Source organism: Calliphora vicina, chromosome 5 (assembly GCF_958450345.1).
Source record: "Calliphora vicina chromosome 5, idCalVici1.1, whole genome shotgun sequence".
Taxonomy (NCBI): Eukaryota; Metazoa; Arthropoda; class Insecta; order Diptera; family Calliphoridae; genus Calliphora; species Calliphora vicina.
Genome location: NC_088784.1, coordinates 3908454 through 3980542, shown reverse-complemented (window position 1 = coordinate 3980542; position 72089 = coordinate 3908454). Strand labels below are relative to the sequence as shown.

Here is a 72089-nt window from a genome sequence, read left to right as displayed (position 1 = left end):
ATTTTTGTTCAACCATATTTTTATACCCTTCACCTTCGTGAGGAGGGTATATATAAGTTTGTCATTCCGTTTGTAATTTCTACATTTTTCATTTCCGACCCTATAAAGTATATATATTCTGGATCCTTATAGATAGCGCAGTCGATTAAGCCATGTCCGCCTGTCCGTCTGTCTGTCGAAATCAGTTTTCTGAAGACCCCAGATATCTTCCGGATCCAAATATTCTGGATCCTTATAGATAGCGAAGTCGATTAAGCCATGTCCGTCTGTCTGTCCGTCTGTCTGTTGAAATCAATTTTCTGAAGACCCCAGATATCTTCGGGATCCAAATATTCTGGATCCTTATAGATAGCGGAGTCGATTAAGCCATGTCCGTCTGTCTGTCTGTCTGTCTGTTGAAATCAATTTTCTGAAGACCCCAGATATCTTCGGGATCCAAATCTTCAATAATTCTGTCAGACATGCTTTCGAGAAGTTTGCTATTTAAAATCAGCAAAATCGATCCACAAATGGCGGAGATATGAGGAAAAAACCAGGACAACCTCGATTTTTGACCTATTTTTTACCTATATCTGGATTACTATGACATTAACATAGACAATATGGATATCTAATGATAGATATTTCGAAGACATTTGCAACGACGTATATAAGACCATATGAAGTTGGACCTACAATGGGTCAAAATCGGAAAGAAATTTGAACTCGAATTTTTTTTTTCACCAAAAAAAAAAAAAATTAAAATTTAAAATAACAATTAGAAAATTTTTTTTTCGAAAAAAATGAAAAAAACAACTTTGGAAAAAAAAAAAATTGTTTACCTAAAAATATTTAAAATTTTTATTTTGAAGTATAATTTTGTGAAGGGTATATAAGATTCGGCACAGCCGAATAAGTACTCTTACTTGTTTCAATAATAAAATGTCTTTGCTTTACTTCTTTAAAGCAACGAAGCTTTACTTCGATTGCTCAACGAAGCTTATGGTTAATGAGTTTCACCGGTTTGAATGTGCGAGAAATGAAGTTTGTTGTAAAACTCAACAAGAGCTTGCAAAATTGAAGCTAAAATACCTTGAAAGACGAGTTTGTATGTCTGAAGTGCGGCATGCACGCTATAAAGAAAATTATTTTTGCATCGAAACATTACTTGTGGCTTAATTCGTTTATGGCCTCAAAAGAGGCCATAAAAATGAGCATAAACATGAACCCGATCGTTTCGAATAGCATTATAAATGAGTTTGTTCATATCGAATACCATGAAAACTTAACCCGAGAGTGTCAAATAGCACGTAAAACGAACCCGTTGAGATCGAATAGCATGATAAATTAACTCGATCATTTCGAATAGCATGAACAAAGAACCAGTTCATCTCGAATAGCATGAAAAGTTATTCCGTTCATATCGAATTGCATGTAAAATTAACCAATCTTTTTCGAATAGCATGCAGAATGAACACCTTTATTTCGAATAGCATGAAGAATGAACCATTTCGTTTCGAATAGCATTTAGTGAAGTTTTCTCGAGTGTAGTACATCATTATTATTATGTTTGTGTGTGTTTATTAGTTAAAGAATTATAGCATATGTTTGTTTTTATATAAAAACACAAACACTCGACAAAAAAATACAAGAAGAAATATCATATTTATGTATAAATATATTATAGTTGTTATTATTTTTATTTTATTTCGTACATTAAAGTGTCAAATACAGTAAAACTGTATGGTTAGCATCCTGCCTCCTTCTTCTTTCCTCTTTCAGATGATATGGAAATTTTGTAGGCAGTTGTGGTTTTGTTGTAGTTTTATTGTACGAGTATCTTTTGTTGCTGTTGTCTGTTTACTGAGGATTATTGGCAACTCTGCTGTTATCTAGTAGCAGTAGTAGTAGTTGACTTGGTTTATTGGCCAAATTGTTAAGTGAATATAGCAAAAGCACACAAAAATATATATAAATTGAGAGAATAAAGAATACAAGGACATACAAAAGCAAATACTGCAGTTGGTCTCAATGACACTGGATGGATGAGGATGCTGATGCTGCAGTGAAGCAACAAGTTGTGAAATTGGTGTAAGAACCAAACAAATATTGATGATTGGTCAATAAGAAAGTTTTAACAAAAAATTAAATAAAATTCAAAAGATTATAAAAGAACAATATTTAAAATAAACAGAATTGGGATAAGATTTTATTTATGATGACGAATAAAAATGAAATTATTTACAAGGAAATAATTGCTATAAAGTAGTTTTTAAGAGTATTTTGAGGAATAAAAACTAAAAACTTTAGAACGTTTAACTCTTTTTCAAGTTCTTGAATTTGAATAGTTCTTGAGTTTGTATTCAGAATCAATTATTGAAAATCCTTGTTGATTTGAAATATTAATAGTTTATTGTTTGATGTTTTTGTCATTACTGAAATGTTTTTTAATTTGTTTTTCATTTGTAATAATTTGTTAGTTTCTGTTTTTGAATGGCTTCCCATCATGCAGGAATTCAATTTCCAAAGAATTTCACACTTCATGTTTATTTTAATGGCATTTATACATGTGTTAAGATTCCATAATTGGACATGTTCAAATCTTTGGAATTTTTTCTATAAAAACATAACAAGCACTATGGGTGGCTTGTTATGTAAAAGTTTGAACATTGTTGAATTGAAACTCAAGCTATTCGAAATTCGCAGGTTCCTTATTCAGTATATTCGATAGGAACCGGTTCCTGTTTCATGCTATTCGATAGGAACCGGTTCCTGTTTCATGCTATTCTATAGGAACCGGTTGCTATTTCATGCTATTCTATAGGAACCGGTTGCTATTTCATGTTATTCTATAGGAACCGGTTGCTATTTCATGCTATTCTATAGGAACCGGTTGCTATTTCATGCTATTCTATAGGAACCGGTTGCTATTTCATGCTATTCTATAGGAACCGGTTGCTATTTCATGCTATTCTCTAGGAACCGGTTGCTATTTCATGCTATTCTCTAGGAACCGGTTCCTAATTCATGCTATTCTATAGAAACCGGTTCCTAATTCATGCTATTCTATAGAAACCGGTTCCTAATTCATGCTATTCTATAGAAACCGGTTCCTAATTCATGCTATTCTATAGAAACCGGTTCCTAATTCATGCTATTCTATAGAAACCGGTTCCTAATTCATGCTATTCTATAGAAACCGGTTCCTAATTCATGCTATTCTATAGAAACTGGTTCCTAATTCATGCTATTCTATAGAAACCGGTTCCTATTTCATGCTATTCTATAAGAACTGGTTACTGTTTCATGCAGCTTTTTTATTAAAAAAATTTTAATAAATTTTTTTTAGAATTCCATACATTTTACCCATTGTGCTGATTGCGCCAAAAAGTACACTACGAAAATAAAAATTGCTAAAAATTTCAAATTTAATTGAAATGCAAAACAAACAACAAACGGAAACACATACCACGTACACGAATTGTAAATACACACATGCATGCATACGCTTGCATATGCATGCATTTAAGGGTTATAGTTATGGATGGATGAGCGGATGACTGGATGGACGGATAAAAAAAAAGTTCAAACAGAAACAGATACAGGGATTCATTGTCATTTTGACAGGTTTGTTTGTTTGCTAGTGTGCAAAAGTGTGTGTTTTTCAGCTGAAGTTATTGTCGTCTGCCATAAAATATGAAATGCAAACAGCAAAAACTTTGAAAACCAAGGATATGAAAGATTCAATTTTTCGCTCTCATGATGACAATTTTTTTTTTGTAGAAAATCATATTTTTTTTTTGTTGTTTTTTCACTGTTAACATTGTTGTTGTTGTTGTGGATATTATCATTGTTGTAGTTGCTAGTGAATATGTACAAACATAGTTTTGGGTCTTTAGCTAATGTTTGTCGACATGGATTATTTGTTATTGTTTTAGGATTTTTTTTGTTGTTGCTGTTGTTTTCGTTTAGGACCATTTGTTTTGATTGTTGCTGTCCATTGAAATGCAACACAATTTCGATTTGATGCTTAAAAAAACTGCAATTCGTTGTCATTTAAATTTTTCATTTTGTGTTAACAAAGGTTTTACAATGTAATTTTCTATGTCAGCGTTTTTTTTTTTAGATTTTGTTTGTGTGTGTATATTTTAGATTAGTAATTAAAATTTAGTTGCTTTTTGTGAGTGTTTTTTTTTAGGTGGGTGGATGTCTATTACCATTTGGCTTAAAATTTTATGGTGTTTTTTATTTCTGTTTTATTTTTGAACACAAAGAAAACCTCAACATCGAACTTGGTCTATGGCTTGGATTTTTAACCTTCTTAGGGATTTTTCTTTTATTTTTTTTATCTCTGGCTTTCCAAGAATTTTTTGCTTGCTGTTTGGTTTACAATTTCACTTCTAGTGGTGTGTATTTCCTGTTTCTATTAGGTTTTTTACGCTTGTTGCCTTTAATGCTCTTCTAATGGCATTAAATCGCTGCCACGGTCATTAGACGATTTCTTTAGTGGTCATTGTTAAACAAAACAAGTAGAAAAAATGTGCAAGACAAAAAAGTCTATGTGAATTTTAATTTCCAACACTCATTCGTAGAATGGTTTTGTGTTTTGTTGGTCATTTCAAGCTTGAATGTTGAGACAGTTTTTTTTTGTTGTTTTGCTGTTTTAATGGAATGTTGATGTCTGGCTTGAGGATTTGTAAATATTATGTTTTGAACCGGATCATTTTTCGTTACCAGTTAATTTTCATGGTTTTCCATATGAACCGTTTATTTTTTCATGCTATTCTATGCAAACCGGTTCCTGTTTCAAGCTATTTTATATGAACTAGTTCTTTTTTAATGAAATAAAACACTTTCTCATTGAAAAGCTCTTTTCCGTAGAAAGATTATTATTTCAGTATTATGATGACACATAAAAAGGTTTATCGTTGTTTACCAAAAAGCTTTTTTCTCAATTATTCATAAAAGCTTTTTTTCAATAGAAAAAATTTTATTCAACAAAAAGCTTTTTTTCAATAAAAAATAATTTTTCAATACATAACTGTTCCGGTCAAAAAGATTTTGCCAGTAAAGTAAAAATGTTTTTCGGTCAAAAAGTTATTTTTTCAGTAAAAAACGTGCTTTTCGGTCAAAAAGATTTTTCAGTTAAAAAATTAAAAAAGCTTTTTTTAAGAAGAAAACTTTTTCACCCAAAAAAACATGCTTTTAGAACAATAAATCTATCTGGCAAAAAATATTCTTTTTTTTGTCGAAAAATAATTTTTCTTTTGACAAAAGCTTTTGTAAAAGATGAATGTTTTTTCACTAGAAACATGATTTTTTACTGAAAAGCTTTTATCTCTAGAAATCTCTAGAATCCTTAGTAAAAAATTGCTTTTAATCGAAAAGCTTTATTTCTAGAAGAATTTTTTTTGACAAGGAGATTTTTACTGTAAAAAATTAATTTTTTACCAAAAAGCTTTGTCAGTAGATAAACTACTTATGAGTTAGGCCAAAAAGATTTTTTGAGTAAAAAAAAAATTTCAAAAAAGCTTTTTTTCAAGATGAAAAGTTGTTCTCCAAAAAAACATGCTTTTAAGTGGATACATGTCTCGGACAAAAAATTTTCTTCTTCTTTGGTCAGAATTAATTTGGCTTTTGAAAAAAACTAGAAACATGATTTGTTAACCAAAAAGCTTTTATGTCAAGAAAAATACTTTTTGTTGTTTTCAGTAGGAAAATTTCTTTTAATCGAAAACCTTTGTTTAGAATAAAATATTTTTTGTCAAAAAGCTTTTTTCTTAGAAAAATGATTTTTCAAAAAAAAGCCTTTTTCGTAAGAAAATATCGTTTTCACCAAATAAAAAGCATGTTTCTGTTAAAAAAAAAATTTTGTAAAAAAATATTTCTCTACTAAAAGCTTTATGGCGACAAATAATTTTGATTTTGAAAAAAGCTTTTTAGTACAAAAAATTATTTTTGCAAACAATATTTTTCTCTAGAAAAATTCAATACTATTTACGAAAAGTATTAAAATGCCTTGTCACCGAAAAGCTTTTCCTAGTAGAAAAATATTTTTTTGACAAAAAACTTTTTTTCTGTAGAAAAGTAATTTTTCATTAAAAAGCATTAAAAATACAAATAGTTTATTCACTATAAATCTGTTTTCAAATGAAAATTCCTTTTCACCAAAAAGCTTTTTTGAGAATAAATTTTACCAAATATTATTTTGAAACAAGTAAGAAAGTATGGTCGGTCTAGGCCGACCATATAATACCCTACACTAAGTAAAAAAGCAAAAACATTTTTATTTTAAAATTTCAATAATTTATATTCGTGCGTGATTTTTGGAAGTGGGCCTTATATGGGAGCTATGACCAATTATGGACCGATCACTGTGAAATTAGGTCGTGTGATTTATGTCTATATGAAAGTTAACTATGTTGAATTTTGTGTGTATACCAACATTTTTAAGCGATTTATGCACGTTAAAGTGATTTTCGGAAGCGGGTCTATATGGTAGCTATGACTAATTATGGACCGATCGTAACAAAATTTGGTGACATGAGTTTTGTATATATAAAACTTATTTGGAGCGCAATTTGTGGAGATACATTTATAAATTAAACATTTATGACCGATAAAGTCCAATTTTGGAAGGACATTTGTATGGGGGCTAGGTAAAATAATGGACCGATTTCAGCCAGTTTCAATAGGTTTGGTCTTAGGGCCGAAAAAACAATATGTTCCAAATTTGATCGAAATATCTTCAAAATTGCGACCTGCACTTTGCGAACAAGGTTTACATGGACAGCCAACATCGTTTAATCGACTCAGAAAGTGATTCTAAGTCGATCGGTATACTTTAAGGTGGGTGTTAGACTAATATTTTTGGGCGTTACAAACATCTGCACAAACGCATTATACCCTCCCCACTATGGGGGTGTAGGGTATAATGAGTAAGCCCCATTTTTTCAATCTCTGGTTATTTTTTATCAATTGGAAGTATGTATATCGTTACGATAACCTGATATTGAGAAATTGGGGCTAAATTTAGTTGTTAGGTTATTAAAACTAAACTCTTTCTATCATATACATACTAGGATAAGGAGCTACATTTAATTCATCTTAAAAACTTTGTGTTTAAACGCATCTGTTTTTATTACCACCATAAAATCTGCATTTCAAACCTCTCTAAGCTAATTTGATATTGCATTTCATGTCACAATGACATATGATTATATGATTTTATTATCTTCAAATCTCTTTATTTCCCTATATATAAGAACATTCTGTCTGTCATACATATTAACTTTGTGACATGAACTGCAACACTAACATAACAACATACCTCCCACATACGACCATAAACATAAGTAAGTTTATTTGTATGTAAAGATGACTCATGTTGTTTGAATTTCCACGAACTGTAACTGAAGGCATGCATGAGTTTATGCAGCTGAGAGTCCCTTCACAAATGCAAACTAAAGATCTTTTATCTAACAAAGTAGCTGTAAAATGTTTTGTCATCTTCGTGAAAGCTGCAACAAAACAAACATCAACGTACGTACGTTCCTTAAGAAACTCAACTCAAAAAATCATAATAAAATCTTCAAGTTTTTTTTTCCTTTCTATTTTTCAGTGTTTCTTCTACAAATATCCATCATAAGCAAACATTTGAGCTGATGATTCGTTATTTAATAAAATGAGGAAAAAAAACAACAACATCAACCCTCTTTCAACAAGCTGCATACATACATAATTTATAATAATAAGGATTCGTTGGGATAAGTAAATTTTTGGCAGCGTATACACTCAAACAATTGCATTTGACTTGACAATCACCGGTTGCTGCTACTACTGCTGCTGACTCCTTTTCTCATTTTAACGTAAGTAAATTTGAAGTAAGTAAAATATCATTTTGATTTTAGAGTGCAGCATTTTCTTCATACAAAAATTTTGATATATGCCATTGAAAATGAGATTTAAACAAAATACTTTTTTTATATTTATATCTAAATCGTAGTATATAAACTTAAATTTGGTTAGATGCGTGTGTATATATGTACTAGACGTGCATATGTTTAGTAATGCAGTTTTTATATTTAACAGAGTGGGGCAACTTAATGCTCGGGAATACAAATTTATATTAATAAACATGTTTTCGTAAATTTAGTTGATTGACTCGCGAATAATATTCATTCTTTTTTTAATCGTTCTTTAACCTTTATGTCAACGGCAACATACCTGGGTATGTTTTGCATTTTTAAAATGCTGTAGCTCTGAATTGGATAATCGGAACGACTTGAAATTTCTTGAAACTGTTTTTCCTTGCGTCAACAGCATACATACCTGGGTATCCATAGTAAAACGTATGCAAATACAAGGTGGCGCAGAAGTAAACTTCCGATGTTTTTTGGCTGTAATTAAAAAAAATTAAAAACTTTGATTCTTCTTGTGGATTATTTTTATTTGGTCTTTTAGTTTTTTTTTCATCAAGTCGAGAATATGATGTCATGTAAATGGCCGCCGCCACAGTTGATTGTCATTTGAGCCCTTTTTATGGCATTTTCCATCACTTTGGCCAAAACTTCCGGCGATAGGTCCTCACATTCTTGACGGATATTGTCTTTAAGAACTGCAAGAGTCTGAGGCTTGTTGACATAAATCCCCACAAAAGGGAGTCTGGAACGGTCAAATCAGACGATCTTGCTGGCCAGTGCAAATCGCCAAAACGGGAGATTAGGCGCCCGGGAAATGCATCTTTCAGCATATCGGTTGTGCCACGTGCAGTGTGTGCCGTTGCACCGTCCTGTTGGAACCACATGTTTTCCAATCCCAATTCATCAAGTTGCGGCAAAAAGAACTCGTTGATCATTGCTCTGTAGCGCTCTTCGAAGAAAAAAGGTCCGATGACTCCTCCAGCGAAACAGCACACCATACACTGACTTTGTGCGGGTGTAGTGGCTCTTCGTGGGTTACACGCGGATTTTCAGTGCTCCAGAAGCGTAAATTTTGCTTATTTACGTACCCGCTAAGATGGAAATGGGCCTCATCACTCATGATTATATTTGATGAAAAATCATCTTCCTCTTGGTGGTGATTAAGGACTATATTATAGTCACAGTAACCATTTACATGATTGTGGTAACCATAATATGATTGATTTACGATTCACATGATTGTGTCAACCATATATATGGTTACAGTAAACAAATATATGTTTGTGACAACCATTCATATGATGAAGGACTTATGATATTATGTTGCTCTCGGCTTAAGGCTTATTATAATCTGAGAACAACATATTATGATAAAATTAATCATCATAAATATGATTGTCGCAAACATATACATGTTTACTGTAACCAATTATATGGTTAATACAATCATGTGAATCAAAAATTAACCATATTATGGTTACCACAATCATGTAAATGGTTACTGTGACTATAATATTGTTAAAAATCTTGTAACACTAATTAAATGGTTACAGTAACCATGCCCAATTATATTTTTTCTCTGCTTGTAGTTTTTGGGAAAAAAGTGTTTTTATTATTTTTAAGTTATCTAAAAACTTTCAAAGATGATGTATTACGAATTTATACTTTTTGAAAAGTTAACTGTACACTTAATATTTTAAATGAAAATAAATTTAAAAAATCTTGATACGGAGAGAACCAGGTCCATTCAAATAACGAATATTTTTTATGTAAAATTCAAATTTAGGGCAAAGATTCCCAAATCTTATAGTCGATATCAAAATAAAGTAAACTATTTTAGATGGCCAAATATGTTGTTAATTATTTTGTAAAGGATTCCTATAACCCTGCTCCTGGTGTGGATATTATGCAAAAAAACTAAAAAATCCCATTTTTGGGATTTTTCAAAACTTTTTTGGGAATTACGGGATTCCTGATTATAAATTTCAAAATTTGTTTTTAGTTTTCCATATCTAATGGAAAAGTCTATATAACTGTTAAATTTCATTAAAAACTATTAATAAATAAAAAAATTATTTTAATTTGAAAAATTTGTATCTTTTCAAAAAGTCAATAAAAAACATTTTTTGTAATAACTACACAAACACTTTTTTCAAAAAACAATGAATAAATGTAAGGGTAAAACTGGTTATCATAAAATGTTTCAACCTTTGGTTTATTTCTAACAAAATAAAAAAAATAATACAGAAATTCCAACAAACGAGTTAGATATTAGCATTTTTATGCTAACGGCAGCCATTCACCATACAAAACGTATGAACATACCCAGGTATGTTGCTGTTGACATGCGTAAAGCAGTTCTGCTGTTGACATAAAGGTTAAAGATCACATAAAAAATATAATTTTTTTCATTCTCAAATAAAATTCTTTAAAATTAATGAGTGAAAAATTAGTGAAATTGGTATTGCAGTTCCAATATTATTATATGTAAAAGCGAATTATTCTTTTTAATTTGTATAATATTTTTTACCAGATTTATTTATTACTCAAGCGATCGTAATAGATTTATTTGTTTTAAAATTTGAAATAATTTTTATTGAACTAAGAACTGAAAAGAAGCCTTAATTTTATCATGATATTTAATTTACTTTTTTTAACTCTCGAATAAAAAAAACATATATTTTTTTAGGAAAAAAAAAAATAAAAAAAGTTAAAATACATATATAAAATGTAATTCGTATTTATAACCTACACCACAATAGTGGGGTGTAGTAAAGTATACCGATCGACTTGGAATCACTTTCTGAGTCGATTAAACGATGTCCGTCCGTCCGTCTGGTCGCCTGGCTGGCTGTCCATGTAAACCTTGTGCGCAGAGTACAGGTCGCAATTTTGAAACTGGCTGAAATCGGTCCCCCATACAAATGTCCTTCCGAAATTGGACTTTATCGGTCATAAATGATGAATTTATAAATGTATCTCCACAAGTTGCGCTCCAAATAAGTTTTATATATTCAAAATTCACGTCACCAAATTTTGTTACGATCGGTCCATAATTAGTCATAGCTCCCATATAGACCGGCTTCCGAAAATCACTTTAACGTGCATAAATCGCTTAAAAATGTTGCTATACTCACTAAATTCAACATAAATAACTTTCATAGAGACATAAATCACACGGTCTCATTTCATGGTGATCGGTCCATAATTGGTCATAGCCCCCATATAAAACCCACTTCCGAAAATCACTCAAAAATATAAATTATTGAAATTTTAAAAGAAAAATGTTTTACTTAGTGTAGGGTATTATATGGTCGGGCTTGACCAACCATACTTTCTTACGTGTTTGTTAATCACTTTCTAAAGTTTTATGCTTTCAAGAGATTTATTTACTTATATGAAGAATAAAAAATATTGTTTGTCTCTACAAATAAAACAATATTTAATGTTCTCTCGTGAATGAACTGAAATCGAGCCTTCACTTTGTCTTTGTAAAACTCGCCAACTAAAGAAGAATTATTTGTTTAAAAACAGAAATATTTTTGCTCACGATTGAATTGAAAATAAAAATTTTTCGCTGTTGTTATTTACATTAGAATTTATTATTTTTAAACTCGCGAACAGAAACTATTTATTATAAATAATTTTAACTTTTGAACATTCTTCATTCCTTAATATTTATTACTCTAGAATTTATTCTTTTAAAACTCACGAGCAAAAAAGAATTATTCATTTTCAATTTGCTCCCCCCCGAACTTTATAAAAACTAATATTAATGCTGATATACCCTAATATTTACTATTTTGCATTTCTTTAGAGGAAAATAAATTTAATTTTCTTCATATTGATGGAAAACCTAAGAAAAAAATTCTTTAATATTTTCCTTGTTCCCTCATGTTACGACTGTAAGTAAAATCTGGTTTTGTATTTTGCATCATTGAGATGAGAAATGTATCCTATCATCAGATGTATTTGTGAAGGATTGTACTCATAACAACAGTGAGGATAAGAATTGTGGCAAAATACTTCTTCAAAAGTGGAAATAACTTAGTATCGGCAAAACTACAGGAAATATATAGTAGTTATAGAGGACATAGGATTTCAGAAAATTTTATTAAAAATTGTTTAAAAAAAAAATTTTTAATATTTTACGAACAAAATTATTTTTTTTTATTTATTAGTGAACATTTTATGGCAAATCATTTTTTTCAAAATTTCTTTTTTAATTTTTTTTAAAATTTTTTTTTTTTAATTTATTAGTGAACAAATTTTGGGACAAATTAATATAGAACAAATTGCCCCGATTTTGAACCATCGTAGGCTATATACATTGCAAAAGTCTTTGAAATATCTATAATTAGCTATCCAAATTGTCTATATTATTGACTAGTAATCCAGATATAGATAAAAAATAAGTAAAAAATCTAAGTTGTCTTGGTCCTTATATCTCAGCCAATTGTGGAGCGATTTTCTTGATTTTAATAGCTGATATATTGAGGTTATGTATGTCCGTATCAACATACGGACTGACAGATGGACGACGGACGACTTCGTTATCTATAACAATCCAGAATATATATACTTTGTGGGGTCGGAAATGAAAAATATAGAAATTACGGAATAACAAACTTATAAATATTCTTGCCGCTCATGGCGATGGGTTTAAATATCCTATAAGATGAGCTATAAGTTGACAAAGTTAAACACTTCAAAATGATTCAAAAGTTTTACACTGTGTGATTTTGAAGTATTTTTTAAATGAACTTTTTGTTAAGAATATGTGGATATATTTGACATTAGCAGAAAGAAAATTGTCTTTTAAAAATTTAAAAAAAAAAATCTTCAAATAATTTTATTTTATACGAAATTATACAACGAGAATTCAGAAATGCTTTCTGTGGCTATAAAATATCTGGTTTAAGATCAAAAATTAATGGTTTAGCCAAAAATTTTTAAAATTTTCAAAGTAACAAATTCCGCCCTTGTTTTTCGGCTGGAGAAAATAAGGTAGAGGGAAAATTGCTCAAAACATATTTGCTATAATCCTATAACTGAAATATGTTGAATTCTATGTGGCATAGACAACATCTAGATAGGTAACTGAGAGCCAAAAACCTAAGTCTGTTGTCAGAAAGCTAATTCTAATGAATTGTTATGCCATATCCATCAGTTTGTGTGTGTAAATCATGGTAACTTTCCAAATACAATCACGAAATTAATAAAATTCTCCTAAACTGTTTACTACTCAACTAGGCAGTTTGGTATTGAAAATCAGCATAATTGTTATAGTATAAGAAAAGTTATGAACTAAAATGTGAGGCTACCTCAAAAAAGTTCAAGTAATTAATGAAAATATTTGCTTTACTTCCACACTGTGGCTTAGATTGTGGCTTTAATTTGTATTAGAAATCAGGTTGTATTACAATAATTGTTGTAATACAACCTGAATTGTTGTTGTATTTTTTACACTGTTTAGGGAGAAGCAACAACATCATTATTATTTGAGATGACAATAATTATTATAATTTTAGTTCAAGCAGGAAGTTTTTTTTTAGAATTTTTTTACATGTTTTGGATAATTTTTCAATTCTAGTTGGTTTGAAAGTAAAATATTTTGTTATTTTAGCTACCTTCACTGTAATATTTTCTATCATCTTTATACTATTTCTATGTCATGCTTACGTGATGCATTTTTGCTTTAAATGTATCTCGTAGTTTTTTTGCGGTATTTCAAGCTTAAATTTCTTTTACATGCACATATGAAAAGCATGTGTGAGTTTAGATACGTCTTTTTTCCAGTATGTGAGTAAATTTTTCTTAACTGGGTTTTTTCTTAGACAGATATAATATAAACCTATTTATATATAATAAGTGGGAGCAAAAAAGTTTGACGAAACAAAAAAAAAGTTTACTTAATTTTAAGAAACAAATTTTCAAAATAAATTTTTTAGTGGTATGAGTCATTATTAAGCTGCCACAAAGGACAAATGCATTTGAAACAACTACTGAAATATTATTTGTAATCCAGCTAGAACAAAAAACTTTACTAAAAATGATCTTAAAATGAAAATAAACTTTAATTTAACATGAAAATAGCGATAATTAAGTTTGGCTGAATAAAAATTAAACCATCCTAATAAAACCATATTTATACAGATTTATTTAATGTTATTTATGTTTGTTTGTCGTTGTTGTCTTAAGAAGCCATAACACATCCAAATCGTATCTTGAGATTTAAACGCAAAATTCATACAGTTTGAAGCTATAAGATGAAGGTAAATGAAAAAAATCCTTTGTGGTTAAAGTCAATTCATACTCTAATGCAACACTCTGGATGTAGGATTTTAAAGGTTTAGAATAAGTGCAGAAAAAGAAAAAAAAACTCTAACAAACATACTTTAAAATAGACATGCATTTATCTTAAGAGAAAACCCACAAACCTAGACAGTTACACATTTATACAAAGAGTTACACTTGGTTGCAATTCAATTCATGTTGTGGCATCCAACAGTTAGTTTATGTGGCTTCACCCAAGAGAGAGAGATAGAGATAGAGAGGAAGAAGAAAAAACCAAAGCTCATAAACCTTCTGTCAAGTATACCAAAAGGTGTTGGAAGTATTGCTTTAAATGAGAAAAAAACAACCTGCATACATGAAAGTCGTGCAGCATTCCGGAAAAAAGATATAGCAACAATTTTCAGTTGTTTTCTTTTTTGTCTAATGTTTTTATTTCTCTTAAGGAAAAATTTATAATTTAAACATGAAAATACCTAGAGAAATTAAGACTAATATAGGATATGTTTAAGGTGCATTGAAACAAGTTAAAATGCTAAAGACGACAGAGTTAAATCTTAAATATCCTGCAACCAAATTTTTTTTTTTAAATCTCCACGTTGATGGCCATTGATTCACATTTACTGAATGCATGTTTTTGTTGTATTTTCTTAAATGGTATAAAAAATACAACAAAAATTAAAATTACAACAAATGATAATTGTATAAACATTACAACAATATGAAGCTAATTTACAGTGAAATTGTTATAAAAAATTTTCTTTGAAAATTGGTTCGAGGTTGTCTCAGATTTTTGTTGATAAGTTTTTTTCTATTAAACCAATTTGGTTAAGTTTTAATACCAAACTGTCTAGGTTCGTCATAAATATTTTGAGAGTATCATATTAATTTTCATTCGGTATTTTGAAAGTTACCATGTTTTACACACACATGAAGTAGGCTAGAGATAAATCGATAAATTTTGATGGTTTTGGATGAAGAGTTACAAATGGAAAAGTAAACATATTCAAAGATTTTTTGTTGTACTAAAGAAAATTTGTTATCTTTGTTTTTAATAAATTTATGATAAAGTCGGCAGTCTAACAGAATTTTGGGAAAATGTCTACAAATATGCTAACATGCCATTAAATAGTTATGTGTTAAGTGTTTAAAGAATAGTCTATACTTTGAGTTCTCTATTTGCATAATTGAAGAATCGCTTTGTAAAATCAATTTTAAAACAAAGTAGATAAATTGTTTGTTTTAATTTAAAAATAAATATAGTATTTTCTCAGTGTATTTACTTACATGGTATTTTCAGCATCATGAAAACTAAACAAAAACTCTTTTTATAATTTAGTTTTTTGCTTTTTTATTTTATAAAACTAAAAAATATTATAAATTTGTTTTAAATTTAAAAAATTTAATAAATTTGTATGGCAAATAAAATATAAATTTACAATATATACTTGAAATCACAGCTTTAAATCTGTTTTATTACAGTTTTAACAACATTTATTCATACCATTTAACACTTAGACACCTGGCCATTGTGTTTTAGTTAGAGGTATTGGATTGTGGCCCCGTCTGACTAGTTTTGTCTGGTCAGAAAGTTTTGTTGTATTCTCCATATGAATTTAAAATGTTTTAGTACGTGTTGTTTTACAAATTGAACATATTAATAAATGTTATAGATAGTAAGAGTTATAGATTAATATAATTAGATCGGAAACTCTCCTAACTCAGTTGTCAAAAAGTGGTAGGAATGTATAAGTAAATAAAGCTGTGTGAAAACAAAAACAACATTCGTAGGTTTGATTTTTTTGAGTAATATTTTGTGTGAGTTTTTTGCTTGTTTCCGCTCTATGTGTATTTCTCTATGATAATAGTTTTCAAATAAAACTATACGAGGATGGTAGCTAAAAAATCATTAATTCCTTGGTAATGTTTAAAGTCAAAATAAAAATTTCACAACTTTTAATATAAAAAGGCAAAAAAACTAATTTAAAACAAGATATATTTTTAAAATATTGCTAAAATTTTTTTACAATTTCATTAAAATCTTTTCAAAATTGTTTAAGTTTTAGTTAAAAAGTTGAAATTATATTTATAGGTCATGTGGATATGTGGATAAAGGTTCATGTGGATATATTTTAACATTAAATTTTTTACAATGTTTGAAGGTTTTTTTTAATTGCATTACATTATTGAATTTGTAACCTAAAAAATATAAAATGTCTGAATTAATATTAATCATACGTCAAGTTGGGCACAATTTATATTTTCACTGAAATGCTAGTAATTTATTAGCCCTCGTGTTATTGTCATTTTTGTAGTGAAATATTGGGTGTATGACTTAAAAATGAGGGATTTATAATAGATGACATGTTTTTTGAAAGCGGTTTTTATAGAGTATTATACATAGAGACGAGATACTTCGATTTTTCAAACAAAAATATAAGAAATCGTATGTCTGATATAACAACAAATAAAAGCAAAAACAACAACAGGCAACTTTGACAGTTCACCTACTTTTTAACAAAAACAAAGTACCTGTTGTTTTTGTATTGTTGTAGTAATGCAGTCACCTTTCTAAGTGTGCCCTGACATCAGACTTAGGTTTTTAACAATTTATCTCTTCTCTATGTTATTTATGGCGGTTTCTGTTTTTAGTAACTTGAATGTCATTTTGAGTACATATCTGTCATTTATACTTATTTAGTTATTGAACATTATAGTGAAAACTACATACATATGTACACTCAGTAGAAAACAAATTCTCAATTTTACAATTCTTGTAATGTCAAACAAAAGAAAATATGAAAAAAATCAAAATCAAGGTTTGATGTTATATGTAGGAGTAAATATTGAAAACTCTCCCTTGTGATTCTACCTTCTACAATTATTGTATCATTAAATTTTGTGCCAATAAAGGATCATATGCGGGATGTTTTAATTTGAACAAAAGTGAAGCTGATGCACACCAACTGCTCACAGATGCTTATGGTTAGAGTTGTCAAATATTCGACATATTCTAAAAACCGGTTTTCGAATAATCAAAACCGGTTCGAATAACCTTTTTTGTCAATTTAAGAATTGAGGTATATTAAATTATTTTTATACCTTTCGACATGAGTGGCATTTTTCATTTGCTACCCACAAAGTATATATATTCTGGATCGTTATAGACACTTCGCTGTCTAACCATGTCCGTCTGGCCGTCTGTATGTTGAAATTCCGTGACCCCCAAATAACTTTCATACATAATTCATACATCAATATATCGGGAATTCTTTCGGCTCGTTTGCTATTTAAATCGACAAAATCGGCCCATAAATGGCTGAGATATAAGGAAAAAACCAGGAAAATCCCGATTTTTGCCCTCTTTTTGATCTACATCTGGATTACTAAGTATATAATATATATAAGATGGAGCTACAATGGGTCAAAATCGGGAAAAATATTTTTTTAATTTTTTTTTCATCAAAACAATTTTTTTTTGTCATAAATTTTTTTTCCCGAAAAATTTTTTTTAAAAATTAAACAATCTTAAAATAAATTTTAAAAAATATTCGATTTTGTCGAATAATTCGAGACAAAAAAAACCCTTTTGTAAAAACCGGTTTCAAAAAAAAGGAAAATTGGAAAAAACGATTTTTCGAATAAATCGAAACCCGGTTTGACAACTCTACTTATGGTGAATGTGTTTCGTCGGTTTCAACGTGCGGGAGATGGTTTATGCGGATCAGAAGTGGTGATATTGATACGGAAGACAAAAATCGCTCAGGCCAGAAAAAAAGTTTGAAGACCAAGAATTTAAGGCATTACTCCAGGAATATTGATGTCAAGCTCAACAAGAGCTCAAGGAGCTACTCAATCAGCAATTTCAGAACTTTTGCAAGAGTTTATTAATCATCCAAAAGCAAGGAAATTGGGTATCATACGAATTGAAGCCGAGACAACTTGAGAGACCATAATTTTTGTACCGAATCATTACTTGCTATGAGAAATGGATTCATTGCAATAACCCGAATCATAAGAGATTGTACGTGAAGCCGGACAACCAGCCGAATCGGCATAAAAGCCAAATATCCATGGCGCTTAGGTAATGCTCTGTATTTGGTAAGAGCAAAAGGTTCCTATTAATTATCAGATTTCAGGTCAGACCAATACGGAGAACCTGTACTGAATGCTACTGATTAGTTCGTAGCGAGCATTGACTGAATTCTGTAATATAACCGTAATATTCCATCGTGACAATAATCAGCCTCATTTTGCAATACCTGTTAAAAAGTATTTAGAATGAAGTGGTTGCGAAGTTTTGCCTCACCAGCTTTATGGTACAGAAATTCCCCGTCCGACTACTATTTGTTTGGACCACTGCAGAACACCCTCTCTGGGATACACTTCACTTCAGAACAAAGTATCAGAAATTGGCTTGATTCATTCTTGGCCTCATAAAGATGAGCAGTTCTTTTGGTGCGAAATCCATAAGTTGCCAGAATTGGTTTCTGAAAATATGTCTGGTACCCAGTATTTATTTTCCAACAAAACGGCAATTTTTTTTTTTTAGTTTATAGTCGTAATTAGTTAATCATACCTCAAAATAGACAAAATTTATATTTTTACTTAAACTCTGGTAATCTAAAGGTAAATTTGGATAATTTCCAACATAGATGCTATAAATTTAATGCTATAAACGGTTTTAATTCATATAATTTTGGAATTTTTAAAATTGCTTAAAAATTGTTTAGGTTATAGACCAAAATAGCTGAAATGCATAATTTATATTAATCATACGTCAGGGTGGACAACATTTAAGTTTTAACTAATCTCCTAGTTCTTTATAAATGGATGTTTATAATTTTTAACTGAATTATTGTAAAAATTTTATATACTGCTATAAATAAGTTTTTTTTTAACTCCTTCGTGTTTTTGTAGTGAAATATTAAATCAATTTGTATGATTTTAAACACAGAACTTCTCTGGATTATAATATTTATAAGGTTTTAATTTGTATAGTGTTGGCACTTTTAAAATCGCTTATAAATTGTTTCAATTAATATTAATCATACGTTACGGTGGACTATATTTATGTTTTAACCAAAATTCTAGTAATTTAAAGTTCGAGTTGTATGATTTTTCATACAAAACTACACTGGATAACAAGGTTAAAAATGTTTTAATTTATTTGGTTTAGAATCACATAAAATATTTAAAAACTTTAGGCAAAAATTGCTAAAAAGTTACTACTGTTATTAATCATACGCCAAGGATGACAAAAATACTATTTTCATTGTAATTTAAAGGCATATTGAATTATTGTTAATATATAGTTAAAGTTATGACTACTAAGACTGTTATCTGCTGGTCTCTGAAAAATATAATGCTTATTAGGATTCCGTTTCCAACCCTCGTTTTTTTTTTTGGATTTTGTTTTGAATTATTTCTACGTTTGCTTCAACATGTGCTAATAAATTTTTAGAAGTTACAAGAAAAACATACAAAATTCTTCAAATGATTGATTGCCATTCAAATATTCTTATACATGTGTCTATTTTCATACTTTTTAGAGACAGGGTTTTTTATATATAGACATTTTTTTTAAACATAAATAACCCAGCAAAAGTTTTTGTGAGAGGAATTTGATGAAAAATACAATTTAATGATAAAATTTTTTTTATTTTTTTTAATAGAAAAAATGTTTTGGCAACAAAATTGGATGTGAAGAAAAACAGGTAATTAAAAAAAAACATATTTGTAATTTAAAGAAAGATCACTTTTTTTAGGAAAAAAATTATAATTTTGTGTGATAATGTCTCACTCTTTGTATATAAGTTTATATTTCGTGATATAAGTTTAAATAAAATTCTTCTAAAGCCTCATAAAGAGTTATAATTGATTTTTAAGATATTTTAAGTCAATAAAGCTATTTCTGTCTATTTGTTTGTGTGTGTAAATCACGCTCAAGGCTTAAATATTAATAGGAAATAAACTAAATTCTCATAAGTTATGTATCATTGTCCTAGGCTGTTTCTTATTAAATTTCAATTAAATCGTTTTGATAGAAAAAAAGTTATGAGCCAAAATGTGAGACAACCTCGAAATGATTTGAAGTTTTAGAATTTTCGACATTAATGAGTTAAATGCTTTGCTTGTTGTTGCAATGTTTATGTATTATGTAGATAATGTGTTTAAGCAATATTGTTGTTGTAATTTGGATTGTTGTTGTAATTATGTGTGTTTGTTTACATCAATGTTGAAATTAGTGTAATGTGTACAATTTTAGTTTTTGATGGATTTTTTTGCTGAATTTTATAGCTTTCAAATATTGTAATGAGTTCTAATCCTTTCTTTTGCATTAATCCTTAATAATTTCGTGTGGTTATTTGCCAAAATACAAAAAAAAGAAGGTGTAAAACCTGCAAACAAAACCACCAAATTGAATACACAGAAATTTATGCTTTTTCGACAAAAAAAAATAATAAAATGCGCACACTGGGGACTAACGTGTTTATTAATTTGGTCAAAATGTGGTATTCATGCTTTCACACATACATAGATACCTCAACAAACACAATGTTTGCATAAAAGCGTATGGTTTTTTTTTTAATTTTTTGTTGACAATTTCAAATTCACAAATAAATACCAGACAACGTGATGACAAAACATCAAGCCAGCAAAAACTGTAGGCTTTAAGACGGAATATTTAACGTTATTTCGATGTTTTCTAATCTAATTAAATTAGCGTAGCCAAACATTAAACTAAACATTTGCCTAGGCGAATGAAAATTTTACTAAAAAGAACAATAGCAAGAATGAATAATAATAAAAAAATAAAATAATACAATAATAACAAGAATAAACAGGCATTATGCTGGTTTTTGCGTTAGGTTGTTTTGTTAAAGCGGAAGGTATAAATTTCAGTGTCTATTAAAGGAAATACAACATTGTTAAAAAGTTGCGTCCAATGTAAAGACCGGTTGGGAACACAAAACATTTAAGGTGTTTTTGAAATAAACGCAAGTGGCGGGGCGTTAAGAAAAATATTAATAATTTCAAAGAAAAATGCTCTAAATTCGGTGGTTTAAGGCGTATAAGTAATATAGATTTAAAATAAAAAAAAATATTTAAAAAAATTTAAAAATTTAAAATAAAAATTAAGTTACAAAATTCCCCATTGAATGAAAAATTTAAAAAAAATTAAAAAATTATTAAATTAAAAAATCTATAAAATAAATTAAATTTTAATTAAAATTGCTAAAATCCTGTTGCTATTTTTAGAAAAAAAAAATTGTTTAACTAAAAATAATTTCACATTTATTTATATGGCATTATTTATTTAAATATTGTGGAAAAAAATTAAAACAAATCATTACACCTATGACAATTGTGTCTACAAAATTGCAAAAATTTTACATTTCCATATGTAAAAAAATGGCCAATGTAAGTTACTAATAGTGAATACATTGCAACAAATAAAATATGATAATAATAACAGTGATAATAACAATAATATTTAATTTAACAAAATAAAACAATTACGAATTTAAAATAAATATTTATTTCACGGTACTCAGCATTATTTAGGGAATTTATGGAAAAGTTTGTGAAGTAGGAGGGTTGCATTTAGAAGAAATAAAAAAAATTTAAATGTTGACAGCTGAAATGAAGGATTACTTAATTTGAAAATGAAATTGTTTTAGCTGGATTTTCACGTAGAGCTAAAATATAAACGCAGATAAAAAACATGGTTCGACATGGTTACGACAACAATGTTCGTTGTAACAATATATTGTTGTCGTAAACATATAATTGTTGTTTTAATTTAAACAATATTTTAGTTACTGTAACCATTAAATATGAATATGGTTCACCGAATGGTTCGGACAACTAAATAATGATATAAAAATAAATTTTAATAATAATATGATTAATTTGGATCATAATATGATTTAATTGTGTCATAAATATGATTACTTTATGTCATATTATGATTGATTTATATCATAATATGATTAATTCAGAACATGTTATGATATTTCATGATACCAATAATGATCATAATATGTTTTGGACTACAAGCATAAATCTGATCATAATATGTTGCTCTTAGTTTATGGTTAACACAACCATGTTTTTTCTCTGCGTGTAGTTGTACATATTTATCATAATCATTTCAATATTTTACAACATTTTTGTACACAATATTATGGTCACTTTAATTATTTATAAGAATATGGTAACCATAATATGGTAAAGCTAAGATTAACACGATTGTCGCAATCATTTATTATGGTAAATAAAAATATGTTTATGGCAATCATGTTCATGATCAATTATTATATCATAATATGTTGTTCTCAGAGTATGATAAACAAACTCTGCTCCAAAGTGAAGCGTATTTCTTTCCCATTTTCTGTGGCTCCCTAATAAATATTAACATACAAAATACAGACTTACTAAGATATTTATTTTATAATTCAATAAAAATAAATACTCACATATACACGTTAACATACACACTTCAAATGACATGTGTGTGACAAATGCATACATTTTAACAATCCACAAAAACTAACTAAACAGTGTAACATAAAGTATTTCATACAAACAATGAAATTTGGAAAGCAAACGTTAAGGAGAAAAAGGGAATGAACTACACAATTTTCAAATGAATTTCATAAAATTCCATTCGTGTTTCAGAATTTCGTATTAACGTGGTGGTAGAGGTACATGAATCAAAAAAATATAATCTATAAAATTTAAAAGAAAAATGGCACCAACTCTTCGCCTTCGTGAGAAGGGTATATATATAAGTTTGCCATTCCGTTTGTAATTTCCGCGATATAATTTTCCGACCCAATAAAGTATATATATTCTGGATCCTTATAGATAGCGGAGTCGATTAAGCCATGTCCGTAAGTCTGTCTGTCTGTTGAAATCAATTTTCTGAAGAACCCAGATATCTTCGGGATCCAAATCTTCAATAATTCTGTCAGACCTGCTTTCGAGAAGTTTCTTATTTAAAATCAGCAAAATCGGTCCACAATTGGCAGATATATGAGGAAAAAACCAGGACAACCTCGATTTTTGACCTATATCGGGATTATGGATATCTAATGATAGATATTTCAAAGACCTTTGCAACGACGTACAAGGTGGCGCAAAAGTAAACTTCCGATGTTTTTTGGCTGTAATTTGGCTAAAAAAATTAAAAACTTTGATTCTTCTTGTGGTAAATCAAGTCGAGAATATGATGTCATGTAAATGGCCGCCGCAACAGTTGATTGTCATTTGAGCCCTTTTTATGGCATTTTCCATCACTTTGGCCAAAACTTCCGGCGATAGGTCCTCACATTCGGATATTGTCTTTAAGAGCTGAAAGAGTCTGAGGCTTGTTGACATAAACCCGCGACTTCAAAAAGCCCCACAAAAAGAAGTCTGGAGCGGTCAAATCAGGCGATCTTGCTGGCCAGTGCAAATTGCCAAAGCGGGAGATTAGGCGCTCGGGAAATGCATCCTTCAGCATATCGGTTGTGGCACGTGCAGTGTGTGCCGTTGCACCGTCCTGTTGGAACCACATGTTTTCCAATCCCAATTCATCAAGTTGCGGCAAAAAGAACTCGTTGATCATTGCTCTGTAGCGCTCACCATTCACAGTAACCGTTTGGCCCGCGACGTCTTCGAAGAAAAAAGGTCCGATGACTCCTCCAGCGAAAACAGCACACCATGCAGTGACTTTGAGTGGGTGTAATGGCTCTTCGTGGGTTACACGTGGATTTTCAGTGCCCCAGAAGCGTAAATTTTGCTTATTTACGTACCCGCTAAGGTGAAAATGGGCCTCATCACTCATGATTATTTTTGATGAAAAAACCGACCGATTATTGGTCAAATAAATAGTCAGCAACATTCCGCGTTCTGGAGCAGTGTAGCGTAACATTGTTTATTAACGTGTATTTCGCATGTGTTTACTACACAAATGTCAAAACAGAACTGACATTAGGGGCCAATCGCAAAATTTATAGCATTTTCTGATAGGAGGATTACTTTTGCGCCACCTTGTATATAAGACCATATTAAATTAAACCTACAATGGGTCAAAATCGGAAAAAATATTTTTTAACGCGAATTTTTTTTCACAAAAAAAAAAAAATTAAAAAACTAAATTTTTTTTTTTAAATTTTAAAATAACAATTCGAAAAAAATTTTTTTCCAAAAAATGAAAAAAACTACTTTGAAAAAAATAAATTTTGTTTACCTAAAAATGTTTAAAATTTTTATTTTGAAGTATAATTTGGTGAGGGGTATATAAGATTCGGCACAGCCGAATATAGCTCTCTTGTTTTTCTTACTATTTATAATAAACTAATCTTGATTAAAGTAAAAATGCAATTGTTTTGATTTTAAACTTAGACATAAAAAAGCGAGACTGAAAGAGTTAAAATCGGCCTACAAATGGCCGACTACCTCGATTTTTTCAAATATTTTTCACACAACATTTTTTTTTTCAGCAATATTTTTTTAACAATTTTTTTTAAAACAAAAATGTTTTGTTTATTTACAAAAAAAATTTCACAAAAATATTTTTTCACCAAAAACTTTTTCACTAAGAAATTTTTTTTAACTTAATAATTTTTTTTTACCAAAAACTGTGGATTTGTGGAGTTTATATTGTAGCACTCTTTCATGTTTCAAAATAAATTTCTAATTTTCTAAATTTGTGGAATTTATATTGGGTCACACTGTAAATTCAAGTTATGTCCATAAATGTGTATATGTTTTGTATATGTATGTATTGTATTTATGTGTATATTATTTATATATGTAAATATTTATTTAACAGTAACTATATGAATGTTTATCATTTATATTGTTTTTATTATTTTTTTGCTTTAGTTGGTTTTTTTATTCTCAGCAAATAATATTTATGCATATTTATGTTTTATTTAACAATTTAATAATGGCTTAACAACATTGGCCATTTGCAATGGCAAAAACAAATGACAATTAGTGTTAGAAAAACACTAAAATTTCATAAAAATTTGATGTTGAAAATAAATTTTTCGATGAAATGTGAGCAGTCAAATGAAAATTATGAAAATAGTGAAACAAATAAATTGATTTATGAAGTGGAGGTGTGAAAACAGAGAAAGAGCAAAATCACTAATATAATAAAAGGCAAAAGGTTTAAATTAATGAAATTTAAAACTTTTCAGTATTAGGGAATTTAAATATTTAGCAAATAATTTAAAAATTTAAGTAATATTTAGAACAAATCATAGATGCAATGATTCACATGATTCTGTTTTATGACAATGTGAGCAAATTTCTTCTAATAATTCAGTTCTCAGTCTACTTAACGCATATTTCAGCAAATCAATCTTTGCTCATTTCTATTTCATTTCAAAAACATTTATAAATTTTCTTTAGCTTTTGCTTTTGCATTACCAGCAAATTATCCAAATCCATTTATTCAGACATACAATATATAAATGTATCAATAACCTTAACAATTACAAAATATAATTGAAAACAACAATAATAATAATAATAAATTGTTTATAACTCAAAATGTTTAATAATATAAATGGCAAATTAACAAATTAATGATTTAATACATGAGCTTTTCAATATGTTTACAAAAGGAAAAAAACAAAACAAACAGAAATCACAAAAGAATGAAATACAGCCACTGACAGATTGAAATGTAATTATTTCTTTTTTTGTTTTATTACAATTCAAGAAAAGAGGAAAATATTGACATTGTTACAAATTTAAATACCCTACAAAATAATAAATTGAAAGACATTTTTACAAAGTATTAAACAGGTGTCTATAATAAAACATATTTATGTCAAGCCATTAGTATTGGTGAATTGTAAAATAAATATTAATTCAATTTTTTCTCAATATTGCAACAATTTTCTCTTTGATTTTGGAATTTTGGAAATTATTTATGTGAGTACACACAACGCACTTTATTTGTGGTCGCTGAGAGAGTTTGTGTGGAGAAATTATAAATTATTGGCATAAATTTAGCATTCAAAAGCAATTTTGTTTTTTTATTTATTAAAAAAACATTTAAATAAAATGTAATACTTATGGATTTCCGCTCCGCATGTGGAGAGTTTATTTTGAAAACAAAAATAGCTCAATAAGTTTTCAAATATTAGAAATATGAAAAATTAAGTTCATTTGAAAACTTGTCCAAAAATAAAAATCTGGAGATAAACGAATTGATTGAGGGCTACAATTATGCAAATAGTTAAAAACAGTTTAATTTGCAAAATTTAAGTAACATATCAGATAACCAATCTAATCGGGCATAAAATATTTGTGTTATGATATATATTTAAATATTATTTATTGATTATATGATCATGATAAATTTATGTCTCGAAAATTTATAGCATGACAAAATGATTTTATGTCATGATATAATTATATCAAGATGAATTTATCATAAACAAGTAAAAGAGCTATATTCGGCTATGAAGAATCTTATATACCTTACTTCACCAAATTATACTTTAAAAGTAAAAATTTAAACAAAATTTTTTTAAAAAAAAAAAATAATTTTAAAAATTTTTTTTTTTTTGTGAATTTATTACAGAATTTTATGACAACAATTTTTTTTTGTAAAAAAAATTTCGGCTTAAAATTTTTTTCCCGATTTTGACCCATTGTAGGTCCGACTTATTCAGCCATTTGTGGGCCGATATACTCGATTTAGAATAGCCGGCTTTGTATTGGATATATTGATGTATGAATCATGTAATATGTAAGTCCACTCATGGTGAAGGGTGTAAAAAAAATCTATATCATGACAAAATTATGTCAATACAAATTTATGTTATGAAAAATTGATATCATGATATGGAAATTTTAATTCATAGTATATTTATAGCATGAGCAAAACATATTAATATAAATTTATGATATAATAAATATATGTTAACACATAATTATGTCAGGACAAATTTATGTTATGATAAAATTATGTCCTCATATAATGTGAGAGTGGGTCAATAAGCCCACGAGTTTTTCAATTTCCCGGCTCTTAACTGAAAGGTCAACATTACTCCTGTCAACATCCATCTGTTAGTTGACCCTTGTCAAAATGTCACAGCCATTATAGCAGACTACCTCGTGACTTGAGAAGAAATTGGAAAAGAAATTAATTTCGTCTGCTTTTTAACCATTATTTTTTGCAGAAAAAAGGCGTTATTCAAATAATAAATATTAAGCGAAATTTTAGTCATCAACTTTAATGGTTGTTTACTGAATTTTGTTGTGGAAGATGCCGAATATTCTAGACACCCAGTTGATGTATCTACACCCGAAACAACCAAAAAAAAAATACGTTATGGTCGGAGATTGAAAGTGAGAGAGATTGTGGAAGTCATAGGCATCTCACAGGGCTCAGTGGTTTAAATTTTGAAAGATTACTTGGATATGAGAAAGCTTTTCGCAAGATGGCTGCCGAATTTACTCATAATCGGGTGCACAAAATTGTACATACATGTGCAGTTTTTGTGGCAAAAATCCATGAATTAGGCTACGAAATGCTACATCTTTCATATTTTCCGGATTTAGCCTTGAGTAAATTTATTCTAACATATAAATCTATGTCATGACAAAATTTATGTTAAGACAGATTTATGTTATGATAAAATTATGTCATGCAATAAAATTATCATTATTAATTTTAGACTTGTTGGCCATAAATTTATGTTATGTCTTGCATATGTCAGTTATGTCATAACATAAACATATCAAGACAAATTTTTAAATTTATGCAATTATATCAAGATAATTGTATCATAACTAATAAAACTCAGCCATGACAAAATTATGGCAAGATAGATTTATGTTATCATAAAATTTGGTCATGTTATAAATTTATCATTATTAATTTTAGAATTGTTTGCCATAAATTTATGTTATTTCAAGCTAGTTAAACATATTAAGACAAATTTCTAGATTTTTACAATTATATCAAGATAAATAATACATAAATCTCAGTCATGACAAAATTATGTCAAGACAGATTTATGTTATGATAAAATTTGGTCATGTTATAAATTTATCATTATTAATTTTAGAATTGTTGGCCATAAGTTTGTGTTATGTCATGTATATGTCAGTTATGTCATAATATAAACATATTAAGACAAATGTCATGACAAATTTATGTTATGATAAAATTATGTCATGCAATAAATTTGTCATTATTATTTTTAGAATTGTTTGCCATAAATTTATGTTATGTCAGCTTATGTCATAATATAAACATATCAAGACAAATTTCTAGATTTATACAATTATATCAAGATAAATAATACATAAATATCAGCCATGACAAAATTATGTCAAGAATGATTTATGTTATGATAAAATTATGTCATGATATGAATTTATCATTATTAATTTTAGAATTTTTGGCCATAAATTTATGGTCTGTCATGTATCTGTCAGTTATGTCATAATATAAACATATCAAGACAAATGTCATGACAAAATTATGTCAAGACAAATGCAATAAATTTATCATTATTATTTTTAGAATTGTTGGCCATAAATTTATGTTATGTCAGCTTATGTCATAATATAAACATATCAAGAAAAAATTTCTAGATTTATACAATTATATAAAGATAAATAATACATAAATCTCAGCCATGACAAAGTTATGTCAAGATAGATTTATGTTATGATAAAATTATGTCATGATATGAATTTATCATTATTAATTTTAGAATTTTTGGCCATAAATTTATGTTAAGTCATGTATATGTCAGTTATATTTATACAATTTTATCAAGATAAATGTATCTTAACACATAAATCTAAGTCATAACAAAATTATGTCTAGACAGATTTATGTTATGATAAAATATTGTAATGATATTAATGTCATTAAAGATTTATCTTATGGTAAAGTTATGACACATTTTTTTTTATGTCATAAGATCAATTTTACCTTTTATATCCTGAAATAGCTTTTAATATATTTTCATTAAGCATTTGTTTATTTTGAATAAAATTTTATTTTTAAAACTTTTCTAAGGTCCAAATTTACAAAAAAATTGTAATCATTTCTCATTTATTTCCAAAATTATAAACAAAACATTAATTAAAGTATCTCTGTGCTGGCAAGCATCATCTTCAAACAGTTATACCCTGTTATAGGGCATTAATTCGAATTTTTAATAAATATTTCTACAAAAATAATGCCATCTCTTTTGGCCCAAATCTATAAAGAATTTATATTCAAAGTAGTTTTCAAGTGGCTTTATAAGAGAACACACTAGCAAATTTATTTAAAAAATAAAAATATAGTTTATTAACACCTTAAAAATTAAAGCGCGAAAATGCAAAGACAACAAAAATTTGCATAATATATAAAAACAAAAAAATAAAATTATAAAAACAGTAAAACACATTAAATTTTAATAATAAATTGAATTAAATTCAAATAAAAATCCTATAGAAATTTAAACTAATTATTTCCTTCCATTATCTAATAAATTTTGTTTAAATTTTTAATACATTTAACTTTATTTACAGTTGTGTACAGTTTAATTAACATTGATTTTTATATGTGAGCTGGAAAAAGAAACCAACAACTAAATAGAAATAAAATAAAATTCATTTAAAAAAACCTCAGACAGACACACACACATACGTTATAAGCAGCTTTAAGTTTAAAATAACTTTTAATCCCATCTAATACAACTGAAAAAACAATAACAAAAACAAAACAACATATATGTGTGTATATGAGTTTGAGTGTGAAGTTTAAGAGAGGAGAACAAAACAAAACAAACACATAAATAAAATAAAAATTAAGCTAAATAAATAAATAAATGAATGGAACATAAAAACAATTGCAAAAATATAAAACAAAAAATAAAAACTGTTTCTAAATTTTATTCTTTATAATTTCAAAATAAATATTGAAACTGAATTTAAGCTGCTTGGCTGTCACTTTGCAAACACCCTTAAAAAGGGGGCATGCTGAAAATAAAGAGTAATAAGGTGTCATCAAAGTTCATTGTCTTGCCAAAATTCTCTAATAAAACTTTTTATTATTTAATTTAACTGTGTGTGAGTGAACAAAACAATAACAAAACTTTGTGATTACAATTTCATTTTAAACAATAAACTTGGATTTTATTGTGTGACTTTTGTGTCTGCTCTAGAGCAAAATACAAAACTTCTACACTACTTTTTTCTAATAATAATGTTGATGTTGTTATAAGCAGAGTTTAAGTAAAAAGTAAATAAAATTGTAATACACTTTGCGGTTTTGTTGTCTAAACTACAGCTGCCAGTTACAATATCTCAGTATGGCTGCCGTGAAAAAGAACATTTTCAAAGGTGTAAGTAATATTGACAAATTTTTTTCTCAAACTCTTTTTATCTCTCTATGGTTGGCAATTGTAGAAAAGTTGTTATTATTCATTGGAGTAGTTAGTTAGTTAGTTAAAGTTTTGTAGTGAATTTTGAAAAATGTTGTAAATTTCAATTGGTTTTATTTCATATAGTTTGTTGTTTGCATTAGAAGTATGAGTTATATTTTGAGTTTAATAGTAATCATACGTCAGGGTATTTATGATTTTTATGAAATTTTATAACAATAAAAACAGAAATGAATTATTTGTTTGTTCTTTTTTGTGATCTAGAATACAATTTTAGATCAAATCAGTCATATTTTTAAAAACTTTTTTGTGTTGGAAAATAACAAAGATGCGCATGTTAAGAAAAATGCTTAAAAACTTTTTTCTATTGGAAAATAACAAAGTTTAGCTTTTTTTAAAAATTGCATGACATTTTGTAAATCATATAAAATATTAACGAATTTAAAAATTCACACAAGAATTGCGAAAAAAATTAAAGTGTTTGTTTAATAATATAATGATAAATTCTTGTCAAAATAACAAAATTTATCAATTTAAATAACCTTATTAAAATGATGATGCGATACATTTATGTTTTGAAAAATGTATATAACAGATGATTCTTGAAAACTATTGTATTAATAATTTTATGTTTAGATTTATTTATTTTATAAAACTTTTATATCATGCGAAATATACTTTATTGTCATCAATATGTGATTGGTTATGTTATGGTAGATATATGTTATAAAAGGTGTGTAAAATAAATGTTTGTTTGTTAAAATAAAGTTATACTTAAAGAGCAAAAAATATATTATGTCCAATTGCATCACTGTATTGAGAAAATTATGTCATGGAAAATTTATTTCAGAATAAATTGATATTAAAACAGATTTATGTCAAAGGAAATTTAAGTAATTTTTATGAAAACATTTCGTTATGATAACTCTATGTCATCAGACTTATTTGATAAATAACACTAGTTTACAAATCAAAAATTTTTGTTTGCTCATGGAATGAAACTTACATTTTTCAGAGGAACGCTAGTTAATTGACCATTTTTTGTTTCCCACCAATACGTCAAAATTTTGAGATATATGGGTTTTTATTTTTCAGCTGCCCTGAGTACTACTAATGCATACTGTAGTGTACCGAATTGTAGTAATTAAGTATTGACATCGTTTTTGGGTACTCAATACTCTGGCGAAGCTACTAGATTCTTTCAGAGTTTTGACAAATTCCAAAAAAAAAATTAACGGGAAAAAAATAAATACTGTTTAAAGGTACATCTTTCCTGTAGATAAACGTTAATAAATCGCTATTAAATACAAAACTCTAAAGTAAAAAATATTTTATAATGTCTTCTAGAAAGTGTAAAATAAACCCAGACCATTTTTGTTTTATTTGCGGAAAAATTATTTAGTCAAATCGAGGTTTTCCTATAACACAAACACTGCAAAATGCTTATTTACATTAAAAAATTTCGTAAAAGCTTTAGATAAGACAAAACCAGCATTTCAATATTATGCAGCGTGTTCCCGAGACTTTCTGAGGCTAAACTATAAGAAGGGTTATTTGTGGGTCCTCAAATAAGAAAAATTTTGGTTGATACCAAATTTGAGTGTCTATTAACAGATGTTGAAAATGCAGCATGGAATTATTTTAAACTTGTTGTTCAAGAATTTTTGGAGAATAAGAAAAATCTAAAATACATAGATGTTGTTGCGAATTTATTACATAATTTTGAACTGATGGATGTTAATATATCCCTCAAAATTCACTTTTTTTCCCGATAAACCTCGGACACATGAGTGACGAACATGGAGAGCGTTTTCATCAAGATTTTTCGAGAGGAATTATCAAGGTTTTTGGGATCATTTTTAATTTTTTTGTCCTAATTTAATGTACATTTTTATATGTTTCGTTTTTAATAAATATTTCAAAAGTTTGACGTCCAGGATTTTTTTAATATTTTTTCCGAAGTTTGAAGACCTAAATACACAAATCCCCATATGTTTCAATTCATGAGCAAAATTCTTGTAATTGCCATGGAAATATTGTATTATAATAAATGCATGTAATAGCTCAAATGTTGTTCTTATAGCTAGAAAAATGGATATCGTGTCAAAATTGCGTCTCTGAAGTCAGAATATTATGCAAAATTTAAGTCAGGCAAAATTATTTTTTTTTTTTTTTTAAATTTGGGTTTAGACAATATTTATGCATGATAAACATATGTCATAACAAAATTATGTCAAGATAAATTAAATGCAAATTTTCATTATGACACATTTATATTTTCACAAATTTTCATAAATAAATGTTAAAATAAATTTTTGTTATGTTAAATTTATATTAAGGTAATTTTATATCAAGAAAAACTTAAGTATTTTTTATAAAGATTTATGTCATGATATATTTATGTTAAAACAAATTTATATGCTGTTAAATTTATGTTATGAGAAAATTTTGTCAAAATATCATTTCAGTCAAGTAAAATTTATATCACAACAATTGTATTTATGTCAGGATGGATCTGTGATATATTTATGTTAAGACAATTTCATGCCATGAAATATGAAAATGATTTATTTATAACGTGTTTATGTCATAATAATTATATATCCTTGCAATATTTATGTCATTGCAAACTTATGTCATAACAAAATTATGTCATGACACATTTATATTTTCAACAATTTTCATAATTAAATTTAAGTCATAATACATTTTTGTTATGTTAAGACAATTTTATGTCAAGAAAAATTTAAGTACATATGTAAGTGATGATATATTTATGTTAAAACAAATTTATATATTGTTAAATTTATATTTTTATAATTTTTTTTCAAAATATCATATCAATATCAAATTTATATCATGGAAAATATATATCAAGATTAATTTAAATCGTGATTAGTTGATGTCATACTAATTATATAATATGGCAGTTTATATGTCGTGACAAACATATATCAAAACAAAATTATGTCAAGATAAATTTAAATTCGGAAAATTCATTGAATTCAAATTAATGTCATGACACAAATTTTCATAATTAAATTTATGTTAAGATACATTTTTGTTATGTTAAATTTATGTCAAGAAAAATTTAAGTATTTTTTATGATAAAAATGTATGCAATGATATTTGCATGTTAAAACAAATTTATATGCTGATACATTTATGTTATGATAAATGTTTATTAATATATCATTGCTGTCTACACAAGAAGTTTATGGATTTTGGGATATATTTATGTTATGGAAAATAAATAACACGATTAATTTAAATATTGATTAGTCTATGTAATACTAATTGTATATCATAACAATATTTATGCCATGACAAAATTATGTCAAGATAAATTTTGTTTCGGAAAATGTATTTAATGAAAATTTATATCAAAACACATTTATATTTCCACAAATTTCATAATTAAATTTATTTCAGAACAATTTTATAACATGTTCGATTTATATTATGACAGAGTTTTGTGTGTCATGACAAAATTTTTTTACTGTTGATTTATATACACGGTAGTCTCATAATTTAAGGAATTATCAGTTTGGTTATAAACATATATATTAAGAATTTTGGTACTCGCTGTACACGATTTGTTTATGTTAAAACAAATCTATATGCTGATACATTTTTGTTATAACAAATGTTTGTTAAAATATCATTATAGTCTAGACAAGTTTATATCAAAATAATTTTCTTCATGGCAAGATCAATTTGTAATATATTTATGTCAAGACATATTTATATCTTTGAAAATAAATATCAAGATTAATTTAAATTGTAATTGTTTTATGTCATAAAATATTTATGTCATAACAAATTTATGTCATAACAAATTAAGTGACAAATTTATGTTAATGTCAGGACAGATTTTTTTTGTCAAGACAAATTATAAAAATTTGTATCATTGTTGATTAACGCACACAGTTTAACGAACTCTCAGTTTAGTTACAAACATATAAATAAACTTTGTACTCGATATAATGCATTTTAATATAAATAATCTAAAAGAAGTGAAATGAACAGAGAATAACGTCAAATATGACAATTTATTTGCTCAATACATTTAAAAGAGTAACGCCAATGTGAAACAATTTTTTAAACTTTATCAAATTTTGTTTAGATCTTAATTGCTTATTTTTTCTTTAGTAACACCGTATAGCACTCAATAACTGAATTTTCAGTTTTTCATTTCATTTCAAGATCCTGTTTCCTTTTAAAAGGTCTTCAAATTTTCAGAGGAGTACATTTTTAAAAAATGTTTTAAAATTCTTCTCATCCTCCTACTATGTCAATTTTGATGTGAAATGATCATGAAGAGTTGTAGAATATTTCGTATTATTTTTATTTTATTCTGTAAGGATCAAAAGATGTCAAAAATGTCTTTTCAAATTTTTATCCTTGAATAACCTTTTAGATTTCCAATATTTCTTTTCTTTTTAAATAGTGAGTTAAAGATCCAAATATTGAATACCACATGCCAAAATTTCATCCTTCTATCTTAACTACTTAAGTGTTAAAACATATTTTAAATTTGAATTATTTGATTTTTTGTGTTGAATTTTGTTTGGATATTGACATATTTCAGAGATTTATGTAATTAATGACATTTTCGAGAATGTTGCTTATATGGGAGCTATGGAATATTGTTGACCGATCGTTACGAAATTTGGTCGTGAGAGTTCGGCTTACATAAAACTTAATTGTGCTGAATTTGGATTGAATATGTTTATAATTAAGATATTTATGAGAACTTAACTATTTTCAAATAGGCTAATTGTATGGGGGCTAGGATAAATAATAGGCTGATTCTAACCAAATTCAATAGCCTTTGTCCTTGGGGCAATATAAAGGCTTGTGCCAAATTTTGTCCAATTATCTTTGAACCTGCGACCTGTAGTTTGATTACAAAATTTACACGGATGGATGGACAGACGGACGGACATCGTTTAGTCGACTCAGAAAGTGATCCTGAGCAGATTGGTATACTTTAAGGTGGGTGTTGGGATAATGAAAACATGCACTTCTTAATAAAACTTTTTTGTATACTAATACATTCTTTTTTTATATTTTAATTTGACCTTTATATATGGGGGATTTCATGTCAAGTGAACCAACTTTTGAAATCGATGTCTTCCGATCGGGATGAAATTTGCACCAAGGTTAGCTCTATTGGATAGTAACTCAGACACAATTTTTCAACAACATCGGTCGAGAACTCTCTGAGTTATAGGGGGTAAAATTTTGACAATTTGGTCAAACAGGGGTTTTTTCTTATCCATGTAACTTATTACCTATTGTTCTTAGCAAAATGTGTTCCAAATAGTATAGATAGCTATTTCTTAGATCTTTCGAAAAAAAATATAAAATTTTTAATATTTTTTTTCCGAAATCAAAAACTTTTTTGACTTTTTTTTAAAATACGCTATTTTTTTTTCTTTTTTTTTTTTTCTTAAAATAAAGTTTAGATATTTTCCTTGAACACCTACTTGGTCGCTTAGTGGGATGCGAGTGGGATATCTATCAAAATAAATATTTTGTAACTCAAAACATAAAATTTTTGACTTTTTTTGCAAAATCAAAAACTTTGTTGACTTTTTTTTTTCAAAATGGACCCTTTTTTAATCTTTTTTTTAGGTCAAACAAAAGCTTAGATATTATCCTTGAAGACCCTTTTGGTCGCTTAGTGGGATGCGAGTGGGATATCTATCAAAATAAATATTTTTTAACTCAAGACTTACAATTTTTGACTTTTTTTTTTGCAAATACGATTTTTTTTCCAAATGGGCCCTTTTTTTAAAATTTTTTTTGTAGTCAAAAGAAAGCTTAGGTCCATTCCTTTAAGATATTTTTAGTCCCTTAGTGGGATGCGAGTAGGATATCTATCAAAATAAATATTTTGTAACGCAAGACATACAATTTTTTAATTTTTTTTTGCAAAATCAAAATTTTTTTCCAATATGGGCCCTTTTTTAATTTTTTTTTTTTGCTCAAAAGAAAGCCTAGGTCCATTCCTTTAAGATATTTTTAGTCCCTTAGTGGGATGCGAGTGGGATATCTATCAAAATAAATATTTTGTAACGCAAGACATACAATTTTTTAATTTTTTTTTGCAAAATCGAAATTTTTTTCCAATATGGGACTTTTTTTTAAAAATTTTTTTTGCTCAAAAGAAAGCTTAGGTCTTTTCCTTTAAGACCTATTTTGTCACTTAGGAAGATGTGAGTAGGATATCTATTAAAATAAAAATGTTGTAACTCAAGACATTCAATTATTGACTTTTTTTTTGCAAATTCGATTTTTTTTTCAAAATGGGCCCTTTTTTAAAAATTTTTTTTTAGTCAAAAGAAAGCTTAGGTCCATTCCTTTAAGATATTTTAGGTCCCTTAGTGGGATACGAGTGGGATATCTATCAAAATAAATATTTTGTAACTCAAGATATACAATTTTTGATTTTTTGGCAAAATCAAAAACTTTTTTGACTTTTTTTTAAAATGGGCCCTTTTTGTAATTTTTTTTTTTGCTATAAAGAAAGCTTAGGCCTATTCCTTTAAGATGGTTTTGATCGCTTAGTGGGATGCGAGTGGGATATATATCAAAATAAATGTTTTGTAACTCAAGACATACAATTTTTGTGTTAAAACATTTATTTTGATAGATATCCCACTCGCATCCCACTAAGGGACTAAAAATATCTTAAAGGAATGGACCTAGGCTTTCTTTTGAGCAAAAAAAAAAATTAAAAAAGGGCCCATATTGGAAAAAAATTTTGATTTTGCAAAAAAAAAATTAAAAAATTGTATGTCTTGCGTTACAAAATATTTATTTTGATAGATATCCCACTCGCATCCCACTAAGGGACTAAAAATATCTTAAAGGAATGGACCTAAGCTTTCTTTTGACTACAAAAAAAATTTTATAAAAGGGCCCATTTGGAAAAAAAATCGTATTTGCAAAAAAAAAAGTCAAAAATTGTAAGTCTTGAGTTAAAAAATATTTATTTTGATAGATATCCCACTCGCATCCCACTAAGCGACCAAAAGGGTCTTCAAGGATAATATCTAAGCTTTTGTTTGACCTAAAAAAAAAGATTAAAAAAGGGTCCATTTTGAAAAAAAAAGTCAACAAAGTTTTTGATTTTGCAAAAAAAGTCAAAAATTTTATGTTTTGAGTTACAAAATATTTATTTTGATAGATATCCCACTCGCATCCCACTAAGCGACCAAGTAGGTGTTCAAGGAAAATATCTAAACTTTATTTTAAGAAAAAATAAAAAAAAATAGCGTATTTTAAAAAAAAGTCAAAAAAGTTTTTGATTTCGGAAAAAAAATATTAAAAATTTTTTATTTTTTTTTTTAAATATTTTTTTTCGAAAGATCGAAGAAATAGCTATCTATACTATTTGGAACACATTTTGCTAAGAACAATAGGTAATAAGTTACATGGATAAGAAAAAACCCCTGTTTGACCAAATTGTCAAAATTTTACCCCCTATAACTCAGAGAGTTCTCGACCGATGTTGTTGAAAAATTGTGTCTGAGTTACTATCCAATAGAGCTAACCTTGGTGCAAATTTCATCCCGATCGGAAGACATCGATTTCAAAAGTTGGTTCACTTGACATGAAATCCCCCATATATAAAGGATGAAATTTTGACATTTAGTATACCTTAAAGGATATTAAAGGATAAACATTTTAAAGGACATTTTTGACATCTTTTAATACTTACAGGATAAAATAAAGATAATACGAAATATTTTACAACTCTTCTTGTTCTTTTGACATACAATTTGTCATTGTTGGAATAGCAGAAGTATTTTTAAATATTTTTTGAAAAATGTACTTCTTTGAAAATTTGAAGTCCTTAAAAAAGGACACAGGATCACGAAATGAATAACTGAAAACACAGTTTTTCTCCATTAAATTTATAGTTTCAGATGTATATCATCCTGTTCGTGTCTAACGAACTCGATTTCTCGATTTGTCGGACGGTGTAATAATATGAAAATATTAACAGTTTTTTAATTGATTCATATTTTTATTTTTAAATAATATTTAAATGTTTAAACTGAACATTCCTGAGGAGTATATTTTGAAAGTCTAATTCCATAAATTGATTTAGTAGTTCAGAATAATTTACTCTAACTACATATTTCCATTGACCCCCCTGTGCGTATGAGTAATAAATAATTTCATGCCTTTAAATCCATAACACTCATACGTCATGTTGCTGGATAATGAAAAACGTTTAATGCGTACAAAAATTTAAATTTTTACACACAAAATTGCGGTTATAAATAATTTAAATTTATTATAAATTAAATTCTCTAAACAATTCATCAAATCAATTGAAAATCAATTATGTATATAAATAAGTAATTCATATAGAAAAACCCAAATTTAAACAATAAATAATGTGATTATGAAAATCATAAGAAGCCACAAAAGAAACCTCAAAGAAGAATATACAAAATTATTAAATAAACAAAACAAAAATAGTTGCTAATTGATTGGGGAATTTCTGCAAAAATTTATTACCTGCTATTTAATTGTAATTTTGTTAAAGTATTAATTCAGAATTTTATTAAATTGCTGTATATAAATAAAAGCAAATAATATTAAATTTAAGAATGTTATGTAGAATTTTTTTAAGTAAATATATAAAACATTAAACAAAATGTAAGCTGTATTTAAATTTCATTAAATTTCTATTTTTTTAATAACATATGATTAAAAAAACACCAACAGGAACACACAGAGTTTATCTCATAATTTAATTGTCTGTTTGTTTACATCTTTTGCCTGTTTGTTTGCCATACAACCGCCTGAATGTATGTTAAGTATTTTGTTGAAGTATCTCTTGCATGTTTGTATGCGTATTAACATGTATGTTTGTATATATTTTAATGTTTACTCTCTTGTAACTGAAGAAGTACATGGTTGTTTATTTGTTTATACATGTTTATCAGCATTTAAGGTATCTACACCATACAATACAACACCAATAACAAGGAGTATATGAACAAAAACAACATTATTTTAAATTATATTATAAAAGCCTACTTGAGTAGATTTTCCAACATAAAATTTAACTAAACGTTTTAACTTAAATCACGTTTTAATAATGTTTTAAATGAATAGAATTGTGCTGCAGCAGCAACAACAGCAATAATCCACCAGATTAAATATAAATAAATACTTTATTGTTTTGTTAGACAAAAAACGAAAAGGAAATGAAATATTTGTATAAAAATGTTGTCGATATTAAGGTTTTTTTGAAAAGGTAAAACTTTTAAGCAACTGAACACTTTAAAGGGCCCTTGAATCAGTTTTGACAATACTTATTTAAAACAAATTGAAATTGAGCTTTTAACTATCAGTTTCCATCCAACATAAATTACAGCCACTAGACTTTGAAAAGTTTTATAGCTTATATTAAATTGTGTTAATTGTTTTTGGCGGCAAGTTATGTAATGGTATAAAAATGAAACCCAAATTAAACAATTTCTAAAATTTTGCAGTTTTTTTAATTGTTATTTAATCGAATAAAATGATGGAATAACTTATCATATGAACTTATGTAGTTTAAACTCGTGTGTAGTTTTCCACTCACATGGTATGTCTACGTATTTTACACTAGTAATGTAATTTTGTTTTCATTCAAAATCATGATTTACCATCAACAACATATAATTATTACGCTTGTTTTTCAAAATTTTGTTTTTTTTTTCAAAAATTTTTTTTACCGATTTTTTTTAACAAAATTTTTTTTTTCATTAAAAATTATTTTTAATATATACCTTAAGCATACTTTGTGAAAAGAATGCTGCTCCAAGTCAACTTATATATAAATTTTATATGTGTGGAAATCCACACACCAGGAAAAGCAACGTCACTTTTTAAATATCTCGTTATAAAATAATATTTTCAAATAAACTTACGTTGTTTACCATTGTGTGTGGTTTTCCACACATACTAGCAGTATTATTTTGATTGTAGTTAATATCATGATTTACCATAACATATAATTACGCATTTTTTCGAATTTTAAAATTTTGTTTTATCAACTTTTTTTCACTAAAATTTTGGTTTACATACGAAAAATCGTTCACCAAATTTTTTTTCAACAAAAATAGTTGTGAATATTTATCTCAAAGCATCCTCGTGAAGGGTGAAGGGAATGATAATCCTAGTCATATTAGATATGTGTGGAAATCCATATACCAGGATAAGCAATGAAACTTTTTAAATTTCAAATTATCAAAAAATATTTTTGAATAAATTAATGCGTGATCTGTGTTAAATTGATGCGACACGAAAAGACAAACAATTTCATTAACATCGCTGAATAATTTTTGAAACAGTTACCTTTTGTGTGGTATTCCACAGAACTTTCACCTCACCCTTAAATAAACTTACCTTGTTTACCATTGTGTGTTGTTTTCCACACATACTAGCAATATTATTTTGATTGTAGTTAAAATCATGATTTACCATAACATAATTCGGCATGTTTTTCGAATTTTAAAATTTAGTTTTATTATCTTTTTTTATCAAAATTTTTTTTCACCAAAATTTTGGTTTACGAAAAATTTTTCACCAAATTTTTTTTTGCAATAAAAATAGTTTTGAATTTTATCTCAAAGCATACTTCGTGAAGGGTAATTCTAGTCAAATTAGATATGTGTGGAAATCCACACACCAGGATAAGCAACGTTACTTTTTAAATTTCTAATTATAAAGAAATATTTTTGAATAAATTATTTCGTGAACTGTGTTAAATTGGAAGGAAAAGTCAATCAATTTCAGGAACATCGCTGAATAATTTTTGAAAGAAATTATGAAACAGATACCTTTTGTGTGGTTTTCCGCACATACGATATGGAACAGAACTTTCATCTCACCCTCAAAAATATTTATGTTGTTTACCATTGTGTGTTGTTTTCCACACATACTAGCAATATTATTTTGATTGTAGTTAAAATCATGATTTACCATAACATATAATTGTTTCATCAACTTTTTTTTACCAACATTTTTTTCACCAAAATTTTGTTATACGAAAAAATAGTTCACCCGAATTTTTTTTCACCAAAAATAGTTTTGAATATTTATCTCAAAGCATACTTCGTGAAGGGTTAAGGGAATGCTATTCCTAGTCAAATTAGATATGTTTGGAAATCCAAACACCAGGATAAGCAATGTCACTTTTTAAATTTTCTAATTATCAAAAAATATTATTGAATAAATTAATGCGTGATCTGTGCTAAATTGTTGTCGCATCAAAAAAAAAAAGACAACCAATTTCAGGAACATCGCTGAATAATTTTTGAAAGTAATTATGAAACAGATACCTTTTGTGTGGTTTTCCACACATACGGTATGGAACAGAACTGTTTACAATTGTGTGTTGTTTTCCACACATACTAGCAATATTATTTTGATTGTAGTTAAAATCATGATTTACCTTAACATATAATTACGCATGTTTTTCGAATTTTTAAATTTTGTTTTATCAACTTTTTTTTTACCAACATTTTTTTTCACCAAAATTTTGGTTTACGAAAAATTCTTCACCAAATTTGTTTTCAACAAAAATAGTTTTGAATATTTATCTAAAAGCATACTTCGTGAAGGGTGAAGTGAATGCTAATCCTAGTCAAATTAGATATGTGTGGAAATCCACACACCAGGATAAGCAATGTCACTTTTTAAATTTCTAATTATCAAAGACTATTTATGAATAAATTAATGCGCGATCTGTGTTAAATTGATGCGGAAGGAAAAGTCAACCAATTTCATGAATATCGCTGAATAATTTTTGTGTGGTTTTCCACATATGGGTGAGATGATGTATTTTAATGACAGAGCATCAGTAATAGAACTCGACCGTCTTAAACATTTTGTGTACGTGTAACAAGAACACAATTTTTAAAATAATTTAGTCAATTTATTCAAAATTTTGTATTTTTCTCATATTTAAAAGTTGTTCCTTTAGCTTCAAATAATAGAGTAAGTTTCAGCTCTGCTGGCCTGTCAAATTAAGCTCTTGGTTTTATTTTGGATTTCAGATTGCCTAATCTCTTAAACAGTTGAAAAATCATTTACCACACACAAACACTTTGCCAGTTAAGAAAAAGTTTAACACTTACCTATATGATGGTTGCTTCTTTGTCTTTTATACTCGACTCTCTTTTTATTTCACTATATAAAGATTAGGTTTTTGTGTTTTTTACACACATTGTTGCTAGAAAGATTAGAAAGTATTTCTATGTTTTTTTTGTAGCTATTAGATAGATGGCTGAATGAATACCTTATTTGTTTATATTTTTTTCTTGTATATTGTGTATTTATTTATAAGAATTTTTTTTTTCTCTTACTTTATCTATTGTTGTCGCTGGTACATCTACATTGGTTTCCTGTTTGCTACAATACCCAACTACTGCTGCTACCACTAATGTGGCTGCTGCTGCTATGTTCACTTTAAACGTCTTTTCTTACGTCTCGAAAGCAGGTGGCCCCTGTACAAGCTCAATACACAGGAGGCTCTTCGCAATCAAACACCAAACATGGTTGTCTGCCAGTTGGGTTACCACAACTATTACAAATGGAGGAGAAGAAATTTCTGTTGGCTGTTGAACGTGGCGATATGGCAAATGTACGCAGGTAAGTACAACAAGAACAAAAAAAAAAAAACGAAAAGCAACAAAGACTACAAACAACTAACTACGACAACAACAAAATTAGCAAATATTTTATATTTTTTGTGCAGCAGCAAACATTTTTTTTGTTGTTGTCATCTTCATTGTAGTGTTTAAATATTTTTCACCGGTTTTTACAACAATTTTATAGAGACACACATACTTACTTGCAATTTGGGTTAGTTGCTGTTGTGGAAATGTATGTGTGTCTAAGCAAGTGTGAGTTGTAGGTGTTATTGTGTAAACTCATTGTTATTGCCTACAAAAGCATGTAGACACAAAAACAAATTTTGAGCTAAAGGATGTTGCATAATATACATACTTACATGAGTATGTTGTGTATGAAAATGGGGGAAATGTGAGAAAATAAACAAAATTTTGAATTAAAGCTAATGTTTAGTTGTTTTTAGAGGATTATATGAGGGAAGTTTTGTAAGAAGTTAGGAAATTAACAAAACGAAAGGTTTTATTGTCAACAATCAGTGAGCTGAACAATATTTTCATAATATTATGTTATGATATATTTATGTCATGACAAGTTTATGTTATGACAAGTTTATATACTTATTGTACTATTCATATTTTCATGATGTGAAATTTATGTCATTGTTATGAAAACATTGTGTTACGATAAATTTATGTCAAGATATATTTATGTTATGAAATGATAAATTTATGTCATTGTCTTAAAAAACTTGTATTCTCATAAATTGATATCATAATTTATTAATTTTTTGATATTGATTATATTACATTAAATTTTTGTCATAACAGTTTTATATTATGATGAATTTATGTCATGAAAGATTTATGTCAAGAAAAATCTAAATAAATTTATATTATTAAATTAAGAATTTATGTTATTGCACACAGGACCTAATGAAATGTACAAAGTTATATTCTATCATTACATCTTAAGCGTATTTGTGCCTTTAAGAAATATAATTTCTTTCAAAATTTTCTACACCATTTTTTGGACAAAATAAAATAAATTTTGTTTAATATATTGGGAACATTACTTAAAAATGCGGGACTTTTTAAAAGATTTGTACAATATATGTAAATCTATTCAAAATATTGGCAACAAATGGATTCCGATCCAAAAGAACTGATCATCTTTTGAGACCTAGAATGAATCAAGACAATATCAGGTGCTCTGTTCCAAAGTGAAGCGTATGCCAGACAGAGCGTTGTGCATCGATAGAAACAAATATTAGTCTAGACCAGGGGTGCCCACAAGTTCCTTATGGAAGAGTAAACACAAATACATTTAAAGAAAAGCTACTTTTTATTCAATATTTGTTGTTGCTAAAACCAATTCATACAAAGAAAAAAGAAAAAAAAACTCACTTTCATCACACACATTTTTAAAATATCATACGATAAACAAAAACAAAATCTACATGGATGATCGCAGTCGTCAATGTTTACCAGCAAAGCATACGAAAGTGTTGTTGCTTTCAACATGCGTGTATTCAGTGAAGAACGACAAAAAAATAATAAGACAAAGTTGTTTGTGTATTTTGTATTGCTAGTGCTGAGTGCTCTAGTGAGTATACAAAACACACAGCCTATAGCTAAGAGCAATTACAAAAACAAAAGAGTACCAAGAGTATAGGGCTTGGGCATGACTGGTCTAGACTATAAAGCGAATGAGGTAAAACTTCCCAACCACTTCATTCTAAATACATGTGGCGAGCGTTGCACAGTGGAAAATTTTTGTAATTTTCGGATCAAAAATCTGTAACTATTAAATAAATGAGTATTTCTGTAATATTTTTTTTCTCTGTTGAATAGGTTCGACTTTAAGCTTTAATTTGTATTTTCGAACATAAAAAGCGAATCATTATAAAAAAAAGTTATGAACGATTAAAAATACATTTTCTATTTTTTTTTTTTTAAATTTTGTATAAAATTGAGATGTTAAGAAAAGTAAAGAGGTGTTTTTATGTATTTTTTCATTAGATTTATAGGACTCGCTGAGTACATTAGAAATTGTGTCAAAAAATTTCAGAAACACCCTCAAATTCAGAAGTTCTTCTAAAAATCCGTTTTCAGTGATGTTCCTCAACTCAGTAATTTTTTGCTTATTTAGATATGAAAGCTTATACAAATTTATATCAATGTATAAAGAAAATTTAGTTCTTAACAAAACACGGTTTTAATTCTTCAAAGCGGATGAAAATTGTAAAAGTTATTCTACTTTTCATTACTACCTCTTTTGGCATTTTCTCCCCCAGCGCATATGAATAAAAAAACAAAAAACTATAAAAAAATATTTGTACAGTTTTTAATTTTCCATGTATATTTTTTCGAACTTTATTCGAAAAAGTTTAATAACTTTTACAAATATAAACCGATTTCTGCAAGTGATGTCTTGTTTATTTCTACATAAAATTATCTTTAAGACACTGAGCAAAAAAAATTGGTTTTCACAGAAAAAATTCAAATTACTAATTACGAAAGAAAATAAAACAATATGAGAAACTTTTTAAAGAAAACTTATATAATTTCTTATATTTTATGAATGCTTAATTCCTTGTCTCTTCATAATTGTTTAAATTATATTCTTGTTTAATAAGAAATGCAAAACTGCAAAGATAAAGAAGCTCATTAAATTTACAATTTTCTGTTTTAATTTCTGAGTTGCTCAACATTTTTGAATATATCTTTTAGACAATAACTTAAAGTTTAATTCTATGTTAAAACTAGATCGGCGGCGAACGGCGCAAACAGCTAAAATCCTAGTCAAAGTTGCGTAGGTAAGACAAAAAGCATTATATATTTCAAATGAATAAATTTCAAATCTGCTAACAACATATACAAAACTCATAACCAAAATAGAATCTGGACAAGATGCCCTTTTCAACAAGGTATAACAATCTTAAAAAAAATAATTATAAATATTAAAAATACGCTCTTGAATATTGTATAATTTTAACTCCCCAAATCTTTAAAGTCGAAAGTAGTGTGTTCGTCGCCATTTTCGAATACTTCTGTTGACATAATAACAATTATTTCTGCAAATAATTATTTCTTGATATCTTAGATTTATGATAGAACTTGTTTTATGGATAATTTCAAACATTTGCAAGAAATAATTATGATATGCATTCGCCTTATATTATCCACTGTGCGTTGTCATGACGAAATATTAAACCAGTTGCGTTCGATACACGTTCCCTGTGATAGTCTTGTCAGATTTTTGGCTTTGGTGTCGATTCGGCTGGTTGACCGGGCTAGAAAATTTTTAAGAGATTGCAAATGCTTGGCATTATAGCTGAATTTCAGTATTTACCAGATTTTATGTGCAGCTCGAAATTTATTTTTAAACAGAGTTTTTCTCTCTTTATTGAATCAGCTGGAATTACTATGTATTAAAATAAATTTTAGAAATTTCATAAGATTTTTATTTTCAGTTTTTCTTTACAAGGAACATTCTCAAAGTTAGATCACCAAATTTTATCTGCTTTTTTGGAAATTTAAAAAAAAACTAAATTTTTTTGGATTTTTGTGAATATTTTTAATTCCGTTTGGGAAAAGCAACCCACGATAGCCTATTCTACGCACCGGAAAGACCGACAATCATTGATATTTCAACAAGCTAGAAAAGAGCCTTCCTTATATTCTACTTATTATTTTTTTCTAATGACAAATTTCAAGTGCAAATTTTTTCTAATTAATGTTTGAAAATAAGATACAAAATTTCTTGATATTTTCTATTGAATTTTGAGTTTCGAATTTGATTATTTTGACAATTGAATATACAATTTTCGTTATTGGTTGAATTTCAAATACAAAAATTATTGAATAGATAATTTTCGTAATTGAAACACAAAAAATAACAAAAATTGTATATTCAATTGTCAAAATAATCAAATTCGAAACTCAAAATTCAATAGAAAATATCAAGAAATTTTGTTTTTGAGCAAATGAATACTTGATTTAATTATGAAATAATTGAAACCAGTTCAATAAGGGATAAATGTTTGATTTGAAATATAATTTTTTCTGTGTAGTAGTTTAAAAATTGTAACAACTCTTTATTTATTTAAAATGTACAACAACAGAATTAAATAGTCACTCAGTTTTTTTATACACGTTTATAAATTCGCAGAAATACAAACGTGCTTTATAATGCACACGAATTCACTTGAAAAATACCGCACACTTTAAGGTACTAAGTTGATGTTTATTCGAATAGCGGTTCTGATAAAACTCACTCACGACTGCAACCTCTGCCACTATTTATAACACTGCCATCTGCACTCTAGATTGTTTTTTAGCTATCAAAGCTCGTATATTCTAGAGCTTTCGAACACACACGCCATCTCTTGTAAACTTTCAACAATGTTCTTTAACTGTCAAAGCTCGTATATTCGAATTCGCGTTGCCATACCTACGATCAATGATCAACTCAAAGCTTTTATTCAATGTTAATAATGCCCACAGATATGTTACAGTTTGAGAGGCACTGCTGTTTCAAAGCTTATGCAACTTTAAATCAGCCGTTAAAATCGCTATATTTGAATTCAAGTACAATTTCGTAACAATATATTTCTTAACAACAATTTTTTATAAAAAAAATATGTTTTTCCAAAATTTATTTTTTACCAAAAAAAAATATTTTCCACCAAATTTGTTTTTAATAATTTTTTTCGCTTCAATTTTCTTTTCTTTGAATTTATTTTCTTCTAAAATCTTGAAAAAACGTTTGAGGTCATGAGAAATTTAAGATAATGATGCTACAGGATTTATTTAAAAACTTGTCATTGCAAATTGAGGCAATTTATTTAATATTTATTCTATAGAACTCCCCCTTAATGGTGTAATTATTTCTTCCAATTTTTTACGCCTGCAAACAAATATGTGAAGTTGCACAGTGGGCGATAGTACAGAAATAAATATGCAGTTTATGATTAATAGCTAGAGCATTAAAATAGTGTAGTAAAAGCAAAATAATTGATGAGTTTTTATTTGAAATTAAGATATTAAGTTATATTTTAATGAAAAAGATAGCATTTAACATTTTTTTTAAAAAAAATTTTAACATTTTATTGAAAAAAGTTTCATTAGAAAATACTTCAGATTGAGATATATTTATTGAAAACGAATTTATCAATAAAATTATTCATTTGGAAATAAGAAATTAATTTTATTGAATAAAAATTTCCAAATTTTTATTGAAATAAGTTTAATTAAAAAAGATTTAAAACTTTATTAATAAAAATATTCGTTCGAAAATATAAAATTTATTTTTAATTCTCCTGCAAACTCCCCCATTGTCAGTTGATATTTCTCAGTGTTCTATACCCAGCAATATATAAAGGCATGTTTAGTTTATTGTATATTTTTTTCTTTTAGAATTTGGCATATTATATTCTTATGATGCTGTTGTTGTTATATTTTGTTTATGCACATTTATGTTGTAGTTGTTTTTCTTTAACAGTTTTTTTTCTTTCTTACTGCTGAAGAGGTGTTTATATGTATGAGAAAGTAATTTATCTTTTCATCTCAAAAATACCAGCAGCTCAGGGAGGGGAGAATTTCAATATTTGTTATATGTAGACTTTTTCTTTATACAGCTAAAAAGAACATGTATTACATACATTTCAGGGAGGAACATGTATTTTTAATAAATTTTCAATTAATTTAAATAAAAAAAAGAGAAAGAAAATGGCAGCAAGAAAAACTTTTGAAAAATGAATTTATGTGATGATTTTTAAAAATGATTGAAAAAAACTCACAAAATAAAATTAAATTAACATAACATAACGAAAGAAAAATGTTTTAACGTTTTATTTAACAAAAAGAAAATATTCTGTTTAACAGTGCTCATAGTTAAAGTAATATACTAGCTGCCTAAAAGTATGCCAATCATGTGAATCTTTTCTTAAATACCTATGTTGTTTTTGTTTTCAGCTATTTACTCATGTAGGTGTTTTCTTTTTTTTGATTTTTTTTACCTAGAAGTAGGCAATTTGAAAAAGCTTTTAACAAGTGCTGAAAAACTTTTCTTTATTTTTAGTACAAAAAAAGTAAAATTATAAAAGCACATTTATACATGCATTAATGTATCACTGTAGGTGTAGAATTTTAAGAAATAGTTTTTATAGAAACAAGATTGTTGTCTATTTGGTTTTTTTCACTTTTGTTGTATAAGGGTTTATATAAGTTTATCATTATGTAAGTAACATTTAGGCTGGATTTAAGAAGAGAAAATAAAATTTCCTCAGTTTGCCAGGAAATGTGAGGCAGACAACTGCCTGTTGTTTTTAGCTTACACGATCGGTAATGTGTAAATAAGATGATTACAGCTGTTAGAGCCTTTTAGTATGGTTACATAGAAATGCCTCCCTGATATAATAGAACTAGCTTGTTTAATGAATAATTTCATAAAATTGTGATCTTTAATTTCCCTCAAAAGGTTACATTACAAAATACGTTAAAACTATTCCATTCGTACTCTTCTACACAAAATTTTTACTGATCATATTACTTGTGTGACAATATAATCCGACCTTTAGAAATATTCAGCAGCTCTTATTAGGTTATAATATATTTGGGCTCTCGCCCAAAGCGCAACTTCAAAAGAAACGATTTATATTTAAAAGCATTCACCATTCTTCTAAGATATTTGGTATTGAAATTGTGCAAAATCTGTTCAATAAAAATTTGATTATAAAGCAAATTATGAGACATTTTTAACTAAAGGGTCTTTCAATAGGGACTTCCTAACTTTGAAAGTTGATATTGACCATATTGTTAAGTTATATCTGTCGAATTGACTGTCATGTATTCAGTTTGTTGTTGCCAAATCACCATGGATGGATAAAAAGTTCAACGCTGCACAGTGGTATGAGAATAAAAAAGGAGGGAAATAAATCTGTAACTTCTAAACACTTACGCCTATTTGAATAAAATTTCACACGCGCAAAGAGGAAGTCCAGTCGAGTTTAAGTTTTGAATTTGGACCTCATGACCCCACCAGGAGCGGGACCACGGGTTCCCAAAGTAGGACACCTCGGGTATGTTCAATTTTTAAAATTATCCTATTTCTTCGTTTGTGTTCCGATTTAAAAAAAAAAATTACACATACAGAAACTCCTCGTCGAGCACTACAGAACCTCGTCGTAGCTATAAATTATCTCTTATAGCTTAGGAGATATTCGCATTTGAAAATTTAATTTACCCACCCTACACCAGTGTTTTGGTGACCGCGGTTCCAAATATTCTCCGATTTTATCCATTTTTCTTTTATAGGATTAACAATAGATCTATATATCAAATAAAGAAAGAACTGTTTAAAAATCATGACTGAGTCCAAAGTTACATGCATTTGAATTTAAAAAAATTAAAAAAAGCGATTTTTCGAAAATTTTTCGGAAAAAAGTACTTTTATTCTTTTTAAGTTATCTAAAAAATTTCTAAAAGGATGTATAATGAATTTATACATTTTGAAAAGCTAACTTTACGCCAAATATTTTAAATGAAAAAAACATTTATAATTTTTGATACCGACGGGATCAGGTCCATTCAAAAAATGCCCATTTTTTATGTAAAATTCAAATTTAGGGCAAAAATTCTCAAATCGCATACTCGATATTAAAATATAGTAACCTATTTTAGATGGCCCAATAAGTTCTTAATTATTTTGTAAAGGGTTCCCATAACCCCGCCCCTGGTGTGGATATTATAGCTAAAAAACGAAAAAATCCCATTTTTGGGATTTTTCAAGATTTTTTTGGGAATTGCGGGATACTTGATTACAAATTTCAAAATTTGTTTTTATTTTTCCATTTGAAATAGAAAAATCTACATAACTGTGAAACTTCATTAAAAAATATTCATAAATAAAAATTTTATTTCAATTTGAAAAATTTGTATCTATGCAAAATTCAATAAAAAGCATTTTTTGTCATATTTTTCAAAAAAGTATTCCATGGATTTTTAAATCGTCAAAAGTTATATACATTTTTGAAAAGAAGACAAAATTCTCTATCCATTGATATATAACATGTCTACCTTATGTTTTTTACGTGTCAAATAAATTAGGGAAAACTTAACAACTCGCTGAGAATTTAACTAGCACTGTTATTTACATTCATAAAAATGTTATTATGTAGGCAACATGCTTTTTTATGAATTTCTATGTTAGGTAAACCTACAATAGATCAAAATCGGGAAAAATATTTTTTAACCCGAATTTTATTTTCACCAAAAAAATTTTATTGTAATAAATTCTTTTTGCAAAAAAAAATTTTTTTTAAAATTTTGAAAAAAATTTGAAAAACAATTAAAAAAAAATAATTTTTTTTGCCTAATAAAAAAAAAATATTTTTAAGTATAATTTTTGAAGGGTATATAAGATTCGGCACAGCCGAATATAGTTCTCTTACTTGTTTTAACCAAGAGTAAATAAAGTTTTGTAGGCTTTTAAATAATGCACAGAAATACTTTTGCTTCTACACATTTTTGGTTTATTTTGAGAAGTATTTAATATTTAAAAAATATGCAAGCTGATACATGGAAAATAAAAAGTTTGAAGATTTGCTAAAATGTAAATGTTAGCAGGTCAGACCAAAAAGTACAATGAAGAGTCTGAAAACAGCTGGTTTATAAAAAAAATGTTACACTAATTTTGAATATCTAATAGTTTTAATAAAATTTCACAATTTGCCGAAATTCTTTAATTAACTTTGTGTTAATTTGTTTATCTAATCAACAAAATTCTTCTTTATAAACATGATATACTCATTCTAGTTATAACTCCTAAATGTAGGCAATTATTTTTGCAATTATGCTTATGCAACATTTACCCCCAGCAAACCATTTAATTAGTAAAAATGACACATTTTATAAATACCAACTAGAACTACTTAAAATTACACAAATATTTCTAAACATATGCATACTATGTGTAGCTCTGTTTATTTGTTCAATTAACAAAATTAAACTAAATATAAACACAAACATAAGCAAACTTGCTAATAATTACTGCTAAAAGTATGCAATAACTTTTAAATTTTATGACACTACTGGAAGTATTGTAAGAGATTGTGTTAAATGTTTATTTAAATTTAAGTCTAAAGCATTACTAAACATCCTTACACTTACTTATTACCAAATTAAAGAAAATTAAAAGAGTTTTTCCATTTTTTTCTTGTGGCTATTTTGTTTATTATTGAACATTTTGTGCTCAACAAGCGTTAATAACTACAACAATATAATAAACAAATAGAAATTTTAAGTTTACATTTTAATTTGTCAACACAATAGTTGGTTTTTTTATAGCAAACACACTTCAAACTGTCTAAGTGTGTACAAAACTAAAGAACAGAAAAGAAAATAAGGCCAGGAAGAAGTAAAAAAAAGTGAACAAAATCTAAACAAAGGCAACTAGTAAATAATAATAGAAAATATGCATAGGAGTATAAGTACTACCACAACTTTAACTTGTCCAACCAAAACAATTTAAAGGAGACATACTTCAACACATTTCTCTTCCCCCCTCCCCCCAAAAACTTATACACAAATATTTGTACCATGTTTGTCACAACTTAACAAACTACAACATTGTTTATGTTTTTCTTTTTCATTTTCTACACAAAAAAAAGGGTTCAAAAAGGACAACAATTATAAGGACTACAATGACAGGATACCCATTTAAACACACCTATACTTGGTACAAACAGGTATTAACATATACCAGCCATACTTAGACTCTAATACAAACATAACAATGTCCTCTTGCTCCAGCTAAAAGGACAGGTGTAGTATTTATGTGTGTCTGAGTTTTGTTTTGTTCTGTTTACCGATACACTCAGGTAAAACAAACACAATTATAATATGATTGTGTTTTATGTACAAAAAATTCATACTTGGTTTTCTTTTGTGGCTATTGTTGCCCTTTTGAAGTGGCCAAAAAAGTAGAATGGACTGGGTTTTAATTTTTGAATGGCTTGGAGTTTTGCTACTTCTGTGTGCAAAGGATAAGAGTAAAACCAAGTTGTTAAGTTTTGTGGTTTCAAATGACCACAATAGTTTTAAATTTTACATTATTGTTTATGTTTTGTGTATTATCTAAACTAATAATGTTATAAAGATATACATATACATAAAATTAAACAGTGGCGAACAAAAGTAGTGGGAAAAAACTGGATATTTTTTAAAGAAAAATTGTTATAGAATATAAGGCGTGATGGGCTTTTACTATTAAATGAAAAGATTTTATGAAATTTTTCTTAAATAAAAAAGGTGTTGTGAAATTTTTCTTATAGAAAAAAAAATGTGGTGGACATTTTCTTGTAGAACGAAAAGTGTGGTGAAATTTTTCAAGTAGGGTGTGGTGAAATTTTTTTATAGAAAAAAAGTGTGGTAAATATTCTCAGAGATAAAATAGTGTGGTGGAATTTATTATTTAACAAAAAGTTTATAAATATTCTAAATTTGTAATATGGAACGAGGGTGTCTTTAAATTTTTGTTATAAAAAAAATAGTGTGATGTAATAGAAAGGTTAGATATAATTTTCTTATAGATAGAATAGTATCACACCTAGTGAGGCAAATTTTTTTCTTATAGGAAGAAAGATTATATAAGATGTGATCAAATGCAACAACAAATCAGTGGTGAACATTGATATTTTAGAACAAAATGTTTGTAGAATTTTTTTTATAGAATAATTTGGTGTTGAATTTTTAGAAAAATTATCTGCTGTATTTTTTTGTAGAAAAAATCTTATTAAATTTTCCAAAACATTTTTTTGAAATTTTTTAGAAAAAAAAATTGTGTTAATATTAAAAACAACTAAGAAAGTATGGTCAGTCAAGCCCAACACCAAATAAATATGCAAAAACATTTTTCATTTAAAATATCAATAATTTATATTCGTGACTGATTTTCGGAAGTGGACCTTATAAGGGAGCTATGATCAATCATGGACCGATCACCATGAAATTAGGTCGTGTAATTTAAGTCTATATGAAAGTTTACTATGTTGAATTTTGTGTGTATACCAAAATTTTTAAGCGAATTATGCACGTTAAAGTGATTTTCGGAAGCGGGTCTATATGGGAGCTATGACTAATTATGAACCGATCGTAACAAAATTTTGTGCCATGAATTTTGTATATATAAAACTTATTTGGAGCGGAATTAGTGGAGATGCATATATAAATTAAATATTTATGACCGATAAATTCCAATTTCGGAAGGACATTTGTATGGGGGCTAGGTGAAATAATGGACCGATTTCAGCCAGTTTCTATAGGCTTATTCCTTGGGGCGAAAAAATAATATGTACCAAATGTGATCGATATACCTTCAAAATTGCGACCTGTACTCTGCGCACAAAGTTTACATGGACAGCCAGCCAGACGGACGGACATCGTTTAATCGACTCAGAAAGTGATTCTAAGTCGATCGATATACTTTAAGGAGGGTGTTAGACTAATATTTTTGGACGTTACAAACATCTGCACAAACGCATTATACCCTCCCCACTAAGGTGGTGTAGGGTATAAAAATATGTGTTGAATTTTTTTTAGGAATTTTAAAAAAAATGGTGTTGATTTTTTTTTAGTAAAAAATTTGTGGTGAATGTTTCCTGTAAAAAATTGAACTGGTTTCAATTATTTCATAATTAAATCAAGTATTCATTTGCTCAAAAACAAAATTTCTTGATATTTTCTATTGAATTTTGAGTTTTGAATTCGATTATTTTGACAATTGAATATACAATTTTCGTTATTGATTGAATTTCAAATACAAAAGTTATTGAATAGATAATTTTCGTAATTGAAAACACATTTTTGTTATTTTTTGTGTTTTCAATTACGAAAATTATGTATTCAATAATTTTTGTATTTAAAATTCAACCAATAACGAAAATTGTATATTCAATTGTCAAAATAATCGAATTCAAAACTCAAAATTCAATAGAAAATATCAAGAAATTTTGTTTTTGAGCAAATGAATACTTGATTTAATTATGAAATAATTGAAACCAGTTCAATATGGGATAAATGTTTGAATTGAAATATAATTTTTTCTGTGTATGTAAGTTTTTTAAAAAAATATCAAAATTTTTTCCTTAAAAAATCAACCATAAAAAATTTATTTTTTTTTTCAAACCAATTTTTTTTAAATTTAAAAAAATTCAACTTTTTTTTAAATATTCCAAAAAAAATTTATGTTAAAAAAATTTAAATTATTTTTCTACAAAAATTTTATTTTTATAAAAATATTCACAACAAACAAATAACGAAAATTGTATATTCAATTGTCAAAATAATCAAATTCAAAACTCAAAATTAAATAGAAAATATCAAGAAATTTTGTTTTTGAGCAAATGAATACTTGATTTAATTATGAAATAATTGAAACCAGTTCAATATGGTATAAATGTTTGAATTGAAATATAGATTTTTCTGTGTATATATGTAAGTTTTTTGAAATCGGAACACAAACGAAGAAATAGGATCATTTTTAAAATTGACCATACACGTGGTGTCCTAATTTGGGGACCCCTTGCACAGCTCCTGCTTGGCTCATGAGGTCCAGATTCAAAACTTAAATACGACAGAACTTTCCCTTTGCGCATGTGAAATTTTATTCAAATCCGAGTAAGGGTTTAGAAGTTACAGATTTATTTCCCTCTTTTTTTCTTATACCACTGTGCGCCAGTCATATTTCCTTTTAAATTCATTTCATAGATTAATTCAGGATTTTGTTTTATTTTTAAATAAAACACTTCAAATAAAATTGGATTTCAGAATCTTAATTTCATTTAAATTTTGGTCGCGAATATAGGTGGTCCATTCGGAAAGTTCAAATATCAATCACTATTTTCAGCAATGCTACCAATATCTTTCGAATTGTTACGATGTGAGTCTTTACATTACGAACTTTCAAATAATACTAAATACAAATTAAATGACACTCGCGTGTGATCTGTAAAAAAACAAATGAAAAAAACTCTAACTGAATCTAACCACTGTGCTCTGTATGTATATGTAAATGTTTACTTCTCAAACATATTTACCGGCTGTTCAATGCTTAATAAAAATTTCATTTTACTTCCTTTTTCACTTATTTTCTCTATTGATTCTTTTTGTACTTTAAAACAAACTTTGTGAAATTCTTCAAACAGTTTTATTAGCAAGTAAATTTCTGTAGGTTTTTTTCCCAACATTTTGGTGTTGCTTGGTTTGAAAACTTTTTTAATGATTTTCATTTTAGGTCTCAATAAATGTTTGCAAGTTGAAGTAAAAGAATTGCTAGTGAAACTTAAACAAATGTGTTTTTTTGTTGGTATATAAGGCATCATAAAGTATTGATTACCTTTTAAATTTGTATGATTTTCAGTTTAAAGAAATGCTACTTCAGCAAAGAAAATTTTACAAGGATGTTTTTTTTATTGAAACTTGTTTTGGTAGAGAAAACCCTTAAGGCTGGCCATGTAATTAAAAAATATGTAATTTTTCTCTTAATAAAAGTTAAATTTTTTAAATTTAATAATGGTTTTGGCTGAATAAGTTTTATTCTAGAATTTTTTTTTCTATTTTCTAAACAACTTTTTAGAATCCTACAAAAAGCCCACCGAAAACATCACATCAACATCAATTGCATGGATCCGCTGGGCAGACGTGCCTTAACTCTAGCCATCGATAATGAAAACTTAGAAATGGTTGAGCTGCTGGTTATAATGGGTGTCGAGACCAATGATGCTCTACTTCATGCCATCAATGCGGAATTTGTTGAAGCTGTTGAGTTGTTGCTGGAGCATGAGGAACTCATCTACAAGGAAGGAGAACTTTATGTAAGTGGTGTTGAAATGAGATTTATTTTAAGTGGTAGTGTGTGTATTTGTAAAGCAAAACATGTGTGGTAAGGTTTCCTTGAGTACGTATTGAATTAAAATAATCTTGAAATAAAAATCAGTCATTAGACACGTTTTCATTAGGAAATGAGATGAAATAAAGTTTTTTTCTATTTTGCTTTATTTTTTCTTTTAAACAAAGAAAAGATATTAGATTTGGTAAGGTAGGCTTTAAAGCGCCTTTTAGCATGTAATGTAGCCTTGTTGTCATCACCATAGCAGAATTTGATATTTTCATATGGAAATGAAATTTTTTTCATAAAAACTATGTTTTTGTGTGAAATGGGTTTTAGTGTAAAATCTGAGTTTTTGTGTAAAAACTAAGTTTCTGTGTAAAAACTAAGTTTCTGTGTAAAAACTTAGTTTCTGTGTAAAAACTAAGTTTTTATGTAAAAACTAAGTTTCTGTGTAAAAATTACGTTTTTTTGTAAAATTACGTTATTGTGTAAATTTGTGTAAAAACTAAGTTTTTATGTGAAAACTGTATTTTTGTGTAAAAACTATGTTTCTGTGTAAAAAATGGATTTTTTGGTAAAAACTACGTTTTTGTGTTAAACTGAGTTTTTGTGTAAAAACTGAGTTTTTGTGTAAAAATTTAGTTTTTGAATAAAAACTGAGTTTTTGTGTAAAAATTGAGTTTTTTAGTAAAAACTGTGTAAAAACTACGTTTTTGTGTAAAAACTGCGTTTTTGTGTAAAAACTACGTTTTTGTGTAAAAACTACGTTTTTGTGTAAAAACTACGTTTTTGTGTAAAAAATACGTTTTTGTGTAAAAACTACGTTTTTGTGTAAAAACTACGTTTTTGTTAAAAAACTAAGTTTTTGTTCAAAAAAACTACATTTTGTAGAAAAACTACGTTTTTGAGTAAAAAATACGTCTTTGTGTAAAAACTACGTCTTTGTGTAAAAACTACGTTTTTTTTATAAAAACTACATTTTTGTGTAAAAACTACGTTTTTGTTTAAAAACTAAGTTATTATGTAAAAACTACTTTTTTTTTGTAAAAACTACTTTCTGTGTAAGAACAGAGTTTTTATGTAAAATCTGAGTTTTTGTGTAAAATCTGAGTTTTTGTTAAAAAACTAAGTTGTTGTTAAAAAACTAAGTTTTTGTTTAAAAAAACTACATTTTGTAGAAAAACTACCATTTTGTGTAAAATAACGTTTTTGTGTAAAACAACGTTTTTGTGTAAAACAACGTTTTTGTGTAAAACAACGTTTTTGTGTAAAACAACGTTTTTGTGTAAAACAACGTTTTTGTGTAAACAAAGTTTTTGTGTAAAATAACGTTTTTGTGTAAAACAACGTTTTTGTGTAAAACAAAGTTTTTGTGTAAAACAAAGTTTTTTTGTAAAACAACGTTTTTGTGTAAAACAACGTTTTTGTGTAAAACAACGTTTTTGTGTAAAACAACGTTTTTGTGTAAAACAACGTTTTTGTGTAAAACAACGTTTTTGTGTAAAACAACGTTTTTGTGTAAAACAACGTTTTTGTGTAAAACAACGTTTTTGTGTAAAACAACGTTTTTGTGTAAAACAAAGTTTTTGTGTAAAATAACGTTTTTGTGTAAAACAACGTTTTTGTGTAAAACAACGTTTCTGTGTAAAACAACGTTTTTGTGTAAATGCTGCGTTTTTTATGTAATTTTTACACAAAACCATTTTTTTTATAAAAAATTAAACCATAGATATTCCTTAAAAAAAATGTATTCTTAACCCACTTGAAATATGATTTACTGTCATCATAATCTTAACTTCTAACCCATGTGTTACAAATGCATTGACAAATCCACCCTACCCTTATCTATGCAGTACATTAAGCTAAAAATAAGCATATCAAGGAATTAAGTCAAGAAATCAACTTCCTGTTTGTCTTTCAATAAGTAGGCAAATAATTTTAAGCGAATAAGTAGGTCACCCCCAACCACCGACTTGATTTTAAAAATAATAATCAACCTTTTTATGACTTTAAGCTAAATGCAAAAAAATGTAGCAAATTTTCAATTTAGGTTTTTAAAATTATACCTCAAGGTATTAAAGGTAATAACGAAGCGAATGACAAAAAAAAAACAAAATAAGAAAAAATTATACACATTTGTGGCAAACAAAAAAACAACCGAGTCACTAAATCATAATTTAAATGTGTGTGTATCTTTTAAACACAAAACACAGTATTTGTCTTTGTTATACTGTTTTATAAAAATGTGTGTGTGTTTTTTTTTTGTATAATCGTCTGTGTCATATAAATGTTTGCTTGATTAGGCACTTAATGTACCACATTTGTTGTCGTTTTCATCTCTAACATTTTAAAAGTATTTCGGCTAGAGAACATACACTTTTTATCCACTGGCATTTAAACTTTGTCAAGTCAACACATGTCCTTGACTTCATTTTTCATGTGGATAACCCCGTAATGAAAAAAACAAGACACTGAAATAAGTGAAAAACAAAAATAACGAAAATATGAAAAATTAAACTGAAAATGAAAAATATTCAGGGTTTTTAGTGCAAAAAACTATATTAAAAGAAAGAAACAAATAAAAAAAATATGCTAACAAAAATTAACTTAATCATGCATCCGTGCGAAATTTTTTATCTGTAGACTGTTACTAAATTTTTGTTCTGTTTTTTTTTTTAATTTTCTTATGTTTTCTTACTTTTTGTGTGTTCTTTACTCTCTGTAGAGTTGGCAAAAAGTTGAAATTAATACAGCTATGTTTCCACCGGATATAACACCTTTAATTCTGGCAGCACATAAAAACAATTTTGAAATTTTAAAAATTCTATTAGACAGAGGAGCTGCTGTACCAGTGCCACATGACATAAGGTAAGCTGTTGGTTGTAACATGTATGTATTAAAAAGAAAAAAATCAAAAAAAATAAAAAAATAAAAAACACTCACCTAAAAGTATGCTTTGAATAAAATTGTGCATTTTATATTAGGGAAACCTTCGGTGCAAATAAGTGACTGTGAAAATATACTTATTAGTGTGATAGTAAGAGGAAAATGTGTTCATTTTTGTTTTAAAACAATAGCTTATCACAAAATATTAGGAAAATTTGCAAAAATTTAAAAAAAAATATCTTTTGTTGAAGATACCCTTGGTACGTATGAGTGTTGGTAGTGAATTGTAAATTCATCATACGTCTTGTAGGATAATTTATAACATTTTGTTTGGAAATATTAAAAACATTAGAGATTAATTTCAATTTCTGTGATAGTGAGTTATTGAATATTGAATTAAGGGGGATACTGAAATGTAGATACATATTTTGAACACCCTACACCAGCTTTATTATACATTTGTTAAATATATTAGACGATTCGTTTGCTTGATGTGTTGGTCCGACTGTGTCAAAAACGCTTATGTTAAAAATACGAAGCTGAAAAATAGGAATTTAAGCAGTTGTTTTAAAAATCAGCAGAATCTGCTCAGTGGAAACAATTTTGAATCCTAATATTTTTAATTTTTTCACAGAACATATTTTCAAATTAAAATTTATTTTGAATAAATTTTATCTCCACTTATAGATGTGGCTGTGAAGAGTGTGTTCGTATGTCTTCTGAAGATTCTCTACGTCATTCCTTGTCTCGCATTAACATCTATAGGGCTTTATCTAGTCCTTCTCTAATATGCCAGACATCACATGATCCCATCTTAACAGCATTTCAATTGTCGTGGGAGCTAAGAAATTTGGCCTTAACGGAACAGGTAAATAAATTAATTGCAGAAACCAAAAAAAAGAATAGTTGCTAGTTTAATAAAACTAAAAAGAAACCGCTAACAGAGCCTTAATACTAAATTCAACAAAGATTTTATACTAAAGGCAGCACTGTCTTTATACTAAAGACTTTAGTATAGACAACTGTCTTTAGTATAAAGACAACTGTCTTTAGTATAAAGACAACTGTCTTTAGTATAAAGACAACTGTCTTTAGTATAAAGACAACTGGCTTTAGTATAAAGACAACTGGCTTTAGTATAAAGACAACTGGCTTTAGTATAAAGACAACTGGCTTTAGTATAAAGACAACTGGCTTTAGTATAAAGACAACTGGCTTTAGTATAAAGACAACTGTCTTTAGTATAAAGACAACTGTCTTTAGTATAAAGACAACTGTCTTTAGTATAAAGACAACTGTCTTTAGTATAAAGACAACTGTCTTTAGTATAAAGACAACTGTCTTTAGTATAAAGACAACTGTCTTTAGTATAAAGACAACTGTCTTTAGTATAAAGACAACTGTCTTTAGTATAAAGACAACTGTCTTTAGTATAAAGACAACTGTCTTTAGTATAAAGACAACTGTCTTTAGTATAAAGACAACTGTCTTTAGTATAAAGACAACTGTCTTTAGTATAAAGACAACTGTCTTTAGTATAAAGACAACTGTCTTTAGTATAAAGACAACTGTCTTTAGTATAAAGACAACTGTCTTTAGTATAAAGACAACTGTCTTTAGTATAAAGACAACTGTCTTTAGTATAAAGACAACTGTCTTTAGTATAAAGACAACTGTCTTTAGTAGAAAGACAACTGTCTTTAGTATAAAGATTATTATTATTATTATGATTATTTTTAAAATTTATTGTTTCTTTAATTTTCTTTATATCTTTTTCTAGGAATGCAAATCAGAATATGTGGACCTCAGAAGACAATGCCAAAAGTTTGCCGTTGATTTACTAGATCAAACTAGAACCTCAAATGAGTTGGCCATTATTTTAAATTATGATCCTGATATGTCCACATATCAACCAGGAGATAGAATGTCCTTGAATAGATTAACACAAGCCATCAACTATAAACAGAAAAAGGTTGTTATAACTCATGGCCTAAAATTAAAAAGAAATCATTCGCTTTTTATTACAGTTTGTGGCCCATGCAAATATCCAACAATTGTTATCATCCATTTGGTATGAAGGTCTGCCTGGTTTTCGCCGCAAAACTTTATTTGAAAAACTATTGTGCATAGTCAAAGTAGCCTTATTATTTCCCATCTACTGTCTTATTTATATGGTGGCTCCGAATTGCAAGACTGGCCAGTTAATGCGTAAACCTTTTATGAAGTTTCTTATACATGCCTCATCATATTTATTCTTTTTGTGTAAGTACTTACTCAAATTGGAAGATATTAAGAAATCTGTTATTAAATTAAAGAAAATATATATTTTACTGTGTAATCATATTTAAAATTATGTATGTTTGTAAATAAGGAATGTTACGGCTCCTTTGAACTTTCTGAAGAGTGAGAGTATGTGTTCGAAAACAAGAAACTATTTAAGTTTATTCACATTTGTTTAAATGACATGATGACTCTACTAGATTTCTGTTCACTTTCTTTTTTTCTTCTCGGTTTTCTTAAACATACATACATGGCTTGCTCACAAAACCATTTGTGGACATTATCTAATCTCATAAACCAACAATTGTTACACACAAATACATCCATCCATACATTCATACATATGCACACAGTTACATGATGATTACTCTGCTTGTGTAATAGTGGTGGAGTAGTGTTGATAGTTGTGGTAGCTTTTAGAAATAAGAATGAAATTGTATTTAAGTAAAGCGTAACTAAAGAGAATACAACCGGAAGAATGTGTTCTTCATCATATCATACACATACACGATCTCTTTGTAACACATACACTTGTATACTTTTATGACAACCACTAAGCCATCATATAAAAACAAACATTCACCATAATACCAACTGGATATTACGACGACGACGATGACAACAACTACAATAACAATGTCCTTGTACTTGACCAGAAGCATACCAAACTACAACTCACTCTCACAGATACACACACATGCACATACATTCAGTCATAAAATAGGGAAACAATAGAAACATTTTACATGTATGTGTTTGAATTCTTTTCAAATTGTTAAAACTCATGCACTGCATAAAACAATAATGATGAGTATGATTTTTGTACATGGTGACCATATAGTGTCCTTTATATACTTTAAAATGGATTTTAGATTCATGAACCATTTTGCTTCTGTCTATAAATACATACAGTGAAGTCATTGAACACTTTACTTTTTACTACAAAAAATTGTACAAAACAGATGTGTTTTCGACAAAAATTATTCTTTCCAAATATGAATACGAAATTTTAAATATATAATTTTTAAATTGAAATTATATTAATTTTGTTGAAATTTTCTAAACAAATTTTAAGCAAAAAGAACGTTAAATTTAATGTTCTTTAAGAATAAGTAAAAATATTTTTGGAAATCTTCACTAAATCAGATACTGTCATATATCCTTTTTTAAGAACTTGGGAAAATTTTATAATTTTTAACGAAATCAGTTAAACAATGTTTCTCAAATTATTTTGTTTGGAGTTATCAGAAAAATATGTGAATAAAAAATATAGGAAATTAGAAAAAATTTTATGTGAAAAATTTTGATGAAATTTTATGAAAAAAATTTAAGCTCAAAAGAACGTTAAATTTTATTTTCATTAAGAAACTACAAAAATATTTTTTAAAATCTTCATTAAAACAGGTACTGTCATATATCCTTTTTTGCAGATTAGAGAAAATTTACCAAATCTCTTAAACTATGTTTCTTGAATTAATTTGTTTGGAGATATCAGGAAAATAAGCGAATAAAAAATATAGGAAATCAGAAAAAATTACATGTGAAAATTTTTTATGAAATTTTCTGAACAAAATGTAAGCCAAAAAAACGTTAAATTTAATGTTCTCTAAGAAACTGTAAAAATATTTTGGAAAATCTTAACCAAATCAGATGCTGTCATATATCCTTTTTTTTGAACTTGTGAAATTTGGTTATTTTTTACAAAATCAGTTAAAAGATGTATCTTAAATTAATTTCTTTAGGTTTATTTGAAAAATAAGTGAATAAAGATATAGATAATCAGAAAAAATTTAATGTGAAAAATTTTGATGAAAATTTCTGAACAAAATTCAAGCTAAAAGAACGTTAAATTTAATGTTCATTAAGAAACTGCAAAAATATTTTGGAAAATCTTCACCAAATCAGATACTGTCATATATCCTTTTTTTAGAACTTGTGAAATTTGGTTATTTTTTAACAAAATCAGTTAAAAGATGTATGTTAAATTAATTTCTCTAGATTTATTAGAAAAATAAGTGAATAAAAAATATAGATAATCAGAAAAAATTTAATGTGAAAAATTTTTATGAAATTTTCTGAACAAAATGTAAGCTAAAAGAACGTTAAATATAATGTTCATTAACAAACTGCAAAAATATTTTGGGAAATCTTCTCTAACACTGGTTCTGTCATATATCCTTTTTTTCGAATTTAAGAAAATTTAACAAAATCTGTTAAATTATGTTTCTTAAATTAAATTAATCAGAGTTTTCAGCAAAATGTGTCAATATAAATTAATAAATGCCTGAATCAGACACACGACCACAAAACAGTTATCAAATTTTTGCTTATAAGAATCCAAAAAGTGTGTCCTTTCATATATCCTTTTTAAAAAATTTAAATTTATTTAATAAAAACTTACAATATAGCTTTTCTTTGCATAATTTTTTCTAAATAAACTTAAAGAATTATAAATAGAAAATTATAATCGTGAAAAATAAACATTCTCTTCAGAATTTGTAATAAATTTAAAGCTTACGACATAAAAAATTACATGAAATTGCCGATACTATGAAAAAGATTCAGATAATACTTCTATAAAATAAGTCCTTTCATATATCCTTTTTCCGAAATTGAAGAATTTCAATATTTGTAAACTAGTTCGTAAAGTAAATTTTTAAAAGTAAAAATAAAAATACTTTTTTTTAGAATTTTTAATAAATTTAATGCTTATGGAATGCCAAATTTTATGATCTTTAAGATACTATAAAGAAACTTCAAATAACTCATTATTATAACAGGTCCTTTCATATATCTTTTTTTCAAAGTCAAATAAAAATCCATATTTTTTTCGTTTTATTAAATTTTTAAACAAAATAACATTAAAAGTTGTAAATAATAAATATTTAATATTTAAAAACTAAGCTGTAAGTCCTTTCATATGTCCTTTTTTTGGAACATCTTGAAAATTCAATGATTTAACTTTGATTTTATAATAAACAACTTCTTAATTTTGAAAATTCTGTTTAAAGAGACTTCACTGTTTATGTATCTTCATTATGTAGAAAATTGTCTTTTTATTTGTATTAAATCCTTTTTGCTTTATTATTTTGTTTTCTCTCCCTCCTTGACAACTTACCAGTCATTTTAATATTGGTCTCCCAACGTGCCGATGACGATGTCATACGTATGCTGGGCTCTGAACGTATGAAAAAGCAGTTAGCCGAGCAACAATTGCGTCAACGTGGCCAAGGACCCACCAAACTAGAAATGCTGGTGGTACTGTATCTCTTTGGTTTTATGTGGGAAGAGGTGCAGGAAATATTTAGTGTCGGCATAAGAAATTACTTGAGGAATATGTGGAATTTTATTGATTTTCTAAGGAATAGTTTATATGTCAGTGTCGTATGTTTAAGGTGAGTTGAGTATTATTTACAAAATATAATTAAAGGAATCTTTTTAATTGTTCCTATTTATGCTTTAGAACCTTTGCCTATATACAGCAGGCCACGGAGATAGCCAGAGATCCACAAATGGCTTATGTACCTCGAGAGCAATGGAATGATTTTGATCCTCAGCTAATAGCGGAGGGCTTGTTTGCCGCTGCGAATATTTTCTCGGCCCTTAAGCTGGTGCACATGTTCTCGATTAATCCTCATTTGGGACCACTGCAAATATCATTGGGACGCATGGTTATAGATATTGTGAAATTCTTTTTCATTTACTCATTGGTATTGTTTGCCTTTGCCTGTGGCTTAAATCAATTATTGTGGTATTTTGCTGATTTGGAGAAAAGTAAATGCTACATTTTGCCGGGTGGCCAGGCAGATTGGGCTGGTCATTCGGATTCTTGCATGAAGTGGCGTAGATTTGGCAAGTAAGTAAATGAAATGAAATGTTATGGAATGTAATAGAAAACAAATAATAATACTAGCAATGAGGTGATAATTGTGTGGGAGCAACAAAGATTTAAATGTTAATTCAAGTGTGTTCAATGATACTACACAATAATGTTGGCCTAAAAAATAAACTTAAATCATTTTTATTTATTTTTTACATCTTTTAGTCTCTTTGAATCATCACAGTCTTTGTTTTGGGCCAGTTTTGGCATGGTGGGTTTGGATGATTTTGAATTGACGGGCATTAAGTCCTATACACGTTTCTGGGGTCTGCTTATGTTTGGCTCTTACAGTGTCATCAATGTGATTGTCTTGTTGAATTTGCTAATAGCCATGATGTCCAATTCGTATGCCATGATTGATGTAAGTTCAATAGAAAATTAAATGACCTAAAAAATAACAACACAATAAATCCCTAAAGATTTATTCATACAAATATAATTTTCTGAGAAATAAAATCCTTAAACAAACAGTTAGATAAATAAAACATTTTGTTATTATTATTATAATTTAGCAACATTCGGACACCGAATGGAAATTTGCTCGCACCAAATTATGGATGAGCTATTTTGAGGATACCAGCACTTTGCCACCACCATTTAACATCCTGCCTTCTGTCAAGTGGCTAATCAGAGTGTTTAGAAAGTCAAGCAAAGAGATTGATCGCAAACGTTCCAAGGTAATAACAAAATAAATATGTATTTCTATAGCTATGATGTTATTTGTTCCTTTGCTATTTCCCTTGACATAATTTTTGTTTTTTCTAATCTTAAATAATGTGTCCTGCATTCCTTTGGACTTTACACAGAAACGTCAGGCTAAGGAACAAGAAAATGCTTATGACAGCATAATGCGCTCTTTGGTTTGGCGCTATGTTGCTGCCCAAAATCGCAAGTTTGAAGATAATCCAGTGACAGAGGATGACATCAATGAAGTCAAAAGTGAAATATCCACAATGCGTTATGAAATGTTGGAGATATTTGAAAACAGTGGCATGGATGTGTCATCGGCTGCTAAAAAGGAGAAACGTAAGTAATAGTAAAATGTATAAAAACCAGCAAGATTTTATTCTTTATAATTATATTTAACAGTAATATTAGAAGCTGGTTATTTAATTTTAATAAACCTTCATCAAGATTATATTCATTAAAATATAAATTATATGAAAGAAAGTATTCAGAAAATTCAAGCAAAAGTTGTTTGAATGAAAAAAATTACAGGAAACGACTTTACAATAAATACAAAATCTTTATTATAAATACACAGTCTTTAGTATAAAGACAATGGTCTTTAGTATAAAGACAATGGTCTTTAGTATAAAGACAACTGTCTTTAGTATAAAGACAACTGTCTTTAGTATAAAGACAACTGTCTTTAGTATAAAGACAACTGTCTTTAGTATAAAGACAACTGTCTTTAGTATAAAGACAACTGTCTTTAGTATAAAAACAACTGTCTTTAGTATAAAGACAACTGTCTTTAGTATAAAGACAACTGTCTTTAGTATAAAGACAACTGTCTTTAGTATAAAGACAACTGTCTTTAGTATAAAGACAACTGGCTTTAGTATAAAGACAACTGTCTTTAGTATAAAGACAACTGGCTTTAGTATAAAGACAACTGTCTTTAGTATAAAGACAACTTGTCTTTAGTATAAAGACAACTGTCTTTAGTATAAAGACAACTGTCTTTATTATAAAGACAACTGTCTTTAGTATAAAGACAACTTGTCTTTAGTATAAAGACAACTTGTCTTTAGTATAAAGACAACTGTCTTTAGTATAAAGACAACTGGCTTTAGTATAAAGACAACTGTCTTTAGTATAAAGACAACTTGTCTTTAGTATAAAGACAACTTGTCTTTAGTATAAAGACAACTTGTCTTTAGTATAAAGACAACTGTCTTTAGTATAAAGACAACTGTCTTTAGTATAAAGACAACTGTCTTTATTATAAAGACAGACTGTCTTTAGTATAAAGACAGACTGTCTTTAGTATAAAGACAGACTGTCTTTAGTATAAAGACAGACTGTCTTTAGTATAAAGACAGACTGTCTTTAGTATAAAGACAGACTGTCTTTAGTATAAAGACAGACTGTCTTTAGTATAAAGACAACTGTCTTTAGTATAAAGACAACTGTCTTTAGTATAAAGACAACTGTCTTTAGTATAAAGACAACTGTCTTTAGTATAAAGACAACTGTGTATAGTATAAAGACAACTGTCTTTAGTATAAAGACAACTGTCTTTAGTATAAAGACAATTGTCTGTGTATAGTATAAAGACAACTGTGTATAGTATAAAGACAACTGTCTTTAGTATAAAGACAACTGTCTTTAGTATAAAGACAACTGTCTTTAGTATAAAGACAACTGTCTTTAGTATAAAGACAACTGTCTTTAGTATAAAGACAACTGTCTTTAGTATAAAGACAACTGTCTTTAGTATAAAGACAACTGTCTTTAGTATAAAGACAACTGTCTTTAGTATAAAGACAACTGTCTTTAGTATAAAGACAACTGTGTATAGTATAAAGACAACTGTCTTTAGTATAAAGACACTGGTCTTTTGCAAAAAATCATTGGTATTGATTATAAATTTATCAAAAATGTCCATTGACAAGTAAGAGACTGCTTTCCTTTTGAGGCCAAGAACGAATGAAACCAATATCTGATACTATTTTCCAAAGTAATACGTATCCCAGAGAGAGCGTTCTGCTTCGGTCCAAATAGTAGTTGGATGGAGCAAGGTCTGGCCTATAAAGCGGGTGAGGCAAAACTTCCCAAACTTTTCATTCTAGATAGTTTTTCACAGGTATTGCAACATTTGGCCGAGTGATGTCATGATGGAATATCGCAGTCTGGCTGGATATTCCGGGCGTTTTTGGTCAAGCGAATCAGTACGGTACAGGGTTTTTCACAGGTATTGCAACATTTGGCCGAGTCATGTCATGATGGAATATTACAGTTTCATGTCTGGCCGGATATTCCGATTTCAAACTCTTTTGGTCCTACCAAATATAGAGCATTACCTTTTCAGACCCTTCGGGTTATGGTAAAGCCTGCATTTCTAAGTCATACAAGCAATAAATTGAAAAGTAAAAAGTAAAGTTTATAAAAAACAATATTTCTCAAATGTATACAATTTTTTTTACAAATTTTGTTGTTAAACTAAAAAAATGTATTTAATAAAATTTTTATTTTGGTACTTTTTTACAAAATGTTATATTTACACATTTTGTTTAAGGAGTATATTAAACCTGAATCTACCAAATTACTTGTTTGGTACTTTTTTCAAAAAAAATTACATTTTACATATTTTGATCAACTGGCAGTTTACTAAGTAGTTTAATAAACCAGCATTTACCAAATTGCTTATTTGGTACTTTTTTAGAGTAAGAACTTTTTACATTTTTTACCCAAGTATTTGAGTTCTAATTAAAGAATATTTTTGTAAAGATAACGCTAAATAGATTTGAATTTAAACAGTTTTTACAAAAAAAAAGTTAAAAAACTTAAAATTCTACCCATTTGGTACTTTTTTGAAAAAGTACTTTTTACATATTTTGTTAAAGAAAGATATTTTTATATTTATTGTACGTGAATTAAAAAAAAAATATAATTTCCTTTTTTCTTTTAGCCTGCCGTGCCAAGAAAACCAAGGTATGGGAGCGTCAGCTAATGAAAGGATTCCAGGTGGCACCCTGTCAAAATGTCAGCGAGGAAAAACTTAATGGCAATGTGAATGGTGAAGGTGACATCAACGAAATCCGAGTGGAGAAAGATCCCTCTAGACCAGACAAAGAAACACCAAAGCAACGATTCCAAAGAGTGGCGCGGCAAGTGGCACAACAATCCACGGCACACAAATGGACAGTAGTGTTGCAGGGCACCCTAAAGGACTCACAAATTGGTAGATGCTCTAAGGAAGGTGTCAAGAATTTACAGCATCTAAGTAAAGCCTTAGAGGAAGCTAAAAAGTTGGTTTAAAGAAAAGATTTTTAAATAATTTATTTTTATACTTACTAAATGAATACTTTTTATTCACAGATTAATTTTACAATCCCCGCCTACGGTTTCAGGCAGAGAATCTCCCATAGCGGTGGAATTTGAAGATGAAAAAACTGCTACTTTATTGGAGCTATTAAATCAAATCAGTGAAGAGTTAAAAGATAACAAATCTACCACATTACAGCAAAGATTAAAAGCAGAGGAAATTAAAAATAAATTTCTTCTACAGCCGCCCCGGCCTCCCCTAGCCAAAGACATTAAACCTATTATAAAAGAGTATGGAGTCAATTCACCTGCTTCTTTAAATCTCAGTAAATCCGTAACCACTAGAACCCAAACTTTACCAGAAATACAAACAGCTAAAAAAGCACCCACAAAGTCTATGGGTTACCCAAAAGGCATTGAATTGACTTTATCGGCAAATCAATTAGCTAAATCTTTTAACAGTAAAAAAGCAGCTCCCTTAGCACCTACTGGACCTAAGCCCGTACACAGTACACATACACCCTTTGCTGTGGAAATGGGTAAAGCTGGTCGTAAAGCGGGCTATGCTAGACCACCAAATGCTTCTGCTTACGAGAATATACCCTCAAATTTTAACTTAAATGTGGTGGATTTGGAAGATGACAGTGATATGATGGATAATATTTCACAATTCAGCTCAGATGCTTATAATTCTCCTAAACATGAAGAAAAGAAATCAAAGAAATAATTTGATTTGTTTTAATTATAAAGGTTGTTAGGGTATCAGCTTTAAAGAAACATTTTCAAAATATATTTCTGAAAAATTTGTGATAAAAAAAACAGGTGAACAATTGTTATATTAGATAAAATAATAAATTAAATAAAGCAAAACTAAACTAAAACAGGGACATTTTAACAAGTGCAATAAAGAAAATTTTAATTATAAAAAAACAAAATTTAAAATTGTTGTTATTTATAAAAGGAATAAAATGAGCAATATGTGTTTGTTTTAGCAATTAAATTTAAATTTCTTAAACATTATTTCTTATTCCTAACAAATTCTTAAATAATAAAAACAACATGTGCATTTAACATTTAATCCGACAGTTCTAATAAATATCCTTACTTTGTTTAACAAGAAAATTTCAGCAATTATTGGTTTACTTTAAATCTCTAGCTTTGCAAAATTGAACTTAACACTTTCTTTGTTTATCCTTAGCAAAAAAAAATCATTCTTTATTTGAACATATTTCAATCATGATAAGTGAATAACAAATAAACGACACAAATAACAACATTTTGCTACCAAAATGAAACAAAATGAAATCCTTAAATATCCTTTTAACAATGTTATCGAAAATATATGCAAAAAATAAATAAACAAAAAAAAGGAATAAAATAAAATAAAACAAAAACCAAAACCTAAACCAAAAAATCTATATAATGAACCAAATTTAATGCAAATGTATTTTAGGAATAAATATCAGCAACAAAAACAACAACACAATTACCAGAATAACATAAAGCAACAAATACAAACTGACACTTAGATAGAAATGCCCAACGGGGAAATCAAGCAGTTAAGAAGCCTTCCTAAAAGCCTTGATTTGCAGATAAAAAGGCATTCACACGCAGAGAAAAAATATAGTTGTACATGCTTACCATAAGCATTTCAAAATGTTTGCAAGTTTTTAACAATATTATGATCACTGTAATTATGTATATGATTTCGATAACCAAAATTGCAAAATCGTTTCAATGTTACACTATCAGTCAAGATCTTGCATAATCGCTTCTGTCAGAGGGCTGATGGAAGAATGAATACTATAGGATATTCCCTTTGATGACCTGTAAGGAGACTTAACGTATTGCCACATATAATTACTATAGAGGAACTTCTATCAAAAAACCTGAAAATGAATACCTAAT

At 27.8% G+C, this 72089-nt stretch overlaps 1 protein-coding gene across 1 annotated transcript; it reads left to right on the top strand.

The window, feature by feature from the left end:
- Positions 1–30529: 30529 nt before the first annotated feature.
- trpl (transient receptor potential-like) lies at positions 30530–70908 on the top strand. Its single transcript, XM_065510882.1, has 14 exons — positions 30530–30562; positions 43119–43270; positions 56888–57125; positions 59868–60010; positions 60716–60896; positions 61809–62000; positions 62056–62290; positions 65430–65703; positions 65772–66164; positions 66354–66549; positions 66701–66865; positions 66995–67214; positions 69826–70165; positions 70236–70908. Exons 1-14 carry the CDS (start codon positions 30530–30532, stop codon positions 70906–70908), a joined length of 3435 nt encoding a protein of 1144 aa, XP_065366954.1.
- Positions 70909–72089: the final 1181 nt, after the last annotated feature.

Bases quoted from the DNA above. Each gene is read 5' to 3' on its own strand.
- trpl (XM_065510882.1), top strand. From the start codon at position 30,530: ATGGCTGCCGTGAAAAAGAACATTTTCAAAGGT. The intron at 66,550-66,700 runs GTAAGTTCAATA...ATTATAATTTAG, and splicing joins ATTCGTATGCCATGATTGAT to CAACATTCGGACACCGAATG. The intron at 70,166-70,235 runs GTTGGTTTAAAG...TTTTATTCACAG, and splicing joins GCCTTAGAGGAAGCTAAAAA to ATTAATTTTACAATCCCCGC.